Raw genomic sequence first — 72,089 nt, forward strand, 5'->3', positions numbered from 1 at the left:
ACTCCAAGTGTGCCCTACTCCACTGGGAAAAAGAACGCCAATGCAGAGATATTAGGAGGCGTGATGGGAAATAAAATAAAATGCTTGCTTCTGTGATTATAGTATCTCATTGGGTGCCACACTTGGCAACTCCCTGCCTTGCATAATTTGCAGCACCTTCTTGTACTGCCTGTTTATCTGGCTATTAGTAAACCAGTGGTCATCACTCATTTGGAAATCACTTGGTGTTAGAAGTTAGAAGCAAATAAATTTCCTAGAGCAATAAATAAAACGTAAAAATATATTTTCAATGTGGAAATTCTATTTTTTATGAATGCCCTTACTTATGGAGATATAGGTGATTAAAATATTTTCTCAGTAGGTAGTTGCTGTCTCTTCAGAGTTTTATCTCCAGATAATTGGTTGATCAGCAGCAGCAGCATCACTGATGCCATCATCATATGTAAAAAGGATCATCCTAATGAATTTGTCCATTCATTTAATTATTTTAATTATTCTATCAACCTTTGCCATAGTTACTATTATTACCTTAGAACAGTGATTTCTAATGGTTGTGCTGCAAGAACTTTTAAAACATGTAATACCTGACTCTGTAGTCAAGGGCACTTGACTATTTTCCCTTAGATTGTCAAATTTAAAAAATAAAAAAAGACAATAGCCATCACAATAGCTGTCTAGTGAGAATAAATAAAATGCATTCTTTGTTTTGTGAGATCAATAAAAAATATAATACATTTTTTGGTGTCCCGCAGAATTTTAGTATTTATATGTGTCATGAGATGAAAAAGGTTAAAAATTGCTACCTTAGAAATAAGGAAACTGAAGCCCAGGGAACTGAGTTGACTAGTAATTTTTTGCAAGATTACAGGACTGTATATCTTGAAAGAGTCTAAGGTCAGTCTGTGTTCTTACTAATTAAGGTAAATGTTTTTCTGGATAAAACTATTAGTGGGAAGAGCAAAGTTCTGGGTTTTGTAACCTTTTTATTTTGCTGTTCATTAATTTATGCACTGAGACAATGGTATTGCTTGTTATACCTGCATTCCCAAACTTCATGGGGGGTTGTCAGAATTAATCGTATGTTGTTTGGCAAGCAAGTTGAGATGAGACATGCAATAAGATTGACACTAGTAATAGTAACCTGAATGATTTCTATACTTTCATTATTCTTCTAGACTAGCATCCTATTAATAAAAGCCTAATATGCTAAGTGTCCAGTCGTTCAGTTGACCATTCAACCAATGAAAGCATAGTATGCTAATGATACTCTAAGACTGCTTAACTGCTCGCTATGATGTGCACTGACCACCAGGGGCAGACAGTTGACTAGCCGACCAGTAACTATGAAGTGCACTGACACCAGAAGGCAGACACTCTGACCGGTAGGTTAGCTTGCAGCTGGGGTCTGGCCAATCAGGACTGAGTGAGATGGGCCAGACTCACCCTGAAGCCATCCTGTAGTCCCTCCCTGGCTGGCCAACTTCCCACATCCCTCCCCAACCCTGATCATGAACCGGTGGGGTCCTTCAGCAGGACCTATACCCTCTTGCAATCTGGGACTCTTTTGGGGATGTTAGAGAGCCAGTTTTGGCCTAATGGTGGAATGACCAGTCATTATGACATGCACTGACCACAAGGCAAACACTCAATGCAGGAGCTGCCCCATTGTGGTCAGTGCTCTCCAACAGGGGTAGCACTGCTTAGCCAGAGGGGGGCTCATGGCTGGCGTGCACAGTGGAGGTGGTGGGAGCCTCTCCTGCCTCCGTGGTAGCACTAAGGCTGTCCCGCGAGGGCTCTGGGATTGAGAGAGGGTATAGGCTGAGCTGAGGGACACCTTAGCCCCTCCCCCAGTGCATACATTTTATGCACCAAGCTTCTAGTTACTTACAAAGTGAAAGAAAAATTGCAACATATTAGAGCTTTTGTAGTGTTCACATACATATGTTTCCCAATGCTTTGATCTATGTATGTATGTGAACATTCTTTAAAAACAGAATCACCTTGGCCTTCAATAGAGACTATGTCCTTCATATCAATTCCCCAAGATTAACAAAAACGAGACAGACAAAAGAACAAAACCACAACAGTGTTTGTTAATGTTTTGGTCCACAGATCATAATTTCATCCCTGCTGGATATAAATTAAAATAATCATTGGTTTTTTTTTTTTTTTTGGACCAGTCTAGATATTTTTATATTTCAGTGGAGACACATCTCATGAGAAAGTGTTCTGCAATGAGCTGTAGGTTCCCTGTTCTGTGGTGCGAAGACAGGGAGGGAGCAATGCTGGTCTCAGTGTCATGTCAGAATACCAATGTCTGTCTATATATGAGAAAATAGTTTTTTGTAACATTCATTAATTTGTGCAAAGCTATAAAAACACTTGGGATTCAGGGTGTGTGCAATTCCAATACTTTCTGAAATTAATAACATGAGAACCCATATGCGATATAATCTCACAGTGAGGTCTTCTCTGCAGTTTGCTGCCCTGTGATCCTGCAGCCATCATGGCCAGTCTAGCCCACTAGAAATCTTCAAGAAGAAACAGCATTGCTCTCAGTGCCTGGATGTCTCATTTAGCCTGAGGTCACCCTATTAAAAATTCAATCAATAAGGAATTGAGATGACCTTGTTAAACATATAAAAGCAATAGAAAAGTTGTCTTCACTTAATTTTCTTATAGCATCCAGAAATATTATCCTACTAAGAATTTTTCAGACAGGACTCTGTAAACACTACAACTCGGCTGAGTGTTAGCAATGGTTCATTTAGACAAATAGGTACTGTTCTAACCCCCAGTTCACATCTTTGGGCATTCTACATCAATGCATTATTATTAAATTCTATTAACTTGAGTTATGCCTAGTGATTTTGTTTGAAAAATATTCAATGTTGATTTATTGAATAAAAAATAAAAAAAAAAAAAAAACTAAAAAAAAAAACTATAAAAATAAAACATCTTACAATATAGGATAATAAAAAAAGTTTGTGGGTGTGTGTGTGTGTGTTTTAAATTGATCTTAGAGAGATAAATGAAGTCAGAAACAGTATTCAGTTTCCTCCTACACATGCCCAAACCTGGGATCTAACCCATATCTGAGATATGTGCCTGTCTTGGAAATGAACCTGACACCTTGTGGTATACATGAAAATACTCCAACCAAACTGAGACATAATGGTCAGGGAAACTGTTAGTTTTATTATATTACTAGAGGCCCAGCACACAAAATTTGTGCATGGAGGAAGGGTTTCCTCAGCCCAGCCTGCACTCTCTCCAACTGGGGACATTCCTCTCACAATCTGAGACCGCTGGCTCCTAAGTGCTTGCTTTCCTGCCTGCCTGATCAACCCTAACTGCCCTTCCCTGCCAGCCTGGTTGTCGCCAACTGCCCTCCCCTGCAGGCTTGATTTCACCCCCAATGGTCCTCCCCTGCAGGCCTGAACTTACCCCCAAGTGCCCTCCCCTCCTGGCCTAGTTGTCCCCAACTGCCCTCCTCTATTGGCCTGATCTCGCCCCCAACTTCCTTCCTCTGCTGGCCAATTTGGTTCTGATTGGTTGGTTTCTATGCCAGTCAGTGTTAAAAGCTCCACTTGCTAGGCATCCATTGGCTGCCCACAGCACCCACATTTGGTTCTGATTGGTCGGAGTCTATGCCAGTCAGTGTCAGAAGCTCTGCCTCCTTGACAGCCATTGATTCTTCACACCACCCATATTTGGTTCTGATTGGTCAGTTCTTATTCTAATCAGTTTTTCTGGACCTATCAACAGGGCTGGTCAGAAAGATGGGCTGGTCAGCAATCCTGGTGGGGGCCTGGAGAGAAATGAAGGTCCGGCTGTTGGCTAGACTAGAAGAGAGAGAGTCAAGTGCTGATCAAAAGCTGCTACAGAAGCAACAGATCAGTTCCTGCTTCTCTCTTCAGGCCTCTCTCTGGCCCTGATTCACAGCCCTCTAGCAGTCAGTGCTGGGGCACCACACCTGCAGCGTGCTGATTGCAAGACTGACTTCTGGTTGGTCGAGCCTTGGTCATTACTGGCCATTAATACCTAGGGTTTTATATATTAGGATATAGTTTTTGTTACAGTTCTCAATAATAGATTTCTTCCAATATTGCTAGATCCTATAACCAGAGATATCCCTTACTTATTGTCTAGGAGAAAATTTATTACAGATCCATATTGTGTTCATTTTAAATTAAATAATTTCTAATAGTGATAAATTTTATATCCTATATAATAAAAGGCTAATATACAAATAGACCCTAATGAAAGAAAAACCATTGGACCAATCATGATGAGATGCAGGGACCACTTCTTGGAGCCTTTCCCTAGCCTACAGGCTCCAATCACCTTATGGACACCCATAGCAGGTGTGGAGCCAGCAAGCAAGCAGAAACAGCCAACTTCCCAGTCCCTCTCTCTGGCCATCAGGCACTGATCACCCGATGGTGAATGGGGAACTGGGTTGGGTGGGGGGAAGGGGGGCAGGCCTGCTGTGGGCAACTGGGGAAGATGCCCATGATTATAGGCCAGGCCTAGAGATCATACACCCATGCATAAATTTCATGCACCAGGCCTCTAGTGTGTGTGTGTGTGTGTGTGTGTGTGTGTGTGTGTGTGTGTGCGTGCGTATAAACATATTTTTATAAACACACCAAAAAACTATAAAACCTTTCTTATTTCAGGAACTGCTAGTCAATTAGAACTTAGATGCTAAGATACTCATAAACACTAAAGATATATGCAGCAAATATGTGAGAAGATATATTCAGTTTACATGTAATTGGAAATTAAAAAAAATTAATGTCACATATACGTATGTCTTTGGAGTAATTCTATTTTAATGTATCTTTAAAATTACTTACATACCTGCACATGGTATTTTATTTTAAAGAATAAATTCCTTAATATAGCCATTGAATATCATTGAATAAAAATGTAGAAGTTAAATTTCTAATAGTATTTATACAAATATAGAAAATCAATACTAAATTAAACCTTGCTTTTGAAGAATTGGTATAAAAAAGTAGAAAGAAAAAGACAAGGAGAACCAGCCAGTCCTAGGTGGTGACCCCAATCACGGGAGCAAAATTGGCCTCCTGGATACATCCTGAAAAGAGCAAGGTAATACGATGATACAATTGCAAAACGTTCCAATATCTGAATTCCATAAAGTATCTCAAGGGTTTTATTGTTTTCTTTCTGTGAAAGATAGACTGTGTCTTCTAATGATTGATGGCTAAAGGAACAAAGTGGGTATCATTGCAAAATGAGGGAAGAAATAACACAGAGAAAATAGCTGAATCTAAGAAGTAACATCTCTTAAGAATATATTTTTCAATTTAGTAACATTTTGATGGGTGAATCAAAATTGTGCTAGAAATTAATCTTTGAGCTCATTGCTGCAGTATAGCTAAGTATTGAGACCCTAAAGAAAGACTCATCTGAGTTCAAATGTATTTCCAAGATTCTAAAGTTTTGAGATTTGGAAGGTATTAAAAAATCCTACACTTCACTTTCATCATCTGTTAACTACAATAGTAATACATATCTTACTACATTGCTTGGTAATAAAATGACTCATCATTTTCATGCAAAGCTTGAAAACAACTTTAAAGGAATAAACTATAGTGAGTTAATTGTATGCACTCAGAACATAGTGACTAATTATTTGAGAAGTTAAAGTATCTGTTTAAAAATAACATTGTTTATATTTTTAAAATAAAAATTTCTCTAGTCCTCCCCCCAATAATAGGTGCTTGAACAAATCCATCCACTATGTAATATAACAGAAATGAACTATTAAAAAAAAAAACTCACAATGAAATAAAAAGCAACTGTTTAGCTCAAATAGGCAAAGGGATTATGTTAATGTTTATGTAAATAATTGACTCAGGCCAATTATTCTACCCTAGACAAGTAAATTCTTTATGACTAACTGCACACTGAAAGGACCTCTTATAGACGAAATAGTGTCATGCTGAAAGTCATATGTTTTAGCCCTAACACATAGAGTACCTGAAGAAGTGACTGCATTTCCCACAGCCAGCATGGCTTAGTGGTTGAGAATGGATATATGAACCAGGAGGTCAAGGTTCTGTTCCTGGTCAGGGCACATGCCCAGGTTGTGGGCTCAATCCCCAGTGTGAGCAAGAAGCAGCCAATCAATGATTTTCTCTCATCACTGATGTTTCTATATCTCTCTCCCTTCTTCTCTAAAATACATACATATATATATATATGTATGTTTGTTTTTTTTTAAAGTGACTGAATTTGGTTACAGAGCCTTTGAAAAGATGAGGGAGTTAAAATTAGGTCATTAGCATGGATCCTAAGCCAATCTGACTGGTGGTCTGGGAAGAAGCAAAGACTTAGATACACAAAAGGACACACGGAATGTGAACACAGAGAAAAGATAATTTGAGGACAGTGAGAAAGTGACTATCTTCAAGCCAACCAGAGAGGCTTTAGGAGAAACTCAGCATGCCCACACCTTAATCTTGGATTTCAAGCCTCCAGAAATACAAAGAAATGAAATTTTATTGTTTATGCCACCCAGACTGTGGCATTCCCCTGTGGCATGGTAAGCAAACTAATACACAACCAAATGTTACCAGAAGATCAAGACAAGGAGATGAGAGGTGATGGGATAGAAATTGTGTTTTGGGGAAGAACAGGAATACTGTGATGTGGAGGAGGTGTGAGTATAGGGTCTAAAGAAGAAAGGGTAATTGAATCAGCCTATGGAAAGTGTACCTTTCCTCTCTTCTAATCCTCCACTTTCTGTTGTAGCTTTTTCATATCATTGACCACATTTAAACTAATAAAAGAGAAATGTGCAAATTGACTGTCACTTCACAATGCCCACCAGTCAATCAGGAGTGAGTATGCAAATGAACCTGCCAAAGATGACAGCGACCCCACCCCCAGCTACTCCATGCATGCAGGCACGGAATGGCCAAGTGGTGCAGAACATCTGCTATGACTGGGATGGCAGGGGGCAGAGGGCACTACAGGAGCAACACTCTGGCTGGAGTGAAGACTGAAGGCTCTGGCCAGAGCAAAGACTGAAGGCTCCAGCTGGAGTGAAGACTCCTGCAGTAGCAAAGACAGAAGATGACAGCCAGAGTGACGGCCTGGGACCTGGGTGCTGAAGGAAAACCAGTGCCAGCAGCCAGGGGAAAGAAGGCCTATTGCACAAATCTTTGTGCAACAGGCCTCTAGTACTACAGAAGGGTTTGTTTGTATTTTTATTGTATCCGTACCCCAAATAACATGGGTAGCTTGGATGTTAAGTATTCTTTCCTCCCTATCTGCCTTTCAATTATATATGTTCAGTCCCTAGAAAGTTCCATGACACACTGGCATGCAATTGAATATTTAAAAAAAAGAAGAAGAAAGAAAATAAATAAAAAAGAAGAAGAAAAAAGAAATGTGAGGTCCCAGAGGCAACAGACAACTACAGGGGTGGCCATGAAAGTAAAAACTGATTGAACGTGCTGTATAGTTTGGAAGAGACCTTTCCCATTCAACTAAGGTAGAATCAATAGCAACTATAACAAAGAATGGCTTGTACTGAATGAAGTAAAAATTTATTTTGAAAAATATTTCTACTGATCAGCTAGCGGAAAGAAATTTAACTCTTACTTTTCTGGTGCTAAGGATTTATAAAGGAGTTTATGTTAAATCATTTTTGAAATAAGAGAAGAAATACAATGTGATAAAAATATGTCAATTGACATAATTATGTTAATTTTTACATCTATGAATTTAATTTTAAAAAACCTACGCTATGCAAAGAAATATTATGCATCCCCTAGATTTAATATAGTTCAGACAAAATGTAGGAAACATGAAATCACTGGAACCCATCAAGAAATTAGCCAATTACTAGATGATGTAGAACTATCAGTAGGCAATTTAAAATTTCAGAAATTGCCTCATCAGAGGAGGGAGAATTATGGTGGTTTTTTTGTTTGTTTGTTTGTTTGTGTGTGTGTGTGTGTGTGTGTGTGTGTGTGTGTCTGTGTGTGTGTGTGTGAGTGTGTGTGTGTGTGTGTGTGTGTGCGCGTATTTTTTTTCACTAGCAAAGGTGAGGATGTCCTGGACAGATAGATTGAAATGGTTTTTGTTGGAGAAGATGGGTATAAAATGCTGGAAAGTAACTGACCAATACATGAAAGACTCAAGTTTCACTGTACAGAGTAGTTATCATTGTAGAATATTATTTAAGGGATGCCAATCATTGTAACGCATTATAAGAAGACTGACATAATAGTATTGTGCAATAAAAAGAATTAGTACAGAGGAGATATGTAATAAAAAGAATAATCTTCGTATAAAAGTGAATGGGAGGAACTGAAACCAGGAGGGCTGGCTGAGTGAATGCAATCAAGATCGAACAATAAAGATAAACCACTACAAACAGCACTGATTTTATCTGTTTTTTAAATCAAACGCCAGACATGAGTGTGTTCTAACTGCACTCTGGACTGTCTTTTCCCCGTTACCGTCAACACATTAGCGGTTCCCATTACCTCCCATTCAATTCCTTCACAATCAATACTGCTGTGACCATCTGATTTCCATCCAAACAGAGATACTACCATTACTAATTATATTGGAACATCAGGTACAAACTGGACTATTCCACACAAATCAGGAGGTGTGTTTGTCCTACTTTTCATTCTAGATGAACTATCATTTGCCTGCCTCTTAAAAATTCTTTTAAAACCCTTAAATATTATTAACTTTGGGATTTTCTTTTCTACATTTAGTTGCATTCACCATTCTCTATATTATATAATAGCCCATATTCTCAGATAGACTTGGGTTTTAAAAATTGAGTGATGGCCGAAACCGGTTTGGCTCAGTGGTAGAGCCTCAGTCTGTGGACTGAAGGGCCCCAGGTTCGATTCCGGTCAAGGGCATGTACCTGAGTTGCGGGCACATCCCCAGTAGGGGGTGTGTGCAAGAGGCAGCTGGTTGATGTTTCTCTCTCATTGACATTTCTAGCTCTCTATATCTCTCCCTTCCTCTCTGTAAAAAATCAATAAAATATATTAAAAAAAAAAAAAGTTGAGTGATAGTAGAAAATGTTTTTTTTACCTGTGATAGTTTTATGTTTGGTTGCTTAAGTTAGCACTGTTGAGTCCATTTAGAAGACCGTTCAAACCAAAACGGTATACTTTAAAAATTAAATCTTAACCATTACTTGTAACTGCCCATATATGTGTGGAAACATGCTGGGTGTACTTCTGAGGATCAATTTTTTTTCAGAATTTTTTTTCAGAGTTTTCAAAGGCTGACAATCCTGTTTCACTTGGAAATGGCTAGAGATCCTCTGGAACTAATGAAATATGGAACATCAAGCATTTGTGTTCCTTTTTGTTTTGGCTGAATTTTCCGGATGTCTCTGACCTCTGCATGGCTGAATCATGGTTTCTAGCTTATCCACTGGTGTAATAGGCTTTCTTAATTTACTGTTGTATTGCAATGCTCTTTTTAATATATTGTTTTCCTAGAGACCAATGAAAAGTGCAAGGTACTGAAAATATGTTGACAAGCCACCTAATTACATAATGTAATTTGTAATAACAGATATGCACTTGTGAGCATAGTGGATAGCATGACAATGTTTAACTATTGTGTAGAAAGGGTAATGAGTTTTAATGACAGGGCAAGAATAATACCATCATTATCAACAGGATTATGTTACAGAAATCAGTATGTAGGTGACAGAGATCATCACTATCTGGACAGACTGATCTATGAGATAACAGACCTAAAATTTAAATGAAGTTTTGTAGAACATTTAAATAACAATTACCTGGGGGATACACTCTTTGATTGAAAATGTTTAGCAAAATATATATTTAAAATAAAAAACTACTTTTATGAAGAGAACTGTTAGAAGCTGCACATATTTTTATATTACTTTTTACCATATTAAATGGCATTATCCTTGATTACATGTAATTTAATATTTTTTCTATTAAGGTTTTTTTCAGATTGTATTGAATTAAGAAATTCAGAAAACACCAAAGGTCCTATATCACATGCTATTAACATTTTAGACTAAAAATCCCCATAGATGCGTGTGTGATAAGCAAACCTGACAGAGGGGACAAATCCAACAATCCTTGTTAAAAACCTAAGAGCCTATTCTTGCTTGTTCTGAATAATCCTGATCTGAGAGTTTTCAACTCTAGTACCACCTCTCTCTCTCCCAAAAGACTAGGGTCAAATGATTTCCAAAACCTTTATAATAAGCACTGTGTTAGCATGAGAATCCTGGGAACTCTTTAGGCCAACCTGGCAGGCGTTGGAGAATCCTGTTGCTAACTAGGATCTTGGGCTTTGCAAAGTGAGCAACAGAATGTTTCATGTTTCCACTCTCACTGATAACACAGATGGGGAAATCCTATGGCTTGCTTGCAAGGCTTTCCAAACCTTTGTCCTGCTGACAATTACCTGATCAAATTAGTGGCATCTGAAAATATAAAGAGCTGGATGTTTTAGAAAAATGGAGAAAATAATCATTTTTTCTCCCACTTTTTCTAATATGCATATGTGTATATACACAAATTATTTCCCATAGCATAAAATAAAGACATTATGTAAACTGTAAAAATATAAGTAATTATAGAAATGTAGCAGAAACTGGAACTATAGGCATATCTCATATACACATAATCTGTGCAATATATTTTTCCGAAGTGGAAGTTGTATTTTATGTTTAATTATAAAAATAACAAATTTTTATCAATTAAAAATACACTGACTTTTCACCTTAGCCAGTTGGGCTTAGTTGGCCTGTGTACTGAAGGGTCCTAGGTTCAATTCCAATCAAGGGCATATACCAGGGTTGCAAGCTCAATCCCCAACAGGGGACAGGCTGGAGGCAGCAGAACAGTGATTCTCTCTCGTCATTGATGTGTCTATATCTCTCTTCCTCTTCCTGTCTGAAATCCATAAACAATATATATACATATTTTTGAAAATACACTGAATTTTCAACAGTTAAAGTAAAATGAGCTCCTAGCAAAACAATACAGTTGCATTAACAAAAAAAAAATATATGATGTTACCTCAGTTAATACATTAAATTTTAAATTAATCTAAATTAAATAAAGGTATAAATTGAGCATACCAGTTGCACTAGCCACATTTCAATTATGTGCCCACTACTGTGCTACCCTGTTTCCCTGAAAATAAGACAGTGTTTTATATTAATTTTTGCTCCCAAAGATGTGCTAGGTCTTATTTTCAGGGGATGTCTTATTTTTCCATGAAGAAGAATACAGTACACATTTATTGTTAAATGAAAATAAAAGAAATTTATTTCCTGTATACGGTACGGTAGTACGGTAGTTGTCAACACAAACCAGACAAACTGTGAATCCTAAAGTATCAAGAATTTACTCATTTATTCAATGACAATCATTTCATCATCTTCTGGAACATCATCATAACAATCCAATTCCTGAATTTCCTGGTGAATTTCTTGTGACTCCGAATCAGTGGACCAAATCTCTCATCTAGGAGGAGCCTTATTTTCGGAGGAATGCCTTATATTTAACTCAGAAGGAAACCTGTAAGTAGGTCTTATTTTCGGAGGATGTCTTATTTTTGGGGAAATACGGTTATGTATTACCATACTGGACAGTACTGTTTTTATTAAAGTGACTTAAAAATGAGTATATTTCTTAAATAGTTTATAATTTGTAATAAAATACAACTATACAGTTAAATCTTTGTAAATTCAGGAAGGTCTTTCTACAATGTTAGTTTCTGAAATGCATTAATATTCACTTCAAACCTGAATGGTACTCTTGTGATAACACCATATCCTTTCATTCTGTTTAAAAATATATGCAGATACATAATTGCCATTTTTAAGTGACTAATTCACTGATCTCAGAAATAATTTAGTTTAAATTATATTAATAAAATACTATTCAGACATTCAATCTGTAAAATGTTCATGTTCAATTAACAAGAAAATGCATTTCAAGACCAGTATGCGACAGAAGCAGAGAACATTAGTGAGGGCCTGGCTTTGTCTACGATAAGATTAGCAGGTTGTCAGAAGGGAAAAGCATGGCAGTTAGCATAAAAAGCAATTAAACAAAACACACAAAACTCACTGATCACAGCTTCTTCTTTCCACCCAAACAATACAGTCATCTGATATGAACTCTGTGCTAGAAGGAAGAACTAATGAAAAGATCAAGGAAACAAAATTAAGAATTAAATAAATGAATATTAAAATATTTCTGTTTGCCTTTCTATTATTGTTTTCTGAATTCAATATAAATTCTTGTCAAAGGACACACAATTGAAGATAAAATATGAAATTAATTTAATTTCACATAGAGAAAGAAAGAAAAAAAAATTAGCAAGAGAGAAGTTGGAAACAGCCATGCAAGAGAACAGAGACTAATTTACTGGGACAAGTAGGGAAATAGATTACTCATGCCAAACTTAAAATTAATAAAAATGTGAAACAATATACTACTTTCAGGAAATTAAATTGCATGGAGGAAAAACAATTTTATGAATCCAATCCAAGTCTTTGATTTGAATTTTACTTAATATAGCCACTGAAAGTCACTCTGTCTCTTTGACCTTCAATTTCATCTTCTGTAAAATGGGATTAGTTGAAGGTTAGTATGTTGGGGATAGAAATAACATAGGGCAGTGCATTCAGAGCCATTAAATAAATAGTAGGTCTCTTTAACAACACAATAGATCTAATAATTGAGCTCTGAATATGTATTCTTAATTATGTGCTTTCAAATAGCTCACAAGATTGAAATACTTTTTCCACATTTGAGATAAAAAAAAATCTACCCTCAGACATAGCAAATGCCAAACAAAATTATCTAAGTATAATGTTGAACATAAAGGCTTACTTCAAACAGGGACACCTGCTCTGAAATAGACTTCAATTTAGTGAAAATTCATACTCATACATCAGGAAGGGTGTTTAATTTTATATTGAATAATTAAATATTTTAACTATAGCCTAAAATGAATAAAATTAAAATAGAGTAATAACATCAATTCATCTATATATTTGTGCATTTCAATGTAGATATTACATTATGTGTCTGAGGTAAGGTTATAAAACCAGAGCAAGAACTATTTACAATGTAGTGGCATCAACTGCAGTAAAAGGATGCATTACATATGCATAAGTTTCTTATAAATTTATACAGCATAACTTTTTCCTTACGGAACATTCCTGCTTTCCTGAAGAAGAAGAACCCAGTGTTCACTTCATTGTAGGCACTTGGAACAGGGCCTGACATATAGTACGCTAGATATCAATATGTATTAATTAGTTTAGAGGTAAAGTTAGTCTGAGAATAAGATTTTTCTGTATAGAAAAAGACTTACATGTACAAAAAAAAATTACCCACAGAAGTACTGCTACAAATGTAAGTATACAGTGTATTGTAATTATAACACTCCTTACCAAGGAAATATTTTTTACTTGATATGTTCAGAGGGTAAGAGATTCATGAATAACTTACATTAATAGTTTGTTAATGATATAAAATTTTGTATTTAATGTTCTAGCTGAAATCAACATCCTGTATATAGCAAAGCAAGAAACTTTCACTTGTAAAATTTGGACAAGGACATGTGAAAGCAACGAATGCTTGGACAATCATGAGCATTTTGTTCAGTACTTAATAGTCACATGAAGTTTTCCACTATCTGATTCACACTACAGTAATTCCAGTGACACATGTCTTCTAAATATACTCCTAAGGGAAAGTTGTGTTTATTTGATTCATTAAACCTCACCCAATATCTTAAAATGTTTTCCGGGTGATTTTACAAATTAACATTTGATAATATGTATAATTAAAAACTCTACACAATGAAAAAAACATATAAAAATAGGTAAGTTGTTCATTTCAAGGAGATAAAGTTCCAAATATGTAGAAAAAAAATATAAGAATAAGAAATAATGCTGATGTGTCATTATTAATCTAAGAATCATGTTGTAAGACTTCCTGTCATAGTATGTACTTTTATGTATTTATATTTCTACATTCTGAAATAATACCACTTATCATTGATAATCCTCTATTTATTATCTTGTAAAAATAGATGGATGAGATTTTTTAAAATTAACCGTTTCCAAATACTGCATACATGAACACAAACATATATCATTTGAACAGTGACTTGAAATTCAATATATCCTTTCACTGAAATTTAGAGCTTGTGTTTAATAAAACTGCTATTATGATCCTAATTTTAAAATTCACAGTCAACACAGATAATTGTTTTATTTTTATAGCTCCTAAAATAAAATATATGTTACTCACAAGGCTGCCCTCACCTAGTCATGATTATGATATAGCCTGATATAAAATTAAGATAATATGAAAGACAAAAACAAGAAGTTTCAAGAGAGTTGTTTGGTAAATATCACATCACTAAAAGGAAAAGTTATGTTTTCAAAGAATAGTGAAAAATAATTCATACCAAGGAGAAACAATCAACCAACAAAACAAAAAAGTCCTCAAGGCACCCCAAAATTAATTAGCATAAACTCTGGAATGAAAATCAAGGAACTTATATTCTCTTTATTGATGTTGTCACAAATGAGATATGTCACTTACATTGGCAATTTAGAATTTCTATTTAAATAAATATTTTGTTTAGTAGTTTCCTCAAAACTGCTATGATATTTAGCTGAGAAAATGTTTTTAATTAGTCAGAAGCAAAGTATAAAAATAAATAATGCAATGGGTTATTTAAAAGTAATAGGAACAATCAAGAATAAAAATAGATCCAGAGACATGGAAGTATAGAACAGACTAAAAAATCTCAGAGGGAAGCAGCAGAGATGGGAGGACAGATTAACCAAAAATCATATATACATATATGCACAACCCATGATATAGACAATACTGCTGTAGGCCTGGGGGGTGGGGGGGTGGTGCTAGGAGTGGTGGTTTCATGGATGGAAAAACAGTGTATCTTTAATACTTTTTAAAATCTATCTTTATTTTTCAACAATAAATGTCTTCAATTTTTTTTATTAATTATTGATTTCAGAGAGGAAGGGAGAGGGAAAGAAAGATTAAAACATCAGTGATGAGAGAGAATCATTGATTGGCTGCCTTCGGCATGCCTATTGGGGAATGAGCCCACAACCTGGGCATGTGCCCTCACCAAGAATCAAACTATGCCCGTCTGGTTCATAGGTCAATGCCCAACCACTGAACCATGCCAGCTGAGTGAGACTTTTTTAAAAAAAATATATTTTATTGATTTGTACAGAGAGGAAGGGAGAGAGATAGAGAGTTAGAAGCATCGATGAGAGAGAGTCATCGATCAGCTGCCTCTTGCACACCCCGCACTGGGGATATGCCCGCAACCAACGTACATGCCCTTGACCGGAATCGAACCTGGGACCCTTCAGTCCCCAAGCCGACGCTCCATCCATTGAGCCAAACCGGTCTTGGCGAGACTTGATCTTATTGAAGTGAATAGAGACTTCTACAGGAAAGTAAATTATAAAGACATCTTAAAAAATGTATTTATAAATTCATAAATGAATCTTAATTTGTCATTAAACTAGTGGAAGGCAATTCAGTCTAATCCATCTCTAGAGAGATAGATGAGTTTGTCAGATGGTGAACTCATTTTTTATTAATTTCACCTTCCTTTTAAGAAATCTTAAGATTCTGAAATTTCAAAAATTTAATGAAAAAACGTGTTCTAATAATTAGGTTGGAAGAAAAGAGCAAATTAACAAAAAAGCATGTAAAATTAATAGTGTTTCTATATTCAGAAAGGTCATACCACATATGAAAATCAATCTGACAGAATAAAAAAGGCATTAGGATTTTATTTAGGTTGTATAAATTAAATAGAATATAGTTCATTAATCACAAAGTTTGGTAGTATATTTAGTCACTAAATTATAATATATTCAAAAAAAAGTCTGTCTCAATGGAAATATATCCTAGAACAGGCACATATAATAGCAAATCACATTGTACAAATATCCATGTATAAAAATTAGTATGAAAAATTCTGCACTTATTTGAGTCTTGTTATAAAATAATATTACAATGTTCATGGCCTCTTCCTATATATTTGATTAAAGGAGTATTCTGTTAAACCTGTTAAACACTTGCACATGTGTACAAATTTGGAAAACTGTATTTTTATTCAAATACACTGGAATATAGTTCTTTATTTATTTATATAGAAATTCTGAGTAAAGCCTTTAGGTGAGTTTTCACTTGGTGCTTTTATTTTATTTTTTTAATTTAGCCTACAAAAACACAAGTGATTTATTCATTACAAATGAATATTTCAAAGATATGTTGCACAGTTAATAACAACTAGTCATAACATTTACTTAAGCTTGTGTATGTGCATGTATACATACATATGTGTATATATGTGTGCATGTGTATGAATATATGTATATGTATATATGTTTGTAATAACCTAACCACTTTCATGATATATTTTAAAATCACAATTTAACCCCTTTTATTGTTTTTATTTACATACTAAATGTCCAGGAAAAAAGATACAGGTCTGCCTTCTTTCTAAAATGAGATAATTAAATAAGAAATTTTCTTGTAATATGTTTTTGTTTAACAGCAAAGCAGCAATTACTGCCTCTCTTCACTTGCTTTCTTATAATTTTTGAGCACTCATAGAATAATATGGAACATTATCCAAGACAGTGGATTATATCAGCTGGAAATTCTCACCTCCATCGGCTACCATTTGTTTAGTTAACCCTAGATCAATGTTGGTTGCAAAAAAAAATCAGTGACTGTAACCTACCTCTTTGAAAATGTTTTTAAATAGCTTTGATTATTAAGACACCAAAATTTCTGACCTGCCCCCATAAGAAGCAAATGGTAACTAACATCTTAAAACTTTTTACACACTTGTGGTCTTTGCTTTTGTGAAAGATAAATCCAACTACTAGATATGACAAGAGTTTAGGACTTATTCTTTATAAAAATATTCATAGTTAATGAAAAGATAAGCAATGGTCAACCAGTGGGAAAATCAATGTATTCCAACTTAATTTTTTAATATAATTAATTGTTATATGTTAGAACACTAAAAATAAGACAATTTAAGTTTTTGTTTATCCTCAGGACCTGTTTTTGTAAAAAATATATTTCTTGATAAATACTCGGGAAATAGTTTTTAGATGCAACATTTCCTCAATAAAATATACCAATTGTAGTAATACAGTTTCACAAAATATAAATAGAATAGTTTGTATACTGTCTTATTCTTAGACATAAACTAAAATAAAAACTACTTTACATTTTTTGTCTCATGTAATATAAACAGTTTTCAAGACACTCTGGAATCTTTCCATATCTTGTAAAAATCTTGTTTCTTTGCAGAAAATATAAATAAAACAATAAAACTTATAGGGAAAATAATGATAACATATGCTACATTTAAATCTTTATATAGTCATGTAAATGAAAACTTTGACTATGTTTTAATAAAAAATTTATGAGTAAGAAGATATGGGAGACAAAAGCATATGTGTTAACATACCCAATATCTCTGCCTACTACAAGAAGTTGACAAATGACATCTAAAATTGGCAAATCAATAGATGTAGTAGTTTAAAAACTATAGTAGTTGCTTTTAATATGCAGTAATCTGGAGATGAAGCAGAAAACTGATTTTTGCTATTGATATTATGATTCTTAACACTTGGCTGCTGCATTTACATGGCTTATTCTTATATTACATTGATATAAAGAGATATTGATGCAATCCATTATATTTAGCTTGAAATTTGGCTGTCACTACTAATTTTATATTCTAAAGGACCAAGTGGTTCATTTTAAAGAGTTTTATTTTTAAGTTGCTTGATAAAACAGATGGATTTAGGCTGCTGTTTACAAGCACTCTCTCCAAATAACACATTTTGTTGTGTATGGACTTTATGACAAAGACATGAAAAATGAAATTGGATACTATCGTAATTATAATAATCCTCTCTTTTGTATTGATTTTTGGAAAACAAAGAAATGTGCTACCCAATAATTTTAATCACATGTTAAGAAAAATACTTTATTGGAGATCAGCTTTCTTTGCTTTGAACTCAGATTCTTGTATCAGATTCCAGTGCCCTCACTTTTTGTGTGACCTTGGCCAAGGTACATGGCCTCTTTATGCCTCACTTCTCTCATATTTAATAATACAAAATTAATAGAACTAAATCATAGTATTTGTGGGAATGAAATAAATAATTCACATTAATAACTTACAACTACACTTGGCAGTAGTAAGAGATTTATAATTATTAACCATATTATTATCCTTCCCAGGACAAGATATTTTATGAGTCTGATAAAGAGCAACTTAGAAAATTGAAAAGTTATTATAATTTTTATCCTTCTTACTTTTTCTATTTTATTATTTTATATTTACTTACTTTTTCAATTCCTTCATTAACATGTATTAAGATTGTTAAAATAAAACAATGTTAAAAATAAATAAGAGCTCAAATGTTTAATCAATTGTAAATAATGTACTAAATATACACACATATTCACATATATATTATTGAGCTCAAATGTTTAATCAATTGTAAATAATGTACTAAATATACACACATATTCACATATATATTATTAGAAGCCCGATGCACAAAATTTGTGCACTCGTTTGGGGGGGGGCAGACTTCAACCCAGATTGTGAGAGGCTGCAAGCCAGGTTGAGGGATCCTACTGGTGCATGATTGGGGCTGGGGAGGGACTGTGGAAGGGCTCCAGGGAGTGGGGGTGATCAGTGCATGCCATAGTGACTGACTGACCAGTCAACTGTCTGCCCCCTCGTGTTTAGTGCACATCATAGCGAGCAGTTGAACTGCCTTAGCATATCATTAGTATATTACTCTTTGATTGGTTGAATGGATGAACGGACAACCAGACAGTTAGTGTATTAAGGTTTTATTATATAGGATAGGATTCATAGTAACTTAAAACCATAACAGTCAAAATCATCTTAAGTGTAAGTCATTCTAGTCAATTTAAGTCACTCTTAGTCAATTAAGTTAGTCCTGAGTACATTTCCAGGAAATGTACCAACTGCTGTGGATATTGTTTTTTAACTCCTAGTAGAATTTCCATCATTCTATCACTTGTTTTAAAGTGATATATATAGAATGTTATTGTAACACTTTTAGTTAAAACCAAATACCAATATAGCTTTTTATAAGTTCCTCACCTCTTATCTATATAATAGCCTAAGAGAATGTCCAACTGTTTGACCTTCCGATTGGTGGCTATGATGCACAATGACCACCAGGGGGCAGACGCTCAATGCAAGAACTGCAGAGCTGTGGTGACTAGGCAGCCATGGTTCTCTGGTGACACATCTGGAAACAGAGAGGAGAGAGCCCAATTCCAGGATGCAGCACTAACAATCCAGGATCCCTCAGGAGCTGTAGGATAGCCAATTTTGGCCTAATCTCTATGGGCCAGGAGGAGGGACCCCACCAGTGCTTAATCCCTGCTCCACGCCTCTAGTAGAAAGATAAACTGGTAACAACTTACAGAGCTCCGAAGAGTATGGGTGTTCATGGAAAAACTCCCAGGTCAGTGATCTTATGACATTATTTAGTTCTTTCAAAGTCTCATCTTCCTGATCTAGACAATGGAGATTAGCACCGATTCTATCTCATTGAATTGTTAGAGTAATTGAATGAGATAGTGATAAAACTGCTTAGAATAGTGCTCAGATAATATTAATTACTCATTAACTGGTAGATTAAAGTATAGCAATCACAAAGCTATAGCAATGAAGACTCTGGGAATGTTTTTTTAATTATTTTCATTTAATATTCAAGTTTATATTCAGCCAAGAACAGAAGTTAAAAGACATTTATAAATTCTATAGTACAATAACTGAAAATGATTCTAAATTTGTTCTACTTAGACTAAGTTCAAGAGACTTACCTAAGAATTTAGAATAACTGTACATTACCTCCATACTGCACAGAAAATAAAGCACCTCAAATAGTATCCCATTTTTTTAATTTTATAAAGTCAAAAAATCTTGTAAAGTAGGCAGGACAATTAGAATCAACACAGCACATCATCATGCAAAGTTTATTTTACACAAATAAATATTTGGGAAATAGGAATGCATTTTATATGAAAACAAATATGATAGATTATATTGAATCTGTAATCAAAAAAAATTTTTCAACTCTTGAGAAGACTTAGAAACAGGATTAGGCAGGGTAAGGATGGAAGAAGAAGAAAGCACATGCATAACTGCAGGGTCCGGCAAGGCTGAGCTCCTGACCGCAGGACGTTTATCTTTGCAGGTGCAGATGTTACAGGATTCCAGGGCAGGAGGAACAGGAAACTGAGACAGGAACATTAAAACAAGGCCAAAGAGTGTAGACAATTTACAGCCAGCTTGTAACTAATAAGCCATTATCTGCCCCAGCCAAAGACAGAGTAAATGGTTAAAAAAAGACTCCCTGATGAGAGAATGCAGACAGGGAGGGGGAAAGGAGGAGGGAAAGGGGAAAAGGGATGTTTTATCCCCTAAGCAGAGAAGCCAGCAGTCTCAAGGCTTGGCACTATAAAGTTGCCAGGTGTTTTTCATGAATTCTGGGAAAACCACAACAAAATAAAAGAGGGACCTTGAGAATTGATCTGTACCAAAACAGCAGAGAAATTTTGCAGCCTATGGACAGGAGATGTACGATGCCTCAGACCCACATGCAATTTGCTCTTCAGGTTAGCTAAGAGCCCCCTGTGCTTCATGAGCCAGGTCTATAGGTTTTCTTGCTTTTTTTTTTTTTTTTTTTCAATAAAGGTGCAAGTTTTAATTGCTTTAATAAACTGGCTTTTCACAAAACGCAGTCATGAGGAGACAAGAATGGAGGTTGGGGCCACCTTCTCCACTGGCTCAGGGGGCTGTCCTGTCCAGTAACACATCTCACATGTCAGTGAGAGGTGCCTGTAACACTCTGAACAAGAATTGTAGGACTTTCTTCTCTAGTGTTACACTCTTTGATCACTGATACATGGTAATTTTTTCTTAGAAGAACTGATGTGAGTAATTGAGTAACTGGTAAAAATGGTTATGCATTACTGATAGAATATAGATCATTCAAAATTCCAAGTCTGCATTTTCCCCCTAGTAATAGTTCCACTTTACTCTTTCTACTGAGTTCCTATGTATAAGTAAGAATAATGTATGGTTATTTCCTAGGTAAGCAAAAGCTGTGAACAGCACAAGATTTGCACAGAGTTCTGGGTTTCTATTCTAAATGCAAATGATATGAAAAAAGAACTGAACTCAATCATTGATTTAAATATGCAAATAATTAAAATTGGTCTATGGCACCAACTAAGGAACAATGGAATTGGTACTAGTTGAAGGACCTAAGTATAAGAACTACCATCTAGGTTTAAAAGATAGTTCAAAAGATGAATCTATGGTAGCAAATTTTCAGTGACATATTTAAGTAAATAAAATAAAGAAAAATTATAATATTTATTATATACTGATATTCTGATACATTTTATTTTCCTGGATTTTTAAGGAAAATTCATAAAAATAGAGTTGATTATATGATACAAGACATATTGTGATAATTCTCTAAAATAAAGTAAAAGTAATTTGCAAAGTGACAAAAGATAAATTCAGACTAATTTAATGGGTACAATATCCAGAGAAGAAATATAATTTAGATTGGGTTTAAAACATTAATTTACATGTGAAAGTAGAATAGGAAAGAGCGTCTTGAGTAAAAATAAAGATACAGCAATTAGAAATATGTATGATACATATCAGGAAGAGTAAATAGTACTATGCATCTCAGATCTTTTGTTATATATATAAAAACACTGAAAAGTGTTTACAGAGATGGAACTGAAATGCTTATGACAGAATACCAAGGGTCTTAAGTGAGCTACTTTTGTTGTAATAAAACTAATAATTATAAATGTAAGTTGTGACAGAACAAGTTCAGGAGAGAGAGTACTTTTTGAATGAGTGGCTATGTTCACTCATCATGGGAAACAGGTCAGCCAATCCCAAAAACTACCAGCTGACTTATTTCCCGGCATTGATTTCTTTTTTGAGGACAGAAAACTATGGGGGGAAAGTAGGAGATTATTGCAAAAATGTATGATTATAGAGAGCCTGAGATTTTGTCTATTTTGAATTTCTCTTTAATTTGTATATTGAAATTCAGCAAGAATTTGTCAACATGATGGCATATTGCTTGGCAAAATGCTCAGTTGCACATATATTTCCTTTTATTTTCTTTTGACTATCTCATTATGTAAGTTAAAAGAAAAATGTACTAAAATCAGAATTTCAAAAATTATTTTCTTGGTCTATTATTATTTAATCCTCATTTTTTCAATACCGATATAACAATAGACATACCGATTTTTCAAAGGTAAATTTTATTAAAAATATGAATTTGAAGACCTGATTAATATTGAACAGAGGTCTTGTTATATTTCTGTATTTTTAAAATTTCTCAAAAAATCCCCAGCTAACTTTAAAATTATAAAACATAGGCCAAGTTCCACTCAAATGGCCAGACAATACTCTTCTGTTAAAAGAGAAGCAGGTTTATCTTGTCTAATATTTTATAACACTTTAAAATCCTTATATGTTTGTTTTTGCCTAACTTCAATTTAGAAAAATAGCCAATTCACAACATTTTTTATAAATTTGAACACATGAAGTTATCTCCATGTAACTTCAGGTAAGTGGAGTGAGGGTAGGACAAGACAAAATTAGAGAATGACTTGAAGATTGCATTTTATTGAATCCATAAAATAAACCTTTGGCAATTTTGAACTGGAGAACTCATCCTGTCATATTCCTAGTATATTTTTACTAGAGGCCCGGTGAGTGAAATTCATGCAATGTGCTCAGCCCTCGCAACACCGGTGTCTGCATCAGCCCTCACAGCCCCGGCTTCATCCAGAAGGTCGTCTGGCTGTCTGGCCTAATTAGCATATTATGCTTTTATCATTATAGATATGCCAGATGATGTTATAACTTCATATGGTTTAAATTCATAATTCCCATTAGCTCTCTTTATCTCTGCCCTGTTCTTTTTATTGCTGCTCCTCTCACATTACTGTCCCTGAAGCATTATTTTTTAAGAAGTATATGAATACTTTTTAAGAAATGCTTAGTATTAGGTATACAAGGTCATGACTCAAAGCTAGCAAAACTATTTAGCCAATTCTAATCTTTCAGGAATAAAATTGTATACCAATGTAATAGTATTATTTTGGAGTTTTAAATCTACTAATTGAAAGTTGCCACTTTTATAATTGGAAAACTATCAGACAGCATTTTCACCTAAAGTATTATAATACAGACCATATAAGCATAGTGATGCCCAAATATTAATAATTATCCAGTCATTGTTTTGCTGTCTTGTTTTTCAGATGTATTGAAAAATAAATCAAGAATAAATAATAAAAAGGAATTTCCTTGAAAAGTGTAAGCATTAGTATTTTCCTCTCCATCTAGGTAACAGGCAATCCCTTGAAGATAGCTGTACACATTTTTACTTAGTGGAGCTAGAATCTGTTATAATTTCCCGAGGGAGAAGCCTATAAAATATTGATGCTCTAGAGGGGAGTGTAAAATAACACCAATGCTCTTCCATCTCTTCACCGATGGCTCTGCTTCCTTTCTCTGAATCTGTTCTCTTCCAATCTTTCTCCTCAAGGGAGACTGTGATATCTCCCTCCGCAGTCTCTCACTCAGCACAGTTTTCATTCAAAATTCTCATAGAAGCCTGCCTTTCTGCCAAGTGGGAGAGCGAGGCTTCCCAGTTCCTCCCCTACAGAGGGGGAAAAGGTGGATGAAAGATGTCACTTTGCTCTTTAAGGTATAGTTTAAAGAAAGAGTAAGCAAAGGGGAAGACTAACAGCATCCCCTCATTTAGATATATAAACCCATTCAGCACTCAACTTTCACAAATTGTACAAAAAGCACTTACTAAATCATTAATTTGACCAATTTTATCATTTAACCCAACAAAGGAAACCTCTAATAGAAATGATAAGCTATTAATTATCTATAGTCAGGTTGAAGCTGAATGACTGTAGTTTTATCATGTTGCCCTTTTTTCCTTTGCTGTGTTTGAAATATCTTACAACTTTCATAAATATGTGAGTAGACCAAGGAAGATGTAGCTTTCATGTCTTTCTACAGGCCTGACATGCTGAAGGGAGCCAGAGTGAACTAATTCAGGGCAAACAAGAACTGCCTTTTGCATAAACTTTTACATAATTGGATAATTTTGCAGTAATTGTGATATTTATTTAAATATTACAGTGAAAGAATATGGCACATTCAATAACCCTGGGCAACATTGTATAACAAATGTTTAACTATTGTTATAAATATAGGCTAATATGTGAAATATTTATGACAGTAGTGGTATATAGTTGATCCGCAAATAACTTGGTGATATTTAAAATTCATTCCAAAGGAACCCCTATTTTGCATGTTAATACAAATATTTATTATAAAGAACTCAATATTTGTGACATTTCTTCATTCCTCTCATAATTTTCTTGAAAATTTTGAATACTTCAATTTTATTTAACCGTTACATAGGGGATAGGAATAAAGAGACAATAAATGTGTAATTATTTTTACAAACATTTTTTTTTTGTTTTATTTTTAGAACACAAAGAGTGCATAGAATGCACACAATAAATTGGTGGTAATATCAGAAATCTGTTGTTGTTTTTTAAACTTATAATTTGACTCAAAATTGACCAAAACATTGATTGTGCCCCATAAAGAAAACTAGTCATTAATTCCTGCTATATTATAAAAGACTCATTTTATTGGGCACTTTTATGTGGTAAATGTATCATTATCCACATGAATGTTATAATTTTCATGGTCTGAGCTGAGTGGCATCTTTGCCATTTACAAACGAGTAAAATGAATTTCAAATGGCTTAAGTGGACAAGCTGTGGTCAGGCAGCACTGGGGTCTTTGATTTTAGATTCTATCACATGGCTGTCATCTCCAGACAGGGTTTATAACAAGAGTGAGTGGAAGCTGGTTTGGCTCAGTGGTGGAGCGTCGGTCTGCAGACTGAAAGGTCCCAGGTTCGATTCCAGTCAAGGGCATGTACATTGGTTGGGGCACATCCTCGGTAGGGGGTGTGCAAGAGGCAGCTGGTCGATGTTTCTCTCTCATCGACGTTTCTAGCTCTCTATCTCTCTCCCTTCCTCTCTGTAAAAAAATCAATAAAATATATTAAAAAAAAAAAGAGTGAATTGTGCTAAGACGATGGGTCTGAGGGGAGATTACTCATGTGGCTTGGGAAGTTTCTCAATTTACCCATTCTGTGGACTTATGCAGTTGACTGCCAACTACATACTTTGGGCTCCTCAAGTATAAAATATCTCCCCATAGCCCAGATATAATCCATATCACATGCCTATGAAGAAGCAAGGCACTATTTAATTATTAATATAATTGGAATAAGTTACCCTTTATTAATTCAGGTTATTATAAAAATGTTAAACAAATGGAGAGCTAGAAGTGAATATAAAATTGGCAAATAGCACCAACACCCAAAATAAAAATTGATACCTTCTAGGATTTGAACTCCACAATGGCAGTCATGTCCAATAATTATTTTTTTCTCTCTCTTGTTTTCTGTTTTGATACTTTTAAAATTTTCTATTTGATAATAACAAAATACTTTCACTAACAAGAAATACCATATGGTAAGTTTCTATAAATACAAGATGAAGAAACACTAATTGTTACAAAAATGTTTATTGACAATAGATTTATGTGTTCATTTCTCTTGATACATTTATAGTTTTGCAAAAACCCTGTTTAAAGGAATGACATGCTACTTGATCATTAATATATATATGCTTCTTCTCATACTTTATAGCTAAATATACTTCTAACAATTCTTATTGAAAAATGTTTAAAACCAGTTTGGTACAATTTTAAGAGAAAAGCGTGTTTGCTAGAAAGCATCTCATGTACCAGCCACTGTGCTAGAAATTTCCACCAATTTGCTTTATTTAATTCTAATAACAACCCTGTGAAATAATCATGTTTATTCAAAGGAAATGGATGCTTCCAAAGGTTAACTAAATAGCTCAATAACTTATAACCATTACATGATAGAGGCTAACTAAAATCTAAACATATTGGCTCAAAATTTTCTCTGTGACATTATCCCGTTTTAGAATACATTCCGATTTCCTTAAGCTCATATGACAGAACGTTTACTGAACCACATTGGGGGGGGAAAAAGAAGAAAAAAAGAAAAAAAAAAGGAACAGCTGGAAAGTTATAGATAATTAGTCAAGACATTAGTCCCTTAATTACCAACAATCAAATTTCCTAAACCACTAATTAATTTTTCCAGTGTTTGATCTTAGTATTTGGACTCTAATACTGATTTGAATTTGAGACTAAAAGAGAATTTGGTAATCAGATAGGGAAGTTAGAGCCCGCAGTGATGGCTTGGGATGGGAGCAAAGGGAAAACTAGTTAGTACAGATTGGATGTAGGTTAAACAGTTACAATGACCACTTGTTGAACTCATAGTAAGTAAATGTGTCTGTATTAGTTTGTTAGAGCTGCCACCAAAGATAGCATTGCCTGGGTGGCTTAAGTAACAGAAATATATTTCCTCACAGTTCTGGAGGTTCTAAGCCAGAGGTCAAGGTTTCTACAGGTTTCATTCTAAGCCCTGTCTCTTGGCTTGCAGTTAGCCACTTTCTCCTTTTGTCTTCTGTGGATTTTCCTCTGTCTGCATTATCTGTGTCTTTATGCCCACTTCTTGTAAGGACACCAGTCATTTTGATTGAGGCCCAACAAAAGGAATCAATTTTAACTTAATTATCGATACCTTTTTAAAGGCCCAATCTCCAAATGCAGCCACATTCTGAGAGTACTGGGGTTTAGAGCTTCAACACATTAATTTGGGAGGACATAATTCAACATATAACAGTCACTATGCTAAGTTCCATATTAAATAAAAAGCTGAATAAGAATTTGTCTTCAAGAAGTTTCTGGACTTGCAGGGGAACTACTGTCTCAGACAAGAGTCATAGTTCCAAACCAGGTCATTCCAGAGAAGCCACAAATTTTCTTTCTACAACAAAAGCTGGAGTTGCTCCTATCTCACCTAAATACTTCACTTAGGTATCTTCCGTGTGCCCCCATCACTTAGAGGCGATGTTCACACTCTGCAGTACTGGAATCAGGCCCTGGTTCATCATGCCCATCCTCTCTCAGTATAGTAGTGTCATTGCCCAGGGCCCTTTCTCAATCCCTGAATTTCTCTCAATCAATGGCCATCCACTAAAATTCTAACAACACCAAACATGTTCTTATTTTCCTCCTGTGCTATGCTTTCTGCCTTCATTTGAACACCATTTTCTCTACCTTGGAATGCCTTTTTTTCCATTTCCCATGTGGGACAAGCTGCTAGCTGTTCTTCACAGTTGTAATTAATTTTTATTTTCCAGACTATATTTACCACCTTCTTTTCAATTACATGTATACACATCATTGACTGTAGTCATGCAAATGGAATACAAGTGATATGATCCAATTCTAAAACTAGACTCACTCATTTATGGATAATAAAGAACATTATAATCTGATGAACAAAAAGATAGATACAGAGACAGTAAAGCAACAAACAGACTCAAATTACAGTGGGGAGGGTAGGGAGATATGGGAGAGATAAGAGATTAACCAAAGGACTTGTATGCATGCATATAAGCAAAACCAATAGATGCAAAACTCTGGGGAGGGAGGGCATATAAGGGAGTGGGGGGGGATTGGTAAGATATGTACACATATAATACTTTAATAAAAAAAATTAAAAAATAAATAAATAAAGGAAATAGTTTGTCCTCTTATGTAGTCAGATGCAGGCGCAAGGACCTGAGGGGTGCACTGGTTTACCCAGGGAGAAGTGTCACCTACTGAGCTGGGATAACCAAAAATATGAAAGAAAAGAATACTCCATAGCATATATAAATTCATAATATCCTATCTACATATATACATATATATATATATATATATATATATATATATATATATATATATATATATTCATTTTAGCTGACCAACCAAGCACATATCCAACTACTGAATTTTTTAAAATTATTGACAGTATTACAAATGTCCCCCATCCACTCCCAAATCTTATTTGCATTAAAGGACCAGCACAAACAACATTTTTCTTGTTATGTGGGACTATGCATAAAAAATACAAGGAAGAAACTCTATCATTCTATATACTCAGAAGACAGTCACTTTACTCATACCTAAGAATAGTAATTAGCCATAAATTATTTATCTACTAACTTTCTCTCTTATTACATGAAATAATTACTAATAATTTCTCTGTGATACAAATTGTATTATTAATATTTTTCTAAATTATATAATATATGTTAAAGAAAGATATTGTCCTACTAAATTAAATCACATATATAAATTATGAATTAATTCTTTTTAGACTCTCAGCAGGTAGCTATGGGGATTACAAAAATGTATAAAATGCCAGACAATATAGTCTTCATATTAAATAAAACCATCTACATTTCCATCACATTTATCTCAAACATTTTACTTGGTTCATTTCTTTTTCCTAAGAGATTTGCTACTACAATGTAGTTCATCTAGCAATTTGTTAGCAATGGACTAAATATAAATTTTTTATCATCTAGGAATATGTGTTTTTTTGTTTTGTTTTGTTTTGTTTTTTGTTTTATTTTGTTTTTTGTTTTGTGTGTGTGTGTGTGTGTGTGTGTGTGTGTGTGTGTGTTTTGCCTATTCTGTATTTAGGCTAGTGTTCTATTTATATCATTATTGCATTAGAATTCAGTAAAATTATTATTTTTAATTCAAAATTAAGAATTCCTTATATAATAATGTTTTGTTATGAGTTACCATAGAATAAACCACCTCCTTTAGTGACATAATTTTGGAGATATTTTATGCCTCACTTCTTTGATATCAAATCCTTAGAAACCAAGAAAGAAAAACAAACTGAAATAAGCCACAGCATGTATTAGTTCTAAATTATAACCTTAAGAATAAATGAATCTCCAATTATGAAACTCCCGTAAGTCCTTATAGTATGGTTAATTAGTGTCAATGATTGTTCTTTCTGACTACTAACAAAGAATCATGTCTATACATTATGAGAAGTGATTAACTCATTTGTTACAAGTATATCAGTGAGAGTTCTGACTCAGTAAGAATCAGATGGCCTATTCAAATTTGGAAAATCAGTGATAAATTTCATAAAGGAGTTATTTTAAAAAAATACATTTTATTGACTGTTTACAGAAAGGAAGAGAGATGGATAGAGAGTTAGAAACATTGATGAGAGAGAAACATTGATCAGCTGCCTCCTACACACCTCCTACTGGGGATGTGCCCACAACCAAGAAACATGCCCTAGACCGGAATCGAACCTGGGACCTTTCAGTCCACAGGCCGACGCCCTAACCACTGAGCAAAACCGGTTTCAGCCACAATGGAACTATGATATTTATAAAGGTGTAAGAAAGTATCCTTGAACTAATAAGTGAGGTTTTACCATTCTAACTGCATACTTGGAGCAGAAATAGTTACTGGGGCCAAGAAATTAGATTTGGATTTAGATATGGATAATTGCAATGAATAGTAACCTTCTGTTATGGGAATGGCTAGTAGTGAGTTGGATGGGAAAACATTCCAGGTAATAAAAAATATGTCAACTTCATTTTCCTCCCTCCTTCTAATCTTTTGGAGTTTCTGTGTGGCCAAACCTAATCTATATATATATATAAAAAGCCAGGGACTGTAATGCCTAAATGACCATAATGACCAGTTGTTATGCCACCCACTGTGGTCAGGGAAAAGGCCTGATCAGGGTGTGAAGCCACAGACCAACCTTCTGAGGCTGCTCCCCCACAGCTGACCTGCCCAATTGCACTCTTCCATCCTGATCAAGGGCAGGGCCAGCAAGCCAAAGTACCTCCTCCTTCCCACCCTGCCAGCATTGCCTGCCCCACCATAATAGGCCCGCAGCCACTCCCCCTTGATAGTACCACCCCCTATGGGACCCCACCACCCTGATTGGTCTGCAGCCCCTCCCCTCTGACTCCACCACAGATTGGGACCCCCATCCCGATCAGTGGCCAGCCCTGCCACTGATCACACTCCCCAATCCAATAGGGGTGGAGATGGCCAGCCAACCTCATGCAGCCCCTCCCCCTAGTTGGCCCCACTCCCTATGGGCCCCTAACACCCAGGTAGGCCTGCAGCCCCTCCCCTCTGACTCCACCACAGATTGCCCCTCCCCACCCCGATCAAAGACAGGGCAGACTAGCCAACCATCCATAGCCTTCCCTCAGGCCACTGGCCCCCAATTGGCACCCCCCACTCCATTCAGATGGCCCACAGCACTTCCCAATGTGTGACCCCCCCTAATTGGCCCCCTAACCCCAATAGGGGCTGGGGCCCACAGCCCCTACCCCCAGCCAGCCCAGCCATTTTTTCCTCCCACTCCAACTGGGGCCAGGGTTCCTGGACTCCACCTGTGCATGAATTTGTGCAATTTTTATTCTTCAACTTTGTGAGACAGGATCTCAGGAAGAATATCAGTTGGCCATTTGGATATAAAAATGACTACTTTCCATTTTACAAATATATTGTGGAACACATTATATAGCAAACAGAACAAAACAAAACCCACAAAAACCTGGTCCATTTCCAGAACTGTTTGGATGTACACAAACCAGGAGCATTTTTGTAGTAGTATTGAATCCAGTCCAAGTTGTGTTTTCCCTTAACTTGCTATAGAGAACCCTAACTGATGAGCCTGAAACATAAGAATACCAAGTTACTGAGGAAAAACAGTATGCAACAGACCAAGTAGATATTAGCAAACCAAAGGGAAAAGAAAGAGCCAAATTTGCATGTGAGTGAGAATGAATTGCCTAGTGCCTTCTCTGTGATTCAACCATAGTGCAAATATTTTTGCAAATGAGGAGTAGTTGTGTTCAAAGACATGCATGCAGTTTGTCAGTAGAAGTCAGTGCAACATAATCAGTGAAGGACAATAAGTAGAGAATCATGTGTTCCTTTGAAATAGGAAGGCTCATTTCATTGAGTATTTTTACCAAACCATATGCTGTGTCATTGTATTTTATTTTCTTTAACGTGATTATAAAAAATGCAAAAGGGCTTAATGGAATGGGTGATTGAATGGAAAAGTGCAAAAAGATGAAAAAGTGGTGATGAAAATGCAGTCACTCAAAGAGCAGAGAATAGACATATAGGAGAATGATAGTAATTAGACTATATTGCATTTATTTAAAGTCCTTGTGGGACATCCAGGTGCCAAATTTTGATGGACAGTAATAAGGTTGCTTTATGATTCCAGGTAAGAGGAGACATATCTAAAGATTGTCAACAGTCAGATGTCTGTTGAAATAGGATGGATGATTGAGAAGGTCTATGGAAAGTGAGAAGGATCCAAGAAGAGTGATGGTCATAAAACATTGAAAAATAACTACATTGAACTTTAAAATGAACAAGTAAAAACTTTATAAAGAATGGAGTCAGAGAGAGAGAGAGAAAAAAAAAGAAAAGGAAAGAAAAGAAAAGCTAGTAAACTCAGAGATGAAAGTCAGGTGTCAAATATTCTAAAGAATATAAGTAAGATGAGAGAAGGAGAGGAGACAGTGGTTTTGTTAATTAGTTGGATGTTGGTGAACATTTGGCAGCAGTTTCTATCTAGGGGTAAATGAGTAGTGCAATCTTAGATGTGCAAATAACAATGAGATAATAGACCAAAGATGGTACTGAGTCTTTCCAAAAGTCTGTGAAGAAGCAAGATGATATAAACTAGCGCAGACAGTGAAAATGGGACCACATTTTACAGAAATAAGTTAAATCCAAAGGAAATACTTACAGGCATAAAGGGAAGAAACAATGAAGGGAAGACAGAAGATAAAGAAGGGTCAATCAGTGCAATCTGGAGATGGGACAGGATAGCAATAACAATTCAGAAGAAAACAGAACAGCTGCTGACCATAACAATAGCATAATCAACATCCGGAATGTCATTTGAAAACCACCACCCCCAAAAACAACAACATTATGTTCCCTTTTTCTATTCCTTATAGAAGATTGCAACTATAGGTAATAATACAGAAATATTTTATTTTTTAATATTGTATTAGCACAGAATACTGTTGTTAAAAAAATGGAACTCAAATTTAAAATGTAAATAACATCTCTATAATGTCATTTAAAATTTTATATTAACACTTGTCTTAATTATGAATAAAGCAGTAAATCATTTTACTAATTAGCATTATTTCTAGAAATAGTTTTACAGATGCTTACAATTAAATAAAATATTGTGAAAGGCTCTGTCATTAATTTTAATAAACATTTTGATATTGTTCTCCAGACCAGCATGTCAAATTATGCTTATTTTTATGTTTATGCAATCTGAGAAAACCCAGTTATTTTGATTAATTATTTTTTTTCTGAGTAATTATTATAAAGTTTTTAATGTCTTGAATCAAATTTTAGTGCAAATGTTGCTTTCACGTAAATTCAAATACAGTCTTTACAGTCTCTAAAGTACAATAAAATGCAGAATACAATGTACTTGAGGAATTAAAGCTTGGATCAATAATTTGAAATACCAATTGTTAATTAAGGTGGCAAACTGTGCAGGCCAGGTGATTTACTATTTTACCATGAACTTTAATTTTAAATCTGTAATTGTGGTTCCACATCTGCTAATAAAGATATGAGAAAGCAGTGGTTTCAGTCACACTTACAGAGGTGTTAAATCATGGGCCTTGAGAGGTCTGATGTTCTGGTTTCTAATATATGTCAGTATTGATTGTCCTGAAGGCAAGGCAGCTTTCCCATTTTCTAATCATGCTTAGAAATCTATGAACATTTAAATATCTTCTAAATTAGGCACTATTCGTTTCCTTGGCATTTTCACTCTTAGTGACTAATGAATGTCAAGAATAGGGATATCATTTCCAGGTAATTACTGAAAGTAAACTGATTTATAAGGCTATAATTTATAATACAGAAATGCAATGGGCAGTATATGATTCTACCATTCTATGAGTTTAGGAAGTTCTTTATCAGAAAATCAATAAAACCTTGCTTACCTGCAGTGCAATTTGAACCTGAGTTCTCTGTTGCTATATAAATAATGTATTAGATATCATAAAGTTATATCTCAGATAATGTTTAGAGCCAAGAAATAATTTTACATAGTTCTGAATAAATACATACAAGCAAGGGATTAATAATTAGAATACACCTCAAAACTTTATTGTTTCTTCAATCACTAACATTGCCTTTGTAATAAGCTCTTAGAGAATAGGAGTAACGGCCACATTATACTTTTCTCTAGTCCTAGCTTTACACAGGCAATCTGATTCTTATAAGTTATCTTTTTGCTACAGGTAGCAATGCATCATCAATCACTCTAATCTTAATCAAATTATTTTCCTGGGTTACATCTCATGTGAGGCCTGGAGTTTTAATTTTTTAGGGGAATGTGCATCTTTGCTCTTTCATCATCTCTGTCCTTGTAGGCAGATGATGAAACAGACTTATTATTTTAGCAAATTTGAAATATCACTAACAAGTTGTGAAGAGGGATGTTTTCTACTTCCCTAACTCTCATAAAATAATCAGTAAACTTCTTAATAAATATTCTGAAATGATGGTTGGTAAATTAAGGAAATTTTGTTTTGTTTCAAGAAAAAGCGAGTATTAACATGAAATGGAAAATATAAGAAATATAAATAGCCTGCCAAGCCAGCATAGCCACCAGGATGTATATATGAATTTTTAAAGCATACAATATTTCCACTTTTCCTCAACCTTTTTTTTTTTTTTTCCTTTAATCAAAACCAAGTTAGTTCCATGGTCAATTCTTTTAGTGACTGCCTTATATATATTAACTACAACACTCTTCATTAATTTTTGACATACAACTTGTTTATACCCTAATTTAGTTAGATAACTCTTTGCTAATTCAGTCCTGAATCTGTGCAGTGACATAACTCAAGAAAAATATATAACCATGCTACCTGATCTCATTTTAAATTCTCTTTAGACCTTAAAGATAATTCATTTTTAAAAAATATTTTTCCTATTCCTTTAAGTGACTATTTTGTATCTTTTCTGCTCTTTACAAATGCTTTTCATCTCCTCTCTCAGACTCACATTTAACTGATGAACTGGCTTCTGGATTCACTAAGAAATGAAGTCAAATCACCTGTCCTCACATCTATTAACATTTATGTTCAGCCTTCACTCCTGTAAGTTTGTCAAAGAACAACCTCTCCACTAATGTTCTGTTGCCAAAGCCCTCTGAGCAAGGTTGACTTCTATAGAATACTAGTGGCCCAGTGCACGAAATTTATGCGGGGGGGGGGGGGTGTCCCTCAGCCAGGCCTGGACTCTCTCTAATCTGGGACCCAGTGGAAGATGTCTGACTGCTGGTTTAGGCCCAATCTGTCAGCTGGTCATCCTTCTCATGGTTGAGAATGCTGGCTCCTAACCTTCCTGCCTGCCTGATCACCCCTAACCACTCTGTTTGCTGGCCTGCTTGCCCTCTTATTTCCCCCCCACACACACACACTGACCTGAGCACCCCCAACTGCCTCCCACTGCTGGCCTGATCACCCCCAAATGCCTTCTCCTGCCAGTCTGCTCACCCCCAACTGCCCCCATTGGCCTGATCGCCCCAACCACTTCTGCTTTGGCTCCGCCACTATGGCTTTGTCTAGAAGGACATCCAGAAGCTCTCCCAGTGTAATTAGAATATTACCCTTTTAGTAGTATAGATAGAGGGCTGGTGCATAGGTGGCGGCCAACTGGTTTGCCCTGAAAGGGGTCCTGGATTAGGGTGAGAGTCCCCTTGGGGGGCTAGGCTGGCCTGGGCGGGGGGAGGGGGGGGCCTGGGGCAGTTTGCAGGCCAGCCATGCCCCCATGAGGGTGGGGGTCACTGCTGGCCACGCCCCCATTGGGGTGAGGGACTCCGCTGGGGGGGGTGTTGAGCTTGGGCTGTTTGGGGGCAGTTTGCAGGCCAGCCAAGCCCCCAGCTTTGTCTGAAAGGACTTCTAAAAGGTCTCTAGAAGGTTTCCCAGTCTGATTAGCATATTACTCTTTTATTAGTCTAGAATGATCAGTCACTATGACATAGGCTAACCACCAGGAGGTAGAAGCTCAATGCAGAAGCTGCCCCCTGGTGGTCAGTGTGCTCCCACAAGAGAGAGCACCGAGCACAGCTCAGCCAGAAGCCGGGCTCACAGCTGGCAAGTATAGCAGTGGTAGCAGGAGCCTCTCCCATCTCCACTGCAGGCAGGTGCTAAGGATCAAGGGGTCCCAGACTGCAAGAGCCCCAGACTGAGAGATGGATGTCTGACTGCTGGCTTAGGCCCAATCCTCTCTTCCCCTCCCCCACACCTCTCCTCCACCTGTGGCAGGCAGACATCCCCTGACGGGCCCTGGACTGTGAGAGGGCACAGGCTGGTCTGGTTATCAGAAGGCATTAATACTGCATTTTTACAGTAAAGTAGGCATTAAAGCATTAAATAACTCTGTCACTGTTCTGTATATGATGAGTTGTAAAGAAGAGATTCAAACATAAGACTATCTAATGCCACAGAGTCTCTATGTTCTTAACATTTTGTTAGACCTAACATAACTGTCTATATATATATATATAATTGATTTTTTTTACAGAGAGAAAGGGAGAGGGATAGAGAGCTAGAAACATTGATGAGAGAGAAACATCGATCAGCTGTCTCCTGCACACTCCCTACTGGGGATGTGCCCACAACCAATGTACATGCCCTTGCCCAGAATTGGACTTGGGACCTTTCAGTCTGCAGACCGATGCGCTATCCACTGAGCCAAACCAGTTTCAGCCTCACACAACTGTTTAGAAGTTATTTATTGAAAAAAAAAACACAAAGTCACTCATGCTCAATAAATCAAAAAACTGTTAACATTTCAATGTATGTCTTTCCAAATTTATGTTTGACTACATAATTTATAATATTATGATAATTCTAGTATATATTATTTTGTGACATGTTTTTATACTTAATTGAATATTTTCAATTGTTCAAACTGATTAAATATTTATCTTGTTTTTTATGTCATTCTATTGTATGAATGTGTGATGGCATCAATAATAACCTGTTTTGAAAACTTTTTTTTTTCCAGAAGTATTATTAATAATAATTTTCTTGTACTTACCAATTTTATTTATGCATTTCTTATGTTATTGGAATGACTCTATTAAAATTATTTCATCAGTTCATGAATGTTTCTATAGCTTTCAAAATAAATTCCTAAATTGTTACCTGAAATGTATTATCAGTTTAAAGAACAGTATATGACTTCTTACTTTATTTATGTAATACAAAACTATATATTTTTATTTGCTTTGTGGAATTGTGCTTGTTAATGCTTGGTAATAGAATCACAATATCAGATCAAAAGTGAATGAAAATATCATCATCTATGGGGTGTTTTTTTGTGTGCTTTTTGAAATGTGCTATTTCTTCTTTTCTTCTATCTGCCTCAATCTTTGCCTTGTTGATTTGTAAATGCTGCTTAAAAGTAAGAATACTATCTTTTTACTTGACACATAGATTGTGAATCTTTTTATCCTTTAAGTTTGTAAAAACACCATTGTGCTTTTACTTTCATCTTTGTTGTTTTGTAGACTTGAGAATTTTATGTAGCCATATATTTTGATGTCTTATTTCTATGCCTAGAAAGATATTCTGATTTCTAACACAAGATTGAAAGACTATTTCCTTCTAGTATCCTTATGAATTTTGCTTTTATTTCTCCAATCTAACTGGTATGTCTTTACCTTTGAAGTATTAGACCAGCACTAACAGTTGGTTCTAAGTAGGTCTAAGTAATGCTTCCAGCTCCAATCATTAATAATTTTTACCACCATTAGGAATTTCAGTCACATTTTCTGACCTGACACCCTCCTCTTGCTTACTAATTATTTGGAGATTTATTTCTCTTTGTCTTTCTGAGAGGGAAGGTACCATAGTGCCTTGCACTTGGCCTATGCTGGCTAATCAGTTTGCACTCCTGGAATTTAGGGATTGGCACTTGGATACTGAGTCAACTTACCTACTAGTAACATTAGCCAAGGAAATCATAGGGCTGGGAAAACCATATTTGACATGCAGAAGTTGACCTACAGACAACAAACAAAACATAAACAATGCCTACAAAGAAGTGGTGACAGATTTCAAGTCTCAAGGAGAGAGAGCAAATAAGGGAAAGCACCTGCTAGGGCTCCTTTGGATTTTCTGGACATTTGCCATTTGTTGAGAGGGAGGTGGCAGTGTTTGCAGAGAGGTTTATGTCAATATTCAGTAGTAAAGAGATGGACTGCACTAAATGCCTTCTACTAGGTTTTGGCAAACTGTTTGATCCCACTGTGCTCCCTTCAGTATATCAGAAGCTGGAAAACTAAACACCATCTTGCATACAGATTCTAGATGAGATAACGGTTTTTTTGTCCATGACAGGCACTGACAGGAAAACTGCACTGATGGAGAGAAGGGAACGATGCTCTTCCTGGCAGGTTGTGGCCGAGGCCCAGGCTGCACACTTTACCTGGAAGTCTCTGTTTCCTGAATCTGGATTGATATAAACATTTTTAACCATATATGTATATCAATGGGTTTCAAATTTTTTCTTTTTCAGGGAGAAATATTGGCATCATGGGTCTAGATAAATAACATTTTTATAGGTGATAAGAAACATAATTGTTCTTTAAGAAATGTAAGTGCTATTGATACATAAACAGATATAATTAATATGGATATGAATATAGATAAGAGTATGGACATAGAGGGATAGATACAGATATATAGATAGTTGTACTCTCTCCATGGTCACAAAATATAAGATTTCAGCATTTGAAAGTCTATAGCATCCTAATATAAGTATATAATTATAAGTCTATCAAAAGGCTTAGTTCAAAATGTGGAAATAGATATCCTAAGGGAAAATTCATAATGAGTTCATTATTTAACTCCTGATTATGCATTAGGTAGTATGAGCATGAAATTATAAATTATACTAGAGGTCCAGTGCATAAAATTCATGCATGGGTAGGGTCATGTTGCCAGCTGCCTTGGCCTTCCTTCATTCCGGGCTGCCCCCCTGGTGGTCAGTGCACATCATAGGGAGCAATCGAACTCCAGAGGGGACATTTTGCATATTAGGCTCTTATATATGTACTATTTTTTAGGAAACCATTACAAATTTCATGAATATATTACTTCTAGAAATCAAAGCAGATAAACATAATGTTATCACATTTTAGCTTAAAGATTTCAGTTTAGGTAGTCATGATTTATATTATATTAGGTAGTCATGATTTATATTATAAACTATATTATAAACTATTTTTTTGTAATAGCCTGTGGAAATAATGTTGATTTAATCAACAGGTTATTACAAAAAAAAAATCAAATTAGGTTTAATTGACTAAATTGATAATGGGTATTTTCTAAAATGTTTACTATTGTGCTGTTGTTAATAATCACCTGAGGATATTTTTGTTGCTGTTGTTAATAATCATTGTTGCTGTTGTTAATAATCACCTGAGGATATTTTTCCATTGATTTTTAGAGAGAGAGGGAAAGAGAGAACATTGATGTGAGGGAAACATAGCGATTGGTTGCCTGCTGCAGGAGCCCTGACCAGGGCCCGGGCCAGGGAGGAGACTGCAGCCAAGGTACATGCCCTTGACCTGATTTGAACCTAGGACCCTTTGGTCCTCAGGCCTAGGCTCTATCCACTGAGCCAAATAGGATAGGGGTATTACGAATATCTTAAGTGCCATACAAAAATTACATTACTCTAGGTTCTTGGTGTAGGAGTGCATTTCAAACTCTTCATGATCCTTCAGCTTGCTTTCTTCAAGAAAGAATCCCTCCTCAAAGATAAATTGGTGAACAAACTGAATAATGTAAATGTTCTATAAACTAGCAAGCTACCATCTCAAAGTACAGGGGTGGGCAAAAGTAGGTATATAGTTGCAAGTACATGAAACACAGAGTTTAGTCTTCATTATTTATTAATTATGGTATCATTTATTTATATTACAACTGTAAACCTACTTTTTCCCACCCTTGTATATAAATTTATAATTATATGCACAATGGCTGTTTCCAATAATCTATAAGCATGCCTATTCCCTTATGTTTATTAGAAATAATATTGTAAATTATTTTTTAAGTATGTCACATCTATGAGGATATGTGGAATTTCAAATTATCATACAAAGTTAGATATAAACATGTATTTTCTTGACTTATACTGGCCTTACACCATGTGTCATAGTATAATCTTTAAAATAAATTTTAAAAAATTAATCAGTGACTTTATGAGCAAATAATAAACATTTTAATATAAAAGACTAGAAAGTGCCTATAAATATTCTTTCCCTCAGTGTTATCACGCAACTAAAATGCTGCTGTTGCCTACAAAAGTGCATTTAAATAAATGTTTAACTGTTTATATATTATCATTCCTATTGAGCTGCATTAGCATTTTAGAAATTGTGGTAGCATCCATTATGTAGATTATGATATGAGTTTTAGGAAAATAGAAACTGCTTTTTGATGCTCATATGTAAATGATTGGCTAACAATGGCTCAGCTCCTTTCACTTGCACATTCTCCTAACAAATGCTGAACTTCAAGGAAACAAATTCTAATCTCTATATACCAGATATCCCTGGACTATCCCAGTAATTATATAGTAAATTGGGTAAAGGCACCTGGGGAAGTGAGCAACTCATCTCTCCTCTAAATTACTGTGAACACCAGCATGGGGAAATAGGGTGGCCAGCATCTGGTCAGGAGAGTAAAGCTATGATTCATTAGTGAAGAACTGTGAGACTTAGATATGTTTTGAACATGTGCTGCTCCTTCAGAAGGCATGCCCTATGGGATTTAAAGCATCATTAGGCAAATATTTTAGCACAGTTAGGAAAATTGACTATACAGCAACAACTGCGATGAAATGGAAGGTCCTACTTCTAAGCAAATGTGTCAAAATACTAGTCCTGGTAAGATTATATGATGAAATTTGAACATGATTCCAATGGCATCCATATGACAAGTGCATAACATATAAATTCAAATTATCATTATGAAATTTAATCCTATATACCTTAAATATTAATCTTGATATTACAAAGTAATATTTAATATTACATTCGTTAGATCTAGGCTAAACAATAATTTGTAGTTTTTGTTTTAATTTAAGAAGAATGATGTTGTGGTCCAAATTTAATATCATTAAACTCAACTGTCCCTAGAGTAATAACTCAACAATAAGGAAACAAAAAATATTTAAGGCTTTGGTCAACTTGATTCAATCTTTGTCAAATGTGGGCTGACATTATAGAGCAAACTGAAATGTCAGTCCTGCCAATTACTAGCTAAGAAATTTTGAGTTCTTTCCCTAGTATCAGTTTCTTTATATTTTTAAATATGGAATTATTTATGATCTAAAAATACACTCCAGCATGAAAATAAATGAAATTCTAAAACATAAAAAAAAAATCACAGAACTGTTCAAAGAAAATGTTCATGTGTATTTATCTTATCTGCCATATTAATGGAAAGCTGGGAATTGTACAGATAGTTGTAACTCTGAGGTTTTTCTATATATAGCTAAATACTCAACTATTTCTACAATTTATCCTCAAATTTCACCAAAGCCTAAATATTTAAGAATTCATATGGATAGCCTGGCCAGCGTAGCTCAGTGGATGAGCATCAATCTATTAACTAGAGGACACAATTCAATTCCCAATCAGGGCACATATCTGGGTTGTGGGGTTGATCGCCAGTGTGGGGCTTGCAGGAGGCAGCCAATCAATGATTGTCTGTTTTTATTAATTTGCCTATCTCTCTCTCTTCCTCTCTGAAATCAATAAAAATTATATATATGTTTTAAAAAATTCATATAGATATATATAATCTTTTAAAGGTTGATTACGAATTGCCTAATGTAGGCATAGTACTTATGCCTATTTACAAAGGATAGAAGAACACTCAAATTAAATGTACATTGAATTAATAATCTACCATGAGTTTGAGCTTACTTTATAAAAATGTGTGTTTATATACACACATACTTATCATTTAAAGAAACAAAAGACTGGATTCAATCATAACATTAGATAATAATATTGGCCATTACTTAGAAATTCAAATGAACTTGTCAAAGAAAATAGAAAAAAAGAGACTATATAGTTTAGGAAAAGCCTTTCTGACATTGTTGTTCAGAAATGTCTTTGTCATGTGATCCTCAATATTATTAACTCTAGTTTTACATTAGACTACTTTCCCCCCCCAAAAGACAGAATGTTTAAAAAATGAGAATTTGCTTTCTGTATTTCACATAATCCTTTAAGAACTATTCTGAGGATGACTAATTTTATTATTCAATAAAATACTTTTTTCTAAATCACAAAAATGGATGCTTTAGGTGAATATACATGACACATTGAACTTGTAAAATATGAGCAAAAGAAAGTATAACACACTAGCAGAGGTGAAGGTTTATAAGTAGCAATCAAAAACAAACCCATTGTTTAACTTGTTATTTACCCATTAGTTAATGCCTAAAGAAAATCCAGTGCTATCAAAAATGATAATCCATTATTCTTCAATGAGTTCATTTTAATAGGCAGATTTTTAAAATGGGAAAAAAGAATAATTATTGGGAAGGAATTGGTATAAATGCTTGCTTCCTATGGACATCTTTTTTTTTTAAGCATCGATAAACTTGTTTTGTGACTGTTCACTCATTCAAATATTGGCTAACAAACAAATAATTATGATGCATCTGAATTTCAATGATAAATATGTCTATGAATTATACCTTGGGATAAAAGGTATGTAATAATGCAAAAAGAAACTTGAAAAAATCTTGGGAAGTGACTGAAGCAGGTTTTTGGAATTGGCTTCACAAATTATGTAAAAGAAATGGGAGAATCAGTCAGGCACAGTACATATATAAACTGGAATTGCACATTCTGATGGGTTGACATTTTTCCATGACAAGTTCAGAACCCTAAGTAATCTTAGAAATGTCAGAGAGGAGCTTAATAGGCACCTCAATAAAAACATTAACTACACAATTAAAATTAATGAGAATAAATTCTACTTTTATGAGAGAAAGGTCAATGTTAGCCTGATCTCAGAAAAGGGAAAAAAGGAATTCATACACAGAAAGAAAGCCAATTAGAGATCTATAGTTAAGGTAGTGCTTAAAAAGAGAAGTTTTTAACAGCTTTCTCAACTCTTGCTATTATATCAATCAATTCTAAGTAAGGAGGTAGTGAAATTTAGTAGTATCTATATATGAAAGAGCAACAAGGAAGTAAGGAACTTCAGGATTCTAAACATGTCATATCTTAGCCCTTCATATCATTTTTTTTCACATTTCCCCCCAATGAATCAATGACATTTTAACAAATTGAAATATTATATATAAGAGAAATTCAAGCCCAAATCTAAGTGACTGATGATCTTATATGTTTAAAGTAATGCTTCCTCCATTATTCATTGACTTTCAAAATAATAATGATAAAAGCTATCATTTAAGAGCACCAATACGGGATAAACTTTGAATTCTTACAGCAACATTGTTGGATATAGAAAATGATTACATCATTTTACTCTCAGAGATATGCTAAGTCAAAATACTAGTTCAGCCAAGTAGCAAAAAGCAAAACTAGAGTCAGTGTATTACCTAGAAATTTCACACAAAAAATAAATGTCTTTTGATTTCTTTTTCATTTCAGTGATTTTAAAAATCAGTTAAAAACCTGTCCTGTGAAGCATATGGATATTATAAAGTACAAGTTACTTTTCATAAAGTCATAGGCATAGCTGTATACAATACAACATTGAGTGACAGTCAACAATGGCTTTGTGATAAACAAAATTATGTTGAGTACTTGCCTAGGGAAGTTTTAAAATGGATTCAATTACCCAGGCCAGCATGACTCAGTGATTGAGCATCACCTATGAACCAAAAAGCATCAGTTCAGTTCCTAGATAGGACACATGCCTGAGCTGCAGGCTTGATTTCCAATGAGGGATGTGCAAAAAGTAGCTGATCAATGATTCTCTCTCTCTTTCATCATTGATGTTTTTCTCTCTCTCTCTCTCTTTCTCTCTCTCTCTCTCTCTCTCTCTCTCTCTCTCTCTCTCTCTCTCTCTCCCACCCACCTTCCTTTCTGAAATTAATAAAAATTAGATTTAAAAAATAAAATACTTAATTAAATAAATGTTTTTCTCACATGTAGATTACAATCTAGAAATATAGAATCTGTATCACTGACACACAGCATAGTGCAAAATATACTCATATTCAGATTTTATTAGCTAAATAGTTTAAAGTAAAATTAAGTTCTGATAGAAATAGAAATCAAAATAATTTTATGTGAAGTAAGAAGTCTTACTAGAAAATATGAATTTAAAGATGGAATCCTTGGCAGGTAAAAAATATGGTCAAGAACAGAAGATTTAAGCAAAGGCACAATCAAAAACTAAAAATCCAGAATACGGGGAAATATCAGATTGCCTAGATAATAAGATCTATAGATAAATAGTAGTATAACAGAGATAAACTGTTTGCTAGAAAATGTAATGTGAAGATTCTAAATAGAAAACCAATATGATTAGACTTGTTTTGGAATTTCCTTAAGACATACTGGAGAAATACTCAAGAAATTTGTGTAATAAACAATCATGAAAAAGTTAAAGATCACCCCATTTTTCAATTTAATATTATTTTATATACCAAATTAAGATATATAAACCAAGATGAGATATATTTCAGTAAAGGTGAGAAAGCAGTCTTACTTTTACATGTCATTATTTTTCCAACATAGCATCATGGTATTTGTTATAATTTCAAAAATTATATATAATTTCAAACTGTCACAATATTATTTTCTCATTTGGTATATTGCCCACCTTCTACATGTTTTATTCACAACTTATTTAAAATTGATAATTTTCTTTTATATTTGTACATATTTCATGAAGATAAGGTTTCAAAACACAATGAAGAAGTAGTTTAATTCTGAGGTTAGATATTTAATTCTGAGGTAGACCATAACACAGATCTGGCTTGCAGATGGATTTTTTACACATTGCTTCACAAAGATAGCAAAAATTTTTTATGAAAGTAAGTTATCCATCAACAATGACAAACATATTTTGGCAGCACCAAACCTCTATTTCTGAATGGAAGCAGTCATTGGATCCGCAGATTGTATTCTCTTTCCACAGTGGAAATACACTCTCCCACGAGAAACACCCCCATTCCTGGTGATCAATCACTTAACACTTTGGCCAACACACTCACATATGTCCCCTGCCTGGCCTCCGCTGGCCTTTGAATTGCAACCTAAGATTTGGGAAAAACATCAACAGGACAGACAACTAACTAGATAAGGAAAGTGAAAGGGAGATAAAGGTGTGAAAACTGACAGGATATTTTTGTTTATGTTTTCATTTTAACCCAAGTAAAACGGGGTCACTTAGCTTAGAAACTTGTTGAATTAGTAGGATTCTTACCTGGACAACAACCACATGAGCGGAGATGCAGGTCCTACTACAGGTGCACCTCTGAATGGCAACCCAGTCCTGGCTGACGCCTTGGTCTTTGCCTTAGAGACTGTAAAGCAGAGGACCCAGCTATGCCATCTGAATCTTTTCTAGGAAACCGTGAGCTACTAAGTGCTTGTGGTTGCAAGTGCTAAATTTCCGGTAATACTGTTACACAGCAAACAACTAATACACTACCTTTCATTTCTTACATTAAAAGTATTTACTTATAAGAATAAAAAATGAGACAAGGACAATAGGGGGGTAGGGGCATGAGTGGGGCGGTGGGAGATTGGAATGGGGGGTTGAGGACAAATATGTGATACCTAAATCAATAAAGAAATTCATTAAAAAAAAAAAAGAAATGAAAAAAAAATTACTTGGAGCCTAACCAGTGTGGCTCAATGGTTGAATGTTGAATTATAAACCAGGAGTTCATAATTCGATTCAAAGTCAAGGCAAAGCCCAGATTTTGGGCTTGATCCTCAATGTGGGGCATACAGGAGGCAGCTGATCAATGATTCTCATCACTGATGTTTCTCTCTCTCTCTCCCTCTTCCTTCCTCTCTGAAATCAATAAAAATATATTTTAAATATATATTTACTTGAAGATGCCTTTCATACTTCTAAAAATATTAGGGTCATCCTATTTTCCACTCCTACAGATATCACTTTTCCTCACTTACAGAAATCTCCAAACATGTAGAGATTTATTTATCATTATCTATAATTATTTACTTGAATCTTCCTAGAATTATTTGCAAGATTCCTATCTTCTCCATACATCAGGAGTGGTGGATTAAAAATATCGCACAATTTTTGTTAGTTTTTCCATCAAGAGGTGGGTTTTTCTTTTTTGTTGTTTGTTTACATACTGCATGGAATATGGCTGCACCTGTAACCACTTCAACTCATAGAATAGGTCTGAAGGATACAAAACGATGGCATGCTGCAAGAAAGTCCAGGCAGCTTTGTGAAGTGTCTCACAAACAGAGAAAGACTGGGCCCCACAATAGTTCTACCTGAGATCTCCCCCACAATTAGCCAGCAACAGCTTTTCCAGCCTGACAGACAATTTGGGAGTGGATTCTCCAATCCAGTGTTACGCCAGCTCAGATGACAACTCTGATAGCAGAGATTAGCTGTCCAAAGGACTGCAGCCAAATTGCAAAAACAAGAAACAAATGAATTTTTTTTATTCAAGCCCCTGTATCTCTTAGTGGTTAGTAATTGGCTAATAGTTTTATCTGCATGTATTGAGTGAATTAATGTTCTATTTAGTCTATTTTATTAATGGAGATTTATAAGATATTAAATATAAAGATCTGAAATTAATTTTTAAAAACTTCTGAATGAAGATATAGGATATAGTTTTGGGTATAGATTTTCATGAAAAAAAATTTGTATCTGGAGATTCAGATTACCTCTGTAAAGAATAGAAATTGGCCGAGACCGGTTTGGTTCAATGGATAGAGCATCGGCTTGGGGACTGAAAAGTCCCGGGTTCAATTCCGGTCAAGGGCATGTACCTTGGTTGCGGGCATATCCCCAGTAGGGGGTGTGCAAGAGGCGGCTGATCGATGACTCTCTGTCATCGGTGTTTCTAGCTCTCTATCTCTCTCCCTTCCTCTCTGTACAAAATCAATAAAATATATTTTTTTAAAAAAGAATAGAAATTAATCTTTCAAAGAACTAGCTCTTGGTTTCATTGATTTTTTTGTTTTGTTTTTTTGTGGGGTTTTTTTGTTGTTTTTTTGTTTTTTGTTTTTTTTGTTTTGTCTCTATGTCATTTATTTCTGCTCTGATCTTTATTTAACTTTGGGAAGTTATACAGTAATGAACTGGTCTCACCTAGCATGCTCTAAATATTTTTAAAGCTTTATTTAAGGACAATTATTAGCAAAAAACAGAAATGTTGTTCTATGGTATCAGATAATATGTATGATGTGAGGACAATCTATAGATTATCCATAGGAAACCAGACAGATTTTTTTCACTTGAAAGTTGAAAAATATTAATGTGACACAGCATAAAATGAATCTGAAATGTTATATGCTTCCCTAAAAGCAAGAGAGCACCTAATTCTCCATCTCCAGAACCTTTTAGAACCAATAAATCAATGTTTAAAAAATCCCTGTCTGAACAGATGTTCTCAGGTAAGTAAAAATTTTTCATTAAGTGATTTCATTACAAACATAAGTCATGATTTAAAAGAATCTTATTTCTAATTTATGTGTACATACTTGTAACTATTTCATAAAACATGTTGAGGAATAAAAATCAAATAACTCACAGCCACATAAATAATTCTGTTAAGCATGACTTCTAACTCAATAATTATTCATATACAACCAATGAATCAAAGTTCTTTCATTTTGTCTTCTTTGATGTATCAATTTGCCTTTTTTTCATGATAGACATGAAACCACAAGATGTAGAAATTTAATGGAGAATGTTCTCAAAATTCCTCATTTTAATACACTCAAGTTCATTTCTCTGCACAGTGACTTAATGTGGTGCATCTTTGTGCAAGATAGAGCCACATTCTTTGCAATCTCATTTCAATCACTTTCCAAGTGATATGTTGCTGAAAACACCAATTTTTACTAATGTTAGAAAAATGTTTGCTGAAAGGTTTGCTCATGCATTATTTTTGCAAGTGTCTTCTTATTCTTTGCCATCAGCTGAACTGATATTTCATTTTTTAGTTGTGAAAATGACTTTCATTATGTCTTTTTTACATTTACAATTTTTAATAAAAATTTAATGTTGACATTATTGCAGGTGTTCCTACCCCCTTTGCCCTTCATTCCCCCAACCTCATCACACTTTTGTCCATGTCCATGGGTATGTATATCTATTCTTTAGCTAATCCCTTCACCTTCTTTATCCAGTCACCCCTATTCTCCGCCCCTTTGGCACTCCCTTCCCCCAAGTCTGTTCCATGATTCTGGTTTCATTTTGTTTGTTAGTTTATTTTGTTCATTAGATTTTACATATTAGTGAGATAATTTGGTATTTGATTTTCTCTGAATCAGTATTTTAATTGGTCTGAGGGTCTGTGAAGAAATACTGGCTGAGAAATAAGCATGTTCTTAGTTACTTTTTTTCTTTTGTAATTGGCTGCGTGCTTACCTTCTGCAAGTCTAGGTTTAGCTGAATTCATGTTTGACTCCTTACATGAGAATTCCTAACTTTATCCCAGAAAAGACCTCACCTCATTTGTTTCTTGTGCTGCTTATTCTGTAATGTCTAAAGCCATTGTTTCATATATTCTGCATGTTTATCTACTTTTATTTATGTATTTATTTATTATTTTTTACCACATGAGGATAATTCTAGTAGCAGTTAATCTTTAAAGCAGAACGAAAGTCTTTAAATGTATGTTGATTAAACTTTTTTTTTCTTATAGCTTTTTTTTGTAGCACAGCTTCTATAATGTAATAATCAATTGATTACTTGGAGAATGTAATTTGTATTACCCTGATTTTTAAAAATATATATATATTTTATTGATTTTGTACAGAGAGGAAGTGAGAGAGAGAGAGAGAGAGAGAGAGAGAGAGAGAGAGAGAGAGAGAGAGAGAGAGAGAGAGTTATTATAGAAACATCGATGAGAGAGTCATCGATCAGCTGCCCCTTGCACACCCCCTTCTGGGGATATGCCCGCAACTAAGGTACATGCCCTTGACTGGAATCGAACCCAGGTCCCTGCATTCCCCAAGCCGATGCTCTATCCATTGAGCCAAAGCGGTCTCGGCTAGCCTGATTTTTTAATATTAATTGCAAAATCTAAAGGATTGTGTAGTAGTTTTGGTGTAAAGGGCAGAAAATGAGGCTTGGGCAAAATTAGCTTCAAGTTTGAATGGCATTTTGCCTTTTTAATTAAAATATATGATGAGGGTGTCAATACTAAATATGTTAAAGATCTGAATTACAAGTAAGAAAAAATAAAAACCCATTACAATTTTGAATAAAGTGTTGTACACTTATTGAATGTATGCAGGGATGTTTAGGTTTTAAACTCTGTAGTTTGGAAGATTATTATTATTTATTTTAAATCTATTTTTATTGATTTTAGAGAGGGAGAGAGAGGTAGGAACGTCAATTACGGAAGAAAATAATTGATTGACTGCCTCCTACATGCTTACTACCTGGGATGGAGCTTGCAATTAGGGCAAGTACAATATGATCTCCTCATTAATAGTTTGATGCTCAACCACTGAGCTATGTCTACTGGGCTTGAAATATTATTTTTAATTGAAACTCTTTCAGGAAATAATATATATTGTAAGTTTGAAATTATCTAGTACAAAATTCCTAGGCATCCACTTTTTTATTTTCAGTAGGAAATCTTTTCATTAATAAGAGCCATTTTTATTTTGCATGTTATTTCAGGAGAACTGTTTTATTCTTATAAATTAAAATGTTGTATTAAAAAAAAAAGATATAGCTGTCCTGTATCATGATATATTGGGTGGATTCTGGATCAGCAGACATCAATATTCTTGATGGAGGATTTAACTCAGCACTCATTTCCTCATTTTTCTTAAGCACTAAATCATGATGGGAATGTCACAGATATTATTCACAATTGGAGGAGTAAATTTAACCACCAATTTATTGTAGAGAGTTGGTTTTGTCTCTATCATTCACAAAGAGAGACCACCTTTCTCCTAACATAATGTTTTTCAACTCTGCATGTATATTAGAACTAAATTTAAATCTTAAAGGAATACCAATGCTTGATGTAATCAGAATAAACAATGTGAACAGATAAATGAAAACTTCCTGTATGATACTAATATATGTCAAGTTTTATAAACCACTCCTTGAGTAGAAGGAAATTACAGTAAATCAAATAGCCAAATCAATTAGTACCTAAAACTGTCAATATCTATGAGTCTGATTTATTCACACAGTGAACCCTTGAATTCATAAATATTGTGCCATTGTTTAAAGAATAAATCGAGCCCTAGCTGGTTTGGCTCAATTGATAGAGAGTTGGCCTGTGGACTGAAGGGTCCCAGGTTTGATTCTAGCCAAGGGCACATGCCTGGGTTGTGGGCTTAATCCCCAGTAGAGGGCTTACAGGAAGCAACCAATCAAAGATTCTATCTCATCATTGATGTTTCTATCTTCCTCTTCCTCTCCCTTCCTCTCTAAAATCAATAAAATATTAAAAAATAATAATAATAAATTGATTTTTTCAGAGACCATGAATATTATCTGGATTTATTTTCTCCTATAGTTTTATAATTTTATAAAATAGTATATGTCTTACATCTTTTGTAAGAGCATATGTTCATTATAATATACATTAGAGGCCCAGTGCACAAAATTTGTGCACAGGATTATGTGTCTCTCAGCCCAGCTTGCACCCTCTCCAATTTGGGACCCCTCAAGGGATGTCCAACTGCCCATGTAGGCCTAATTTGCTCTCACAATCCAGTACTGCTGGCACCCAACTTCTCACCTGCCTGCCTTCCTGATTGCCCATAACCTCTTCTGCCTGCCAGCCTGATCACCCCCTAACCACTCCCCTGCCATCCTGATTAATGACTAACTGCTCCCTATTAGATAGGCTAGAATCCTGGTGCATTGGTAGGGGCCAGCTGGTTTGTACTGAAGGGTGTCCTGAATTAGGGTGAGGGTTCCCTTGGGACATGGAGAAGCCTGGGCAAGGGTCCTATGGTGGTTTGCAGGCCAGCCACACACCCAGGCAACCCAATCAGAGGCCCTGCTATCTGAGATTTATTTATCCTCTATAATTGAAACTTTGTAGCCTTGAGTGGAGGCCAGGGCTGGTCAAGAAGTTTGGCTTCCTCCATTGCTGGGAAAATCCAAGCTTCCTGCTTGCTATGTGGCTGTAGCTATCTTTGTTGGGATTTATTTATCTTCTATAATTAAAACTTTGTAGCCTTGAGCAGAGGCCTAGGCCAGCCAGGGTGTGCAGGAAGCTTGGCTTCCTCCATTGCCTGGGAAACCCAAACCTCCTGCTTACTCTATGGCCTCAGCCATCTTGGTTGGGTTGATTTGTATACTTGCTCCTGATTGGCTGGTGGGCGTGGCGTGTGGCTGTAGCAGATATATGGTCAATTTGCATATTACTATTTTATTAGATAGGATGATTCTTTTAATTAAAAACTTCAATAAGAACTCATGGATGCCAATAATAGTATAGTGATTGTGGAGGAAAGGGAGGGTGGGTGGAGGTGGAGGAGGGTATCAGGGGAATAAATGCTGATGGGGAAAAATAAAGAAAAAACACAATAATATTTAGTTTTTAGAATGTTATAATTTTCATGAATATAGGATTATACCAACTTCCTTTAAGCTCCAATTTCAGTGATGAAAATGGACAAAGAAATCAAATCACCCAAAAACATAATTTTGACTGTACAATATTTGGCAAATTTCTAAATTTTCTTTCCTGCCAATAAAGATTAAAACTCATCAGAAACCATTACCAGAAAGAACTCAGTGCCTCTAGTTCTCTGCCCTTCTTCAGATCTCACTGTTGTAGGCAAAATCCTTCTGTCTACTTATTCAATATTTAATGAACCTACTTGCTGTTCTTGCAAAGAGTTTAGAATTCAGTGAGTACCAACAAGTGAACAGATAAATAATACAATGAGGGAAGTGTTGGGAAAGAATAAACTTTCCTAAGTTTCTGATGTGCAGTTTCTGCTTGATACCTGGGGACTAGTACTGTTAGAGTAGGCAGTTAGTAAGCTATGAATTAGGAAATACTAGTACAGTTAGGGCTTGGAGGGGCTACATGGCGGTGTAACAAATCAAAAATAGACAACAGAGGTGACAGACCTTTATGTGAGGAGAAAACAGATGCTCCCTAGGATATAGTCTAACTGGTGGTATAACAACTGGGTAAACCAGCCCAATAGCTTAAATAATTTATGTTTTTATTCATTTTAGAAATAAGGGAGAGGGAGTATTACTCATGGGCACTCTAGTCTAAGGATATAAATATCCCAAACCCTATCTAATCTAGACCCTTGGATTGATTCTGACTTGTTGAATTGCCGCCTCGGGCACTATCTGAGTGTATTCCTTTTCTGCAAATAGAGTATTACTTGCTTTTGCTACTACTTGCCTCTTGTTTGAATTCATTCCTACAAGATGACAAGGACTGAGGACTCAGATTACTGTCTCTGGCCAGATGCTACCCTACCCACCACTGGCAGTACCAGAGCTCCAAGTGCTTCTTAAGAGCGGGCAGGAAACGGTTATAATGGGAGTAAGGAGGGGTTTGGTAAAACTGAGTTAGCCCACTGAAAGTTAGGACAGCAGGCAGCATGCTTTAGAGAAGGATTACAGCTCAGAGGACGTTGACAGGGCAGAACCCTCAGAGTGGTAAGAGAGTAACTTGGGTTGTTATAATTTAGTTCAGGCAATTCAAGGGTTCTGCCTTTATTCTGCTTCAACTGAAGATGGTCTTTCTGATTGTTAGTTATAAAGATATTGGGCAGGGGCATAAAGATGGAAAAGCTTCCTTCTGTATACAACAGGGTGTTGGAGCCTTGAGTGGTCTAAATGGCTCTAAATCTGCAAGTAACTACCTCTGAATTGGGAGAGCAGCTTACCTTTCCATTCTGAACAGTCAGTCTACGTGGGAGGGTGGACTGTGGACTTGCTGGTCTCCCTCTTGTCCTTTGCCTTGCTGCTAGTCTCTCTCAGAACCTGCTGTACACTGGACTTTAGCTCATCTCATGGATCTCTCTTTCTCCCACATAATCTTAGAGTATTATGTACAAGTATAGTTTCACTTTAAAATGTCTAATTTTTATCACTCAATCATCTTTAAATAAGTTGAAATAAAAGAACATTAATTTATATTTACCCACGAAAATAATTGAATGATGATGATAATAATAATAATAATAATAATAATGTGAGATAAATAATATGTAGAGTATAATGTATGACAAAAATAGCAAAAGATACAATTGGTAAAATGAAAGTACTCTAATATGTTCACTATATTATGTGTGACATATGTGACAATAAACATGTATATGTACAAAGTTAGATGGTAATGTTAATGATGTTTATTGTAAGCTTAGAACAATCACTTAAAAAATAAAACAGAAACAGACCTAGTTAATATACTAATAGAATAAATAAAATACATTATTACAAAAAAAATGTCTGATTTGTTGCCACATATATTTTCAGAGGAGAACACTGGATGTAATGGTTTATTTTCTGTCTTACTGCCTAACCCAATGTATTAGAAGGCCTAGACCATTTTCTGCTGATTATGAGCTAATAGTGCTCCACTAGCCTATTTTTATTGTGTCCCTTGCCCTTTGCATCTTCTACCCACAGAGCATTCATACTCTGTCTTCCCCCATTTACTCAGCCACACACTATCTCACTCATGGTTGTGGACATAATAGGTACAACCAACTCTTGAACTGCTAACAAACTAAAATTTGTATTGGAAATAAAGGAATAGTGGAGGAAAAAAAGAAGAAATTACATGAGATTTATCCAATTCTTGGTCAGAAAATGGAGGGGGTTTAAACAGGGGATAAAAATAAAGTGTGCCTACTTTAATCATAATTATATCTCTCTCCAATAGACAAAGGTTTATAATAGAATTGAAAAAATACTCAAGATTCTTCACTTTATAACTCAACTAGTATTTCACAGGAGACTAGTGATTGTCAAGTAACTAGTTCAGTTAGTTTATCAGATATAAATATTTCTTTAACATAACTAGCCTTTTGAATTACTTTCTTAGCTGTAATTTCTAATTTTTTACAGTTGTATATATAAACACATAATTTACTAGGCAGCTATCAGTAAAAATTTAATTAAAATGTTTAATATAATATCTATTGATAAATATGGAATCAAGACCTTATAGCTTGAACACCAAAAAATGGCCTATTCTGCAATCAATTTTTGCTTTCTGTTTTTTAATCAGCTCCATAGTGGCTATATTACTGAATTCAAGTAGTTATGTTAATATCATTCCCACTATTTACCTTGGGCTAGTTTGAATTGCAAAGCCTTATGGAATTATTATTTAGATTATATTTGCAACCAAGTCTATGATATTTAGAATAGCTTAGAAATTATACTGTAAAATCTTCCACAAATATTCAGACTCTGAAAGTTCTCAGTAAATTCCAGTTTGACTTTTCACTCAAACTCTAAGCATTAATTTTGCCTCAGGATAAAAATAATGATTATATGCATCATTCAATCATTCCTGGTCTCAGTTCCTGCTTTTTTGTTACCAGAAAATTTGAAAATAAAGTAATAGAGAGTCAAATAACCTTATTTATATTTTTTAAAATTTGTGCATTTATATTAAGTTGCAACAAAATATTTATAATTACAATATAATAATGTTATAGAAGGGGTATATTTCTATAACTATAATATTAATTCCTTTAAGAAGTAATCTTTGAATTATAGATAGCAATGAAATCTATAGATTAAAAATTATTTGTTATTGTGGAAAGCATTGAAATCTATAGATTTTTTACATTTTACACATAAAATGAAATATTATTCTATATGTTATCAGTACTTTGATAAATTTAAAAATATTTGACAAAATATATGTTCCTATGGATTATGATTTTATAAAATCACACTATAAAGGGAAGCTAAAGGAAATAAAATATATATTGATGCAATATTGAGAATCAGGGTCTTAGAATGTAAAAGGTATTTTAGCTGCAAGTGATAAAAAAAACAAATGCCTTATAATTCAAATAATGACTGTCTAAAATTAAACTGGCAATAAAGTCAACAGGCAAAATAAAACAAACGGCAAATATTATTTTCAGTTTGTAGAATAACTTTAGCAAAATATTTTTTGAAGAGTAAAAGCATATGAGAATGCTAACAGCAAGACACCCATGTAAAACATACATGGTGTCAAAACAAGCCAAAGGAAAATTGTTTGGGCAAAAAATGAAAAAGGATCACAAGTCATATTTATAGAAAAGATTCCTTTATTAACTTTTGGTCGGTAATATGTTTGCATATTTTCAAAACACAATTCTGAGACCATGTGGATTCCTTCAACAGAGAGGAATTGATAGGAGTGCTCCAGCCATGAAGACAGAAGAGAGGCAATCCAGAGATAAAAGACGCTGACAATGCCTTGCCATTCTAGCAGATAGCAGCTGTGCATTGCTGCAGGTTGCCCAGGACCAAACCAGAGAGGGTTGGACCTGCATTACCACCATTTGTCCACCATCCAGAACTGAAATATCATTGCTGAAATGCACACATAAAGAACTGTTTGACATAGAAATTGGTACTCAAAAGCACTGTTGGCCCAGGAAAAAACTCACTATAGACTGATTTATTTGCCTTTCACCATAACCATTATGGCTTATCTCATATTTGGTTCTTATAAGTATATTTCTAGTATTACATGAGCTCACTCATCTAGGGGAAATGATGAACAACATAGACTGATGAATAAGAACAGACTCTGAGACAGGGAAGTATCCATCAGACCTCAGAGGGAAGTTAGGGGAAGTTGGGGATAAAGGAGAGAGATCAACCAAAGGACTGTGTGCATGCATATGAGCCTAATCAGTGGTCATGGACAACAGAGGGATGGGGGCATGCATGGGGAGGGGTTTGGGATGGGAATGGGGGGGGATGAGGACAAATATGTGATACCTTAATCAATAAAGAAATTAGAAAAATAAAAAAGCTTATAAGAAAACTTGTTCAAAGTGCTTAAAGTACTTGTATAGTCTTTGTGTCATCAATATCTGGCTATATTTAAAGCTATAGGAACTTAAAGCATAACCCCTATATTGAGCAATATGAAGTGATATTTAGTGAAAATCCATTAGGAGAATTTGGAAAAGTTTAGGAACAGACTTATTTTAACTTTATAGGTATTTTCCAATAGGAAAATTAATCTTCACTTTGTGTTTTAGAGAACTTAATTTGCAAACCCTCAACCATATATTCATCTCATGGATATGCTGGATGCATTAAAAGGCAGTGGTGTTTTCATATCTTGACTTCAGTCTATTATTTTTCACCTTCAACTCAACTGGATAACCTAATATATCTATGTTAACTTTTTAATTATGTAATTGCAATAGTTTTTGCCAGAAGTGCATATGCCAGAATGAGGGAATATCAAGCTATTAAGCAGTTTGACCTTTGGTTTTGTTTGGCTTTGTGGCTGAAAGCATATGTGGCTCTAGGAGTGTCTCTCGCAGAATAATGACAGATTAATTACTGGGATGTGAAACCATAATCTGTAGGGAGTTAATCATGACCAATAATCTGTGCCTCATTCTTTTTTTTTTTGAGTATGGAAGCAGTGACAGTTTCATTTTGTTTACTGATTATAAATGAATCTCAAGTCAGCTTTTAAGCTTCTTGGTCAAAGTGGATAAGAAAAGAATAGTACATGTTAGCTAATTTGAAATTACATATTGTGTGACATTGATAATTACTTCTGCTGTGCAATATTTGATCTCTGTACTGTTTGATCTCATTCTAGGGCTCAATTGATTCATGCCTACATTGCCCAGATCTTATAATCAAAGTTCTCAGCACTGATATCCAGGCAAAGTTTATGAAAAATAAATGTTCCTGGTATCTACACTCATTTGAAATAAATTATTGACATGAAAATATTTATGCCCTTCCTTATACTGCCATTCTACTATTGTTTCAACCATTAAATTATTGCCTGTACTTATACTGAATTAATGCAGCTTTTAAAATGTCATTACTAATATTTTTTGCAGAGTCCAAAAGAGTTTGTATGTTGAAACTGGGAATTATAAGACCTTATGACAATGTGGTTTTTATAATAAAAGAACAAAAAATATGTTCTTATATTTGAATGTAAGAAGTTGATAGGGATTTTTGGCATTTGGGAAAGAGGCAGAAATACATTTAAAATCTCACAAAGAGTTTGACTCTGTTGGTATCCAATCAAAAGAGATGTTAGAAAAATAGTTTTTAAAAACTATGCAATATGCATCACTCCCCATTACCATCACACACACATTCACTAGAAAAATATAAACACAATGATGAAGCAATTTTGTGTAGAAAAAAAGTAAAGTTAGCTTGAAATTTTTCTAATTGGAGAACTGACTTTGCCCCTTATTTACTTGAGGCCCAGTGCATGACATTTGTGCACTGGGGAGGGTCTCTCAGCCTGGGCTGCACCCTCTCCCAGTCTGGGACCCCTCAGCGGATGTCTGCCTGTCATGGAGGTGGGACAGGCTCCTGCCACTGCCACTGTGCTCGCCAGCCATGAGCCTGGCTTCCAGCTGAGTGGCACTCCCCCTGAGGGAGCGCACTGACACCAGGGGCTAATCCTATATTGAGTGTCTGCCTCCTGGTGGTCAGTGCTCATCATAGGACCAGTCAGTCCACCGTTCAGTTGATTTGCATATTAACCTTTTATTATATAGGATGTGATAGTAGGCAAGTTAAACTATCTAAGCCTCAGTTTCCTCATCTCAAATATGAAAGAATTGAACTGGATATTTTAATGGCTAAACTGTCTAAATGTTAATTTGTTTTAAAACTTAACCATCTAAATGTTTTTGGTTTGGTTTGTTTTTAATATCTTTTATTGATTTTTTACAGAGAGGAAGGGAAAGGGACAGAGAGCTAGAAACATCAATGAGAGAGAAACATCAACCAGCTGCCTCCTGCACACCTGCTACTGGGGATGTGCCCACAGCCAATGTATTGTATATGCCATTGACCAGAATCGAACCTGGGACCCTTCAATCTGCAGACTGATGCTCTATCCACTGAGCCAAACAGGTTTCAGCGACAATCTAAATGTTTAATGTATACATTTTAATGTCTGAACTAATTATGCTTATTTGTACTCCAAAATAGTATGAACAAGTCCATGGGATTTCACAAAAGATTTTGTAATGTCCACATTGGTTTGAATATATTAGATGATAAAGATATCAGAGAGCCTTTCAGAGCTTTAATGTTTATCTGAGAGAAAAAAATATATAGAGAGACTTGTGTTTGAGGAGTGCACATATTTAAGTGTTATTGGACCTATAATTTTCCCTAACTTGCAAGTAATATCAAATAGACTCATAAAATTGTAGGTAGAACTAAATCAAATGAGAAATTCAGCCTTAAAAAATTAAAGTAATCTTTAATGCTTAGGAATCATAATTACTTGTCAAGTAAGATTACCTATACCAAATAAGAGCCAATGTAATCATCATCACCATCATCATCATCATCATAATCATTATCGCTATTTATTATTGAACATTATGTACGAGGAACCATTTTAAGAGAGATATATTATGTTACATATAATATCATACAATTCTATATTAGTCCAAGAATTTTGATATGTTTGTCACAATACTGTAGTCACATTTTGAAATAATAATTTGTCCCCATTAAGTAGAATTTTTGAGATTATTGGAGGAAGCATTCATTGCTACTTATGTTTAAGAGTAAAGGAAGGCACCGGCTGATATGAAAAAATCAGGTGAAACTACAATAAGAAGAAAAAAATGTCTTACACCATATATAAAGCTTATGAATGACTGCAAAAGAAGAGTAAGCAACCTGTAGTGTGTTACATTTAAGCTCGACCTGACACACCAGGAGCACACAGATGGCAGAGCTTCAGTTATCAAAACCAAAACTTTGAGGATCAACAGTAAGAATCAACTGTGAAGTTCCTTCCAACAGAAACTAAACCATGAAATCATTCAGCCGAAATGAAGAGCTATATTCAGTCTAAGGATAACCTCAACCTAGGTCAAATGCATTCCAATAAAAGCAATTGATGGTAGAAAATATGCCACTTGACTGTCTGAGTTATTGCCTATCATATGCTCCTAATGAAAACTCCTAATCATTAAAGTCATGAGTGGTGATAGAGTGAACTCACATTTTTTATTCCAAGTTATAGCCATTTGGAGTGGTGCTATGAAGTATTACATTGCACATGATAATCCCTCTACTGAATCAAATACTTTTCTCCTATTAGTACAAAATCAGAAATGATGTCAGAATAGGTAGAAAATTTATAAATATTACAGTGAAGACTTCAATGGTAATATCAAAGAACCTAAAATATTTTTACAGCTTGGAGGTTCATTTGGGACTAAAATAACTTTTATATAATTAATGCACATTTTTTAGTGAATTTATCTGCATATATCAAATTTGACTAGTCATGAAGTTTGATGTTAAGAAGACTTGACATAAAGTACTAGCTAAATAAGAAAATTTTAACTATCTAAATAAGATTAAATAATATATGATGATTAAACCAACACATTTAAGTACCTCATGTTACAGGATTCTAGGGCAGGATAAATAGGGAAATTAAATATAAAAGTTAAAACAAGGCCAAACAGTGTGGGCAATTTACAGCCAGCTTGTAACAAACCATTATCTTCCCCAGCCAAGGAAAAAGGAGGGAGCAAATGGTTCAAGACTTTCCTAAAGAGAGAATGCTGAGAGGAAGGGGGAAAAGGGAAGGGAGAAAAGAGCCCTTTACTCCCCAAGCAGAGATGCCCAAAGACTCAAGGCTTGGCAAGATAAAAGTTGCCAGGTGCTTTTCATGAATTCTGGGAAGGCCACATCAAAATAAAAAAGGTGTGGGCGGGGACTTTGAGAATTAATTGTTACCAAAATATTCAGCAAAGGAATTTTGATGTCTATAAACAAATGGGAGGGTACACAATGCCCCAGACCCCCACCCAGTCTTGCTCTTCAAATTAACTGAGAGCCCATCAGCGCTTCATAAGATGTATAGGTTTGCTGGCTTTGCTTTGCTTTTTCAATAAAGATGCATGCTTTAATTGCTTTAGCAATCTGGCTTTTCACAATGCAGTCAAGATCTTTCTTATCAATTCTTTTATGTGAGGAGACAAGGATGGAGGTTGGGAACAGCCCTCTCCCACTGGCTCAGGAGGCTGTCCATAACACCTCTCTGGTGTTGGTGAGAGGCGCCTATAACAACTCCTCCTTGGAGTAGGTTTTAATAGAAAATAAACCAAGGAGAAATATATCTTTAACCCATGGTAACAAAGTTAAAAATAATAAATCAATCCAGGAGTATTATACTGTAACTTTCAGGAGAATTATGTGAGAGATAAACTGTGCATCATGATTAAGTTCAGACTCAATATTTTAGTTTCAAAGGTTTAACATTTATTAGTTTTGTATTCCTGAACAAGTATTGATTATCTCAAAACACAGTTCTTATAGTATCGATTGCACTGTAGGTTTGTTGGCTGTAAGGTTTTAGGAAATGCTAGATTAATAGTGTCAAATATCATCAATTATTATTAACCATAGTGGTATTATTGGGCTTAGTGATGGTAGCAGTAAATAGTAACTGCTAAATAGACATCAGTTATTGTCATTGTTATTATTAGATAAGAGATGAGAGAAAAATGGGGAGATTTGGGTGAGAATTTTTATTTTTATGGGTGAAAAATTGGGTGAGAATTTTTATTAACATTAAGAGAGGCCCAGTGCACAAAATCATGCACTGGACGGGTTCTCTCATGGTCTGGGAACCCTCAGGGGATGTCCAACTGATGGTTTAGGACCACTCTCCAATTGATGGCTTTGGCCTACTCCCTGTGGAGCAATTGGACATCCTTAGCACTGCTGTGGAGACGAGAGAGGCTCCTGCCATCACTACTGCACTAGCCAGCTGTGAGCCTGGCTGATGGCTTTTGGCTGAGCAGTGGTCTCCCTGTGAGAGCACACTGACCAACAAGGGGTAGCTCCTGCGTTGAGTGTCTGCCTCCTGGTGGTCAGTACACATCATAGTCTTAGCATGTCATTAGCATATTACACTTTGATTGGTTGAATGACTTGATTGGACACTGAGCATATTAGCTTTTTATTATATAGGATAATTTATATAATTAAAATTATATAAACATATAATATATAAAAACATTATAATTCCTTTCTAGAAAATATTTAATCAGTTGAAATTTCAACCTTCTATATGGCATAGGGATTGGATTCAATATTACCATTCTCCAGAAGAGATTTTTTCTTTATACCCTCTTTCAAATAGTTTAAGCTTTCCTCATTGGTTTATGATGCCACCAACATTAGATTACAATTCCATATTTATATAATCCTAATTCAAAGCTCTTTAGTTTGTACTATTGGTTTACTTTTATATTCTTATGCCAATGCCACAAATTTCTTAAATGTGTAGTATGTGTTATTTTTTTTAAAATCTACTATCTATCTTAAACATATTCCATAGTTTCAAACATCATACTTGTAACCACTTCCTCTGATGAATAAAAATCTACTCAGCACTAGATCATTTAACTTTTTTGGCCTTTCTGAGACTCAATAACTCATGGATATATAGGTTCACTTGCTGCAAAAACTTTGTTCTTTATTTGTTTAAACAGCCTAAATTCTTTGCTAAAATAAAATCACTTTACAAAATACAGCATATATTGTTATAGAAATAACTAAATGTATCTTATTAATTAAATTACATTAGTATGCCAGATAAACAATCACACTGATGTTTAATAGGTTTTATAACAGAGTAATAGGTAAAATAATTGATTGACTAAAAATTTTATTCTGTAGTTCATGTTATTTTCAGAAAATTAAATTTTATATATTTGCCATTTTTTACCATAATTCTAACAGCATTTTCTCAATTCAATGTCAATCTTTTCAGTTTTTTCCCCCCAAAATATATTTTTTATTGATTTCCGATAGGAAGGGAGAAGAAGAGAGAAATAGAAACATCAGTGATGACAGAGAATCATTGATTGGCTTTCTCCTGCACACCCCCTACTGGGGATTAAGCCTGCAACCAGGGCATGTGCCTTGACCAGGAATTGGACTGTTACCTCCTAGTTCATAGGTTGATGCTCAACCACTGAGTCAAGCTGGTCAACCAATCATCTTTTCAGTTTTATGTCATTTCCTTTGCAATATTTATGTCTATGAAAAAAATTTTTGTGCTAAACCCCAAATTATTTTCACATACCTCCTTGGTTGTTTTCACTTATTTTGCTACGTTTCTCCCAAATCATGGATATTAAGTTACTAAACCAAAGATTCCTTCATGCCTTTGACATGGCAACTGAATTTTGCCCAAACAAAAAGAGTTTATGTTTCTTTCAAATAGAATGGCATTCACAGAGAACTGCCTAGACATGCAGTTTTATATTTTACCCTCACCACAGTCTTTATTTTAGATTACTATTTATTGGTCAATATAACATGTATTCAAAAGTGTACTCTCTAATGAAAGGAAATGAAGAGAAATATTTTCCACAAACTTTAACTTCTGATTATGTTAATTGCTCTGCACTTCTTGGTTCAGTTTAGCATATATTCCTTCAGAAATAAAAATATAACAAATAAATCCCACTCATTCTAGGTAAACAAGTGCAATTTTATTATTTTAAATATTTGCCATGATTCTACCATGAATAACTATAAGAATTAGAACTTGACTCCAGCAATATTTTTTAGAGGGAACTATTTTTGGAATAGGAAAGCTAGCTTTATTTTGCTTTTCTTATAAATACTCTAGGGATATAGAGCATGGCTTCTTCTCTTTCAAATATCTATGACATGAGTTCTTAAAAATTTTCAGTAAATATGCATTAATACTTCATTCTGACTGTTGAAGAACTACCATGCACAAGGCTTTTCCATTCACAGGTAATTGAGTTTATTGCTAAACCTATTTCCCTCTTTGTCTTGATAGTGGACAAACATGCTGCAAACAGAGAGATGCTAATTCAAAGAGACACTTACAAATTGGAGAAGTACTCTCAAGCACATGGCACAGTAGGAAAAGGTTGTATATGGATAGTTAAAAAAGGGAACTGGAATTCACATGAACAATAAGTTGTAGTTTTAAAAAATGGTATTACAAGAAAAAAGTAAAAGATTTGCTAACAGCCTTTTCAAGCAAACATATTGAGGAAGTATTTTGCTCATTTTAATCTTAAATTCCTCTTGCAAGTAGAATACCCACTTGGCCAGTACTAGGAGCTTGAAATTGATCAACCACTGGAAGAAAGCATTAGGCCTTGGCGGCTAGGATTTTGCTTTTATTTGCTTGTATTTGATGGAGAACAGGGACTCTGACAATTCCATTATTACCCTTTGACCACACTGTGCCACATTATTACCCTTTGACCACACTGAGCAAGACAGATACCAGCCAGCCTGTCTTGGCGATGAAGTTTTTGCCTTCACGAATCTTAAGTATACTGGGGAGCAGGAGTTGGGACAGATGGCAAAGCACAAGAAAATATCTCAGTTCTGCAGGGGTGTAAGATTTAGTGCTATGGAACATTGAATGAGAAAGCATTAGGAGAGTTTAGGAAAAGTTTAGGGGAGAAAAATTACAACTAAGATGTAATGGTCAAATGGACGAAAAAGACATCTTGCTCTTGTACATAATGTATACAGTTGTAGTAATATGAGAAAATAGAAAAATTCAGGCAGAAAAAACAGTTTGTGCAAATGCTTATAGTGATTCTTAAATGTTCACTGTTTGCTCTAAGTCCATCCTAAATGTTGTTAATGTTCATACTGAAATATGAAAAACATAGGAAATAGAATATTTCATAAATTTAAATATATCCAAATGCTTTTTAAGTGTGTGTGTGTGTGTGTGTGTGTGTGTGTGTGTGTGTGTATATATATATATATATATATATATATATATATATATATAGCATTTTAGTGTTAAACTTATCTTTATTATAAACTTATCTTTATTATCTACCAGCTCTTGGTTTAGGAGAACTTCAGCATATGTGAAACACTCAGGATATATTTGACAAAGTTTAAAGATTAAAGGTGTTAGACTATAGAGGTACACATGAACCAAATAACAGATAATCTTATGTATTTAAAACTGAGGATCTTGTACTTTATTCTGAGCCTATGGGGAAGCATTAAAGAATTTTACCAAGAAAGTGAGAAGATTAAATGTGTTCTTTTGAAGTATAGTCTTAACTACTACATAAAGAAAGAAGTGTTATGGGTAAGAGTAGATGAGACATGAAAAGCAATAAAATGGACTGTTGCAGTAATTCAGGCTATAGCTAAAGTTGTTCTAATCTAAAACAGTAGCAGTGGGGATGAAGACCTATAGTGGTTTAATTGGAATCCGCGAGCACATAAAAATTTTGTAAAAAAGCCTTCTATGTTTTAATACATATTTATTATACTCTAGCATCTTTGTCATAAGTAATGAGTTTAGAAGCAATGCAAACATTCAGTGCATAACAAACAATTTATAAGGTAGTTCTAGCACTGAAGTCACCATTCACATGTTTTGGAATGTGGTCACATTAATCTTCTTTAGGCCATCATTAGCATAGATTAAAAAGTATATATCTTTTCACATGTATGGACTTAAGATTAAAGCAATCTTGCAAATATTTTGTGGATTTCAGAAATTTGCCTTATCTTACACCAGTGTTTCTAAAATTTATAGACACACAAATCCCTTAGAAAGCTTCTTAAAATTTGATATTTTAATTGAACTCTAAATACTGATTGGCTCAACTTACACATTTTAATGGGCATCCAGGTGATTTTGATGTAGAGATTCACCAATGAGACTAGAGAATATATTGATTTAAAGGTTCCTCTAGAGTCTGCTTAAAATGTCTCAAATTATTAGCCAAAATATTGAGAGATCAGTGACTGAGTTAATTTAATTAATACTTATTTATGGTTTGTGCTTTTTTAAGTAGATTAATACATTAATACAGAATCTTATTTATAATATTTCTCAGAAATACAAACTTTACTATAAAATACCAGATTTAATATGCTTGCTTGTATAACACCCAGAATAACTTCACAGATTCTTTCTGCCATCTTCTGCAGCTCCAAGCTCATCCTTTTGACTGGCAGTTTCTTCGTCTCCCTGTCAGGCTTTCATTTCCCAAACTCCCACTCATCCTTAGGCCCACGCTCAAAAAAAATCACTCTTGGGGAAGCTTCTCTGACTTTTCTAATTAGGTAAACTCCCTGGAAAAATCCTCTCCTAGCAACATGGACTTTCCCCCTTGAGTATTTATTTCTTCTATTTAGCATTAAATATTAAATCATGGTGGCCTCCAGATAGTCCTGGTTCTCCTCCCAGGCACATAGTAGGACTGTATCTTCCCTGTCAAGTTGAAGCTAAGGGTAGATATATGACTTGGTTAACCAGTGAAAAGTGAGTAGAAGTGCAGGTATCCCTTCAGATAGACGCTTTAAAAGCCAATATGCCATTCTCTACTCTCTCTTTCCCAACAGGTTCAGATGGTGCCTGCTACTTTGGTATAAACTTCAGAGTGAGAACTATGTGAAGCAGCCCTTAGTTGACTAATCAGAATATGTGGCATGAGTAAGAAATAAATTTATCATTTTGAACCCCTAATATTTGGGGATAGTTTATTGTGGCAAAAATATAATGTATAGCTTTTTCCTTCTGATACATCATAGGTATCATTTTATATTATGTGACAGATTTATTGATTATCTGCCTACCATACCTAATTATGATCTCAGGGACAATCTTAATTTTCACTGCACATGATATCTTTGATACCTAGCCAAGCACCTGGTGTCAGGGACTTGGGTTAAGCAGAACAATGGTTTCTCAAAGATGCCCACATGTCTGGAATCTGTGCTTGTACCTTAAGTGGCAATGGGTAATTTGTAGATGGGGGAGGGGACAGGTTACAAATGAAGCATCCATCATATATTAAAAAAAATGTTGTTTGAAATTTTAACCCTGCTATTTGGCTTCTATAAATTCTTGCTTGCTAATACTACTCCCATGTCAGAGAGGCCATTAAACCTCCCCCAGACAAGGTTATCAGTGCTGGTGCCAGGCCAGGCCTCTAGATGAGTTCTAAAGGCCCAGCACATACGGGCTCTTTAAGAACTTGCAAAAGGAGCTGGAAAACATTCGATATTTGGGAGACAAAGAAGGTAAAATCATATATATAGGGAGATTTCCTGCATATTGGGGCCCAGAATTTGAGAGACATTTTCCTGTGGACCTGAGCATAATAAATGTAACTCCATCTCTCTAAGTATTGCTCTGTTCTTCTTTGGTTTTCTGTAACACAACATTATAAAAAAAAAAATGATTATCCCTGATTACAATGATGGGCTTACTTTAAATGCATGAGCTCTTAAAAGTTCAAGGGGAAGACAGAAGGGTGAGAGATGTGACAACAAAAGGAGGAAAATAGTCACAATTTGAAAAGATCATACTCCCTTTGCTGGCTTTGAAATAGAGGGGAGGCTGCAATAGACAAGGCATGTGGGCAGGCAAGAGGATAGTAATTACTCTCAGCAGGCAGACTGAAAAAAACTGCTGGGGGCTCCAGTCCTACAACCACAGGAATTGAATTCTGCCCAAAACATGAATAATCTACAAAATTGATAATCACCCAGAGTCTCTTAAAAAGGAATGCACCTTGCTCTCACCTTGATTTTAATCTAATGAGACCCATGTTGGAATTATAAACTAATGCATTTGTAGTGTTTTAAGATGCAAAGCTTCTGGAAATTAGTTATAGTAGCAACAGAAACTAATACATGCATCAATACTTTTATGTTTAAAGAATAAATAAAGAATGAAACACTAGTGACAAATTTCAACCTTTTTATACATGAACTTCAGTGACAGATAAATATCTAAATTATATTGTTCATGGAATCCTGTTTTATTTTAAACACTTAAAGATGAATATTTTATTTTTGTTCAATTAACAGATTTTGGTTAGAGGAAAGCTTGTTCGGGAATACTCTTTAGTGCTTAACCAGCTCCTGAGTATTAGGAAGTGTCAAATCTGCAAAGTAGGTTTTTATTCCTTTGAAGGAAAGGTCTTTAAGCACTTCCCTATCCCCTATCGTCTATTTCTGCCAGGGGAAAAATTGGTCTAATTACTCCAAGTTAAGGTTGTAATTGCTCTTCTACATTTTATACCAGGAGCCCCTGTCTTATTTCCACTCACTGTTAATGAAAACAGAAAGAAAGAGGCACTTGCCCAACTTGGTTCATCAGCCCTAACATTCATTCTTGCCAGTCTAACCTGAAGTGCTTCTGCTATGGCATCACAGTAACAGATCTCATTGTTTTCTCCTCAGCAACGGACCCCTTATACACAGCTGGCTACCTTGTTATGGCCAAAGATGGCATCTTCCACACATCTTCAACCTTCCAGTTGTTTTAATTTACTGACTATGCTTAATGTTGTGGGTTTTTAAAGGTGGAAAAGATGTACTATTCTATTCCAACCCTAATAAAAACCAGTCCTAATAATATTATCCTGATTTTATACTTTTTTTAAAAAGTATAAGTCTGTGAGTTAAATGGGAATTCTTCAAAATATCCTGAGTTTTCAAGGAACATCAGAAAATCTCAAATACGTTTGTTGAAGATTTGCTAGCAAAATACAAATAAATATAATCACACTAAGAGCTACTCACACACTTCCAAAAAAAAAGAAAAGAAAAAAGAAAAAAAGAAAATGAAAATAAAAATAAAAAATCCCTGCAAACATAATTTGTTTACTTTTTCTTCTCTGACTGAATACTAAAACAAAAGAAAAGCACTCATAATCTCACGTGTTCAGGTTTAAAATATCTCATAAAGAGACAGATAAAGGGTAAAGAGATATGGAATTAAGTTAGAAAATATTTTTATGCCAAATACAAAGCTTACTGCATAGAACTTATGCAATCTGATTTTTTTTTCTCAAAATGAAGCGTTTGCCTTAGTATTATTTTAGGACTTTTCTGTCCATTAAGACTTTTTGTTTTCCTAGAGATAGCTTATTACTACACTCTGTTATTTGTAAAATATTGTATAGCCAAAAGCAAGGCCCAGCACGCCCTGCTACAGGAGTCCCCAGAGGGTCCAGCAAGAGTGAGAGAGAGAGTAAAAACAGAGAGCAAGATTTTGTGTTTAGAAGTTTAAATATTCAGTTTTCCAGGGCTTGCAGTATCTACACCCATCTGCCACTGACTCCCTTCCAGCTATGACTGACTTTGTGTGGAGTAATGTCACCCCAATAATATTAAAAAATAAAGTGTATAAATAATGTTTAAATAAAAAATATAAAAATAAATAAATAAGTAAATCTGAGAATATTCTGTGAAAGCAAGCACTTCATTTATTACAGATGAAGAGTCTTGGTTCATCCTGAGCCACTGTGACTAGGTTCATAAGAAGATGTATTACAGATTAAGTGTCCCAAGTAGCAGTAGACTACTTACTGAAGTTAGAATTCCACTAGGGCTGTGGTTGGCAAACTGTGGCTCGCCAGCCACATGTGGCACTTTGGTCCCTTTAGTGTGGCTCTTCCACAAAATACCACAGCTTGGGTGAGTCTATTTTTAAGAAGTGACGTTAGAAGAAGTTTAAGTTTAAAAAATTTGGCTCTCAAAAGAAATTTCAAATGTTGTACTGTTGATATTTGGCTCTGTTGACTAATGAGTTTGCCGACCACTCCACTAGGGGAACAAAGTAAAGTTATATTGTTCAGGAAAACTCAGTAAGTTTTCAAGCTGCATATTTGTAAGACTTAACTATAGTCTTCACTCACACTTAAAATAGTAACATTACTTACACTGTCATAGGGACAAAAAGGGTAATGACATAGCAACCCTCTTATTTCAACTCTACTATCTTCCTCGACACCTACCTTTATTAGAAAAATAATCTGAATCAGTAATTATTCTTTTGTCTTTCACTGTTAAAGCATGATTAATTTTTTTTTAGTAATGCTGTTGTCATTCATATATAATTTCAACAAACATTTTTCAGGAAAGTAACTAGTTGGTGAAAGTTTACATCAGTGGTGCTCAATCTTTCTAATGCCACAGACCATGCTAGCAATTCTCAACCTGTGAGTCACAACCCACAGGTTGAGGACCACTGCTGTAGAGCCCAAGACCATCAGAAAACACAGATATTTACATTATGATTCATAACAGTCACAAAATTACAGTTATGAAGTAGCGACAAAAATAATTTTATGATTGGGGGGTCACCACAACATGAGGAACTGTATTAAAGGGTCGCAGCATTAAAAAGGTTGAAAACCACTAGTTTACATGAAGGTAGTACAAACAAATTAGGAAATCACATATGGATGGATTCAGGAAACACTCTAAGGCCAAGGATTGGAAATTACAGACACTCAGACTTTGGTTAGATATACATAATTTTATAACAATCAGAGATACTTTATTCAGTATCAAATAACTTAACTTGTTTAAAGAAAAGAAAGGATGGCCACATGGTGGAAGATTTGATACATTTACAATTAAACTTAGAGCAATGAGAGAGAAAAAAAGATAGGTGTTAGAAAGATGATAGATGAAATGTGGATAGATAGATAGATAATAGATGGATAGATAGATAAATTATACATAGTCATAAAATTCAAGTACCTTCCAAGAAGAGTATATTGGGTTTTATAGAAGACTTTCAGCCTTCTGAAAGATATTGTAGGTCAGACCAGAGCTTGAAAGGAGGAGTAAGGAAGAGATGAAAATCTCCAAACTACAAAGTGAGGAGAACATTAACACTTTTAAATAAATTGGGAAGTAAGAAGTGAGAGAGAGAATTTATAGAGATAGAAATAAGAACAGCCTCTGAGCTGCCATACACCTAGATACTGCATGTAATTAAGGGACCAGAATAAAATCACTGATAGTTGAAAACATTACAAACAGAAGTGTCTATGATTCAATGCTCAGTTTGCAGTAGTCAATCCTTTCTCCTGCCTCTCCTCAAGTTTGGATTAAACATTACTATCCATACAACATGACATAAGAGAATGCTATTACATTTATATCTGTAAAGACTGGGTCCAGATCTATGCAATTCAGGAGGAAAAAGACTTGAGAGCCAGAGTGATTTTTCATGAACTGAAATGGCCTCTGGGAATTCATAGACTTCCTAGAGAAGACAATGGGTCTCTCATTGCTTGACACTGTGGAAAGTGGGCTGAATTTAAATAAAATCAACTTAATAGGAAACAGGAAACCTCAGTTGACATCGCTTTATATATAGTCCATCTGTTTTGCCTGTTAAAGTCTTATTGGACCACATTAGCCCTAAGTGATCTCTCTCTTTACTTTAAACTCAATTCACTTAATATGTATCATGCACTAATTTGGGTTTCACTTTGCTGTCTTGAACACTCATTGAATTAGAACTGTGTAATTTGCATTTACATGTGCCTATATCATGTCCCAGGAAAAATTTATAGACTACAAAACAGCAGGGTCCATTTTATAAAACATTTTGACTTTATGCAACACCAACCTCATACATTGTCTAAGTAGGCACTGAACAAATACTTGAGTTGATGAATCTCTATATGATACTAGAAACATTGGTTATAGGGAGATTATGTTAATACCCACAAAGGACTCACAAATCCCCTTTCTAACTGTCCTAGGAGTCACTCACAATTGTGCCTAAATGCAAAATTATTTTGCAAGGTCAAATTTTTTACAAATCAGGACTGTATTAACATGTAGCATTATCATGCAAAAAACAAACAAACATGTAATTCCAGTTATATTTTCTATATTCAAACTTAAGAAGGTTATTTATAGCCACTAGCTCATTATAATTTGACTAGAGGCCCAGTGCACGAAATTCATGCATGTCTTTCTCTCAATTCAGAACTGCTGGCTCCCAACTATTCGCCTTCCTTCCTTCCTGATTGCCCTAACTTCTTCTGCCTGGCAGCCTGATCACCCCCTAACCACTCTCCTCCCAGCCTGATTGCCCTTAAGTGCCCTTCCCTGCAGGCCTGGTTGTCCCCTCCACCCTCGCAACTGCCCTTCTCAGCAGGCCCGGTCATCCCCAACTTACCTATCTCCTCTGCTGGCCTGGTAACCCTTAACTGCCTTCCCCTGAAGGCTTGATCACACTCATCTGCTCTCCCATGCAGGCCTGGTGCCTTCCCAACTGCCCTCCCCTGCTAACCATCTTGTGGTGGCCATCTTGTGTCCATATGGGGGCAACTATCTTTGACCACCTGGGGGGCAGCCATCTTGTGTGTTGGAGTGATGATAAATTTGTATATTACTCTTTTATTAGATAGGATAAAAACCCATTCCAGTGTGAATATAAGGATTAATCCAGGTCACACATGTAAGCATTTAGCATGGTGTCACATTCTCTAAATTCTAAATATGCTATTGTTATTCAATAAGTGTCATACCTGTGATTAAAGCATAACAAATTTTTAAATGTACGCATCAATTATGAAATATGTTGAATACAATCTCACAATGTTTTAAACAGTTAAAATGTTAAACTTTCAGAAATTATATGTTAATTTGATGAAAGTCAGTATCTAAAAAAGTACATCATTATTTGTTCATTATGTAGTAATTAGAAATATGGACTTTAACTCAGAGACTGATATTAAAGTTGTGTGCATTTGTTGATTTGACAGAGAGAAAGGGAGAGAAAGAAACATTGCTGTGAGAGAGAAACATCTCCTGGTTGCCCCCTACATGCCCTGACCAGGATCAAAACAGAGTCTGTGCCTTGACTGGGAATCTAACCCGCCATTCACTAGTGTATGGGATGGCATTCCATCAGAGTCCCACTGGCCAAGGCTATCGTAAAGTTTTTAATGGATTAACCTACAAGCTCTACAACTCTGAGAACATTATTCATCTTATTTATTTACTTTTACCTTATTATCAACATAGATTCAATAAATGTGAGTAAATACATTCTCTGAAACCTACTGGTACAGCTCAGTGATTGAGGGTCAACCTATGAATAAGGAGGTAAAGGTGTTTGATTCCTAGTCAGGTCACATGCCCAAATTGCAGCCTTAATCCCCAGTAGGGGATGTGCAGGGGGCCACTGATTAATGATTCTCTCTCATCATTGATGTTTCTATCTCTCTCTACCTCTCCCTTTTTCTCTGAAATCAATAAAAAATATATATCTCACAAAAATATATTCTCTTCTTCACAGCTTCTTTTGAAGATTAAATGAGGTAGCATAAATAAGGCATATGGTTCATGGCACTTAGTATGCACCAAAAAAACAAACAAACAAACAAAAACAAAAAACACAAACACCTGTTATGACTTTATTGAAGTCTTAATAATGCCATTTTTAATACTAGTTACAAACAAATGAGATTTTCTTAGTTCAATATAACAGGAAACTATCACATAGACAAGTGAAGAATATTAAAGATAATACTGGATTCAATCCTAATAGTATGCAAATTAAGA

This window comes from Pipistrellus kuhlii, unplaced genomic scaffold (genome assembly GCF_014108245.1).
Source record: "Pipistrellus kuhlii isolate mPipKuh1 unplaced genomic scaffold, mPipKuh1.p scaffold_m20_p_4, whole genome shotgun sequence".
In the NCBI taxonomy this organism is placed as follows: Eukaryota; Metazoa; Chordata; class Mammalia; order Chiroptera; family Vespertilionidae; genus Pipistrellus; species Pipistrellus kuhlii.